The sequence below is a fragment of the Lygodium microphyllum genome, chromosome 1, assembly GCF_053477565.2.
Source record: "Lygodium microphyllum isolate KBCC chromosome 1, Lygodium_microphyllum_v1.1.10, whole genome shotgun sequence".
Classification (NCBI taxonomy): Eukaryota; Viridiplantae; Streptophyta; class Polypodiopsida; order Schizaeales; family Lygodiaceae; genus Lygodium; species Lygodium microphyllum.
Genome location: NC_141135.1, coordinates 22,998,264 through 23,070,352, shown reverse-complemented (window position 1 = coordinate 23,070,352; position 72,089 = coordinate 22,998,264). Strand labels below are relative to the sequence as shown.

Sequence of the window (72,089 nt, the reverse complement as noted above, 5' to 3'; positions counted from 1 at the left end):
ACCGATAAGTTAAAGAAAGAAGCTTTATTTTGGGATGAAATAGCCAACAAAAGCTTCAATGAGTTGAAGCAACTCCTCATTTTAGCACATATATTGGTTTGTCCCGACTTTTCTAAGGTTTTTGTGATCTATGCCGATGCTAATGGGAGAGGATTGGGGGTTGTTTTAGCCCAAGAACATGGTGTCATTGCATATGAGAGCAAAAAATTTGATGAAAAAGAGAGGCAATTGCATGTACATGAGAAAAAGATGCTAGCTATACTACATATAGTCAAAAAATGGCATCATTACCTCTATGGAAGTCACTTTAAAGTGAAAAGTGACCATAGGGTGTTGAAGTACTTCCTCCCACATCACCCAACTTGTCTCCCAAGCAAAGAAGGTGGTTGGCAACTCTTCAATCATATGATTTTGAGATAGCATGCATAAAAGATAATGTAGTGGCTGGGCGCGCTCTCTAAGATGTGGGCATCTAATGTATCTACCATCTCCACTATATATAAAGATTGGATAAATGACATGCAAGGGGAATATATGATGGAGGAGCATGCTGCCACAATAATGCAAAAATTACAGCAAGGGGTAAATGAAGAATATCCAAACTTTAAATGGCATAATGAACTTTTATGGTACAAGGGAAATGTCTACTTGATCCCTCAAAGCAACTTTAGGCTGAAAGTCCTTCAAGAAATGCATTCTTTGCCCTTGGCTGGTCATCTTGGTCTCTTTAAGACTTTTGAAAAAGTGCACAAGAGTTTCTATTGGAAAGGCCTATGGCGGGATGTGAAGAAGTATGTCTCTCATTGTTTAGAATATCAACAAAATAAAGATTCATCTTTATTACCAGCCGGTCTCCTTCAGCCCTTGCCTATCCCACAAGAAAAACGGACCGACATTTCAATGGACTTCGTTACAAACCTCACTACCACAAGGCACGGTTGGAATAGCATTTTTGTTGTGGTGGTGGACAGAGTTACCAAATCAGCCCATTTTATTCCAACCAAGACAAGTTTCAGCAAAGCAAGTAGCCGACCAATTCATGGAAGGAGTGTTCAAGCTACATGGTATGCCTTTGAGGATAGTGTCGCATAGAGACACTAGATTCATGGGAAATTTTTGGAGGGGTTTGTTTACTTCCATGGGCACTACCCTTGCTCCAAGTACCACTTATCACCCTCAAACCGATGGTCAAACCGAAAGGGTTAATTGATGGGTGGAAGTATACTTAAGAGATTATTGTCATGACACGCAATCATCTTGGGATAATTGGCTGCACCTTGCTGAATTTTGCTACAACAATACATATCATATGAGCATTGGGATGGCTCCTTTTGAAGCAATCTATGGATACAAGGTTCAAATTCCTTCAGCCATGTTTCATGAAGACATGAATCCACAAGTGAAGGATGAGTTAGAAAGAATGGAGACGCTTATGGAGCAATGTAAAGAAAAAATATGAAAGGCACAATATGTCATGGAGTCCTATGCTGATGATAGAAGGAGGAACATGGAGTTTGATTTTGGAGATTGGGTCTTCTTGAAGGTGCCCAAGTCTCATTATGCATCCCTTAAGGGTGGAAATAACAAGTTGGCTCACAGATTTTATGGCCCATATTTGGTGTTGGAAAAAATTGGAGAGTTTGCATATAAGCTCCAATTTCCTTCAACTACTCGCATACATGATGTTTTTCACGTATCACAATTGAAGAAGTATATTGGGCATGATGTACAAGTTATTGAAGAGCTTCCATCACTTGATGAAGATGGGTTGATTGACTATGAACCTGAGAATATTATTGGGAAGCGTGAAAAGGTTCTTAGGAATCGAACCCTCACTAAATTTTTTATCGAATGGAAGGGGCTATCTATGGAAGAGTTCACTTGACAAACCTCTTCTTATTTGGATGCTTTTCCATGGCTTTTGCAAGATGAATGATGATAGTCTGTGCAAGGACAACTTGTTGTTTTAAAATACTATTGTTAATTAAATTGCCTTAGTGACATCAAAAAGTGGTCTTAATGCTATGGGATGATGCCTCAAGTTGTGTACTTCATCTCTACACCTCAAACACTAAATTTGGACACTCCAGTCAAAAGTTATGGAAATTCTACTGATGCAGCCTTGTTTGGACAACAAGCAGCCAATTCGCTGTTTTAGGTTCATTGTGGCGTTTCTTCGCACAAAGTTCTTCCACGTGCTTATGGATCTTCATCGACATAATTTGCTTCATTAACAACTTGATTATTACCTTATTATCTTTATTTTTTAGGACAAAACATCTCTAGGAGGGGATGATTTATAATGAAGCAAATTATCAACATGAGAGTTGAAGCCTATTCCAAGTATAAATCTTGTAAATACTTGAGCCAAGAGAAAAGAAGGCTTTAAGAATTAGTATAAAAAGGCAAGAAGTGCTAATGTAGAATCATTCTTTGGCACTATCACAATTTTATCCTTCTAGTCTTTCATCTTATTGTACTTGGTTTGCAGCTCATGGCTACATTGTGCTGTGGTAATAGAAGATGTTCCATGGCATGGCCATGTTGGTATCTCAGTTTGGTTCATTTCTTGTTATGTGTAGCTTAGAATATTTTGATTTCCTGTTCATTTCCATTGTTGATTAGTCTTTCTTTACAGTTTGTAATCTTAGTACTTGACATTCTATTTGTAGTGGTCGCACACTCAACATTATTAGCAACTCACGCTTCCACAGCCTTCATAATTTTCTTCTTCAGGGCCATGGCCTTTGATTACAAGATTGTAGAGACGAATTCGACAATAGAGATTTTGATCATCACGATTGGATTGATGGAGATGGTGATTATTAGGAATTGAGAGAAAATTGAGTAGAGTCTCGATTCTATAGGGAAGTGAAGGTAGAAGAGATGGGATTCGATTTCGAGAGCCAGTGGGGTATCCTCCTTGTCTTTGTAACAAGAATTTCTTCTCTCACACTTCTCTTGCCTCTCTCCCTTTTGCTATTCTCTCTTAGTTTGAGAAGAGTCTCTTCTCTTGGTTAAGGCTAATGTCCTCAACAGCTCCCCGTGCTCCATATTTATAGTGAACTTGAAGGGGGGGTCTCATGTGTTTTGGCCAAGAAGAGGAGTTCTTTATGGAAGGTATCTTGCCAATCCAGCTATCTAGAAGCTTTTGAGATGTAATCTGAATGCTGGCAATCTAATCTTTGAGGTCGAGAGAGGCTGCCAAAGATGGCATGACTGATTCTCTTGGCTATCGGGGCGATCTTGGTCAATTTGGGCCTCTTGTTGAATTAAGAAAAGAGGGAGATTGCGGGAGCTTTTTGTTGAGATTGAAGGGGGAGATCTCAGGGTTTTCTCTGTCTTTCAGTTCTTCAAATTGAGAGGGGAGAAGATGATGGTGATGCTTTGCCAAAAAGGGAGGGGAAGAAGCGGTGCAAACTATCGACGTCTCCTCTCCTTCATAAGCTTTTCTTTAAGAAGAAAAAAACTTAAAGCTTTTGCTTTTCTAAGGCTTTGATTCCCCTCAAGTCAATCCTTGACTTGGTTAAGTTTTAAATGCATTTGATTTGTCTCGGACTTACTATTGCAACCGTCGTGTACATGACAATTCTTATGTAGAGATGTTCATAGCCTTATTGGTCTTAGAAAGTGTTGGGGTTCGTGATATAGATTATATTATTTGAGATCCCACTTTTAATAGTCTAACTCTCCAAATCTTAATTATGAGAAGTGAGAAAGTCGAAACATCACATCCTCTTTCCCTTAGAGGAATCAAGATGTCCTCATCTCAAATAAAACTGGGGATATTGGTTACATAGTGAATTTTCATCGACCCAAGTGGCATCCTCTTCAGGATAGTCTTTCCACTAGATGAGATACTCCCTAAGGGTTTTACTTCTTACAACATTCTCTCGCCATTTGGAGTTCAAGGACTCCTTGACTTGGCATCACAATTTTTTGGTTGTTAAGTACATGATCAGGGTTGGGAACATATGCTTTCAATAGACTGACATGGAATACATTATGCACTTTCAAGTTGTCATGGAGTTGCAACTTGTAAGCATTAGGTCCTAGATACTTTTAGCACCTTACATGGCCCACAATATTTGGGACTTAGCTTCTTGAATTCTCCCAGAGATAAGGAACTTTTCTTTGGGCAAACTCGAATAAAAACCATGTCTCCTTCTTTGAAAATGTGTTCATGTCTTCACTAATCAGCATACACTTTCTATTAATCCTTGGTAGCTTGAATATCTTGCCTTATAGCCTTTACTTGTGCTAATCCATTTCTTCCAGCATTTACTTAGATGCCTCTACCCGTAGGATAGGATTAGAAAAGTTTAGTGACATAGGACAACCTTGTCCATACAATGCCTAGAAAGGAGTCATTTGAATACTTTGATGTTATGATGCATTGTAGACAAATTCAACTAAGGGTAGGTATTGGATCCACTGCTTAGGTTCCCTATTGAAATAAGCTCTAAGTATATCCTCAATAACTTGATTGACAGGCTCTGTCTACCCATCAGTTTGGGGATGGTAAGTAGTATTGAAGCAGAGCTAGGTTCTTAGAGCTTCAAACAAACTCTTCCAAAAGTTTGACGTGAAGAGAGAATCATGATCACGAATGATTCTCTGGGGTAATCCATGTAATCTAAAATTTTTCTTAATGAAAAGTGTGGCAATATCAGAAGCCTTGTAATTGGTGTTTACATGAATAAGGTGTGTAACTTTTGTTAGCATATCAATGACTACCATAATTGGGTTATATCCTCCTTGTACCAAGGTTAATCCAATTATGAATTCCATGCTGATATATTCCTATTTCATTTGAGGGATGTCAAAAGTGGTTGGAGCTTGCCTGGAAACTTGACATGTTCAACCTTAATTCATTGGCACTTTAGGCATTTGTAACATACTTAAGTATGTTACCCTTGAGTCTCTCCCATTAGAAGCTTTTTTTTTACTGTATTAAGAGTTGTAGCATATCTAGGATGACTCGAAAATGGAGAATCATGAGCTTCCCAAAGTACTTTCTTCTTGAGTTTTTGGCTTGCAAGAATACATAGCCTTGTCTTAAAATAGACAAGCTCCTCATTTATGGAAAAATCTTGATACTTAGACTTGAATTTTGGACTTGTATCCTTCATGGGAATTTTCTTAGCATTCTTTGATAGCTTGGATTCTTCATTGCTTCTTTAGGCATTTCTATGATAGGATTATTGGGCATTGAAATCATTGTAGCAAGAGTTTCTACCTTAGAGGGTTTCTCTAGGATTAGAGTATTAAGAAATGATTTATAGCTTAGGGCATCTGCAACCACATTCTCTTTGCCTGGTATATACTTGATTTCAAAATTAAATTCATGTAAAATCTTGATTCATCGACATTGCCTCATGTTGAGGTCTGGCTGAGTGAAAATCCACTTAAGGCCTTTGAGATTAGCGATGACTAATAAAAACTTGTTACCAAGCAGATAATGCCTCTATAATTTGAAGGCATGAATTACAACTATGAGGTGCCTCTTCCAACAAACCAAAAGGAGTCCTCTAGTAGTCGACTGAAATTCATATCCATACACATCACCATCCCGTCTCCCCATGGGAAACCTCAAACTTAGTTAAACATGGGAATCTCTGTTCTACTTCACAAGGAAAGCGTGGACAAGTCACCCCTAATAGCAATCTAATGCCCACCTAAGAAAGACCACTTTGTAATCAATCAAAGGTAGGAGTGAGGTTAACACCACACTTGGCTCAAAGAGAGTGAGAGACGAGGGAGAGTATAACCCGATCTCCATACCCATAAGGTAAAATCTTAGCTTTGATCCTCTAAAACGGTGTTAAACCTGGTAACTAATCCTACCGATATTGGGAGGGTTACGATTTAATCAACTCTATCTAGTGTTGGAAATTGACTTATTGGGTTCACCTAGCCACAAGCATTCGATTGTCAGTATCGAAGCCTCCCACTTTCCTCGATTGGGTTTGCTTAGTTTTCTAATTAGCAAAGCATACTACCTCATTGTTTGGACATATAAAATCAGCTTCTTGTTATTACTCCTTTAAATTGGATTCATTAAACTCAATCTTTAGTACATAACAAACAATTCAGAAATTAGATACTTTATTTCATAGTAACATCCAGAACCATCACTCCTACAGAAAGACACCGTCCAGCCTAGGATAGGACCTTCCAATCCCTTAGGATTGGGCTATATGTGATCAGACACCGTTCATGGCGGTCAACAAGGAATTTACTGGCTCAGAGCCCCTCTAAGCTTCCCTAAGCCTCAAGAGCCATCCTACATAACAGGGGCACTTATCACTTGGTCCTTTTGCCCTCTGAGATGCTCGAGTTATCAAAAACTAAAAACACCTACCTCCCTCAGGAGCGAGGAACCCCACCCGTAGGTGAGTTTTTCCACACAAAAACCCTACCTTCCTTAGGAGCATAAGACTCCCCACCAATATGTGAGTTTTTCCACACTCCATAGAGTGTTAGGGGAGCATTGGGTTGGGGATCCCAATGTCCCAAATCACCACAATCCACAACTCATCCATCTGTGCAAGCACGAAATCATAAGATCTATAATTCATCATTCACCAATCCAAAATCAGTCATAACCATAAAACATTTTTTAAACACACTTTTCAATGTATGCGATGCATAGAATCTATCCCCTTCATCAATTTTCGTGTTTCTTCCTAAAAAGCAATTGATAATACTAACATGCTTTTGCAAGTTTAAGTAAGTTCTAACTAATTGTAATCATTTTCTTATGTATTAACCTAATTATCTCCGTTCGGCCATCCATCATGATTATGGGGTATGGCCACAATCTTGGTTTGTTATGGAATAACTAGTCCTTCGAGTTGAATGGACTTGGGGTTAACTTTCGCTTGCGCTTCGGCAATAGAGCGACTACTTCCTTGCGTTAGGGAACTCTCTGAGCATGACCTCGCTCAACATCTCTACGTTGTCGTGATGTTATGAGAACACAGTGTGAAAAAGTATGGGATGCATCATCATTCGACTTCTTATTGATCTAGAGAGTCAATGTGATCTGAGCCGTTAGTACTAGTGTGAGTTGCATGGATTATCCAAAAATACTAGATTTTTGGATAATTTTAGCCTATTTTTATATTATTTATTATAAAAATCCAAAAAAGTTAAAAAAAGCTTCTAGATTAGGATGGCATGCAAAAAGCTAGCTGCTTTTTCAGCCAATTAGGAGATTTTCACAAGAGGGACAGATTGGCGAAATCACGTGCGGCGTCACAATCACTGTAAACAAGCTAAAAACTGCAAATTGAACTGAAAGAAGAGGAAGGAGTGATCTGGGAGATCCGTGAGCAGGTGTCTTGGGGTTTTACCCCCCTTTTAGAGCCAACGGAGCCATCAGATTTGGGTTCCGAACAGCGGAGAAGGAGCTGTAATTTTTATGCACGTTTTGTTCTACGAAGAAGCTCTAGGAGATCTAATGCCTGGAGATTGCTTCTGAGTAGTGCGAAGATTCTAGATTCTTTCAATACATATTGATTCAATTCATTGTGATTTGTCTTTGTAGTGTTTACCACTTGGGTATTCTCTATCTTCTCTTCCATCTCCTATCTCTACTTCCTTCTACTTCTAATCCCCGGTGGATTCGACCTTTCGACAAAAACCCCTCCGACATTGGTGAACCCGACATGAAAGGTCGTCAGAAGAAGGAAAGACAAGATGGGAGAATCTTTGAATACATTCTCCAGTGATGTTTTGCAACAGTTGGTGCAAAATATGAATATGCTTATGCAGGTACAACAACAACAATAGGTGATGCAAGCTTAAGCTCAAATAGAAAGTGTTGTGATGAATGCGTTGCAAGCAGTTGAGCGTGAGGTGAAGTTATTCAATGGCAGGAATGTGTCTGCATATGTATATACCTATGCTCAGAAGTTGGAATTCTTTAGGATGGCTTAATCTGCATGGAGCTGGTATTTTGTACATGTTACTGTTCATGAACTAAAAGCATGGATTACTGAATTATACTTGCAGGATGCAGACTGGATAGCCTTCAAGAAGACACTCAGGGAAGAATTTTACATTGAGGACACCAGTTTGATTACGCACAAGACTTTTCAAGAGTGGGTTTTACAACCCAATTGTGGCTACGGAATTGTTAAGAGAATTTGAAAGTTGATTTGAGCAGTTGGATCTTGCAAAACATCAAGCTCTTGCAAGTCAAAAAATTGAATTGTTTCTACAGGCAGTTGATCCTGAGCTTCAAGAGAAGCTTGATGATTTGTTGGACGATCAGACTACAGAGACAAGTTGAAAACAGAGTGGAGACATGTCAAGGAAGCTGTTACTGCATTTGTGAAAAAGCATAGAAGAAGAGAAAGATTGCATGTCTCTAGCTTGCCCAGTGTTACGGGCAAGACCGTTGATGTTTCCAGTAAGCCACCTACTTCTGTGGCTAACCCTATGGCTATACCTGCTATTGTTCCCTTTGTTAAGGAAGATATCTTAGATGAATTGGTCAAAGGCATGCGGGATCTTCAATTGAAGGTTGCAAAATTGGACGAAAAAGGACAAGAGGAAAGGGGACGGGCAGTAGCCCCTAAGCTTGGAAAAATATGTATGTGATGTGTCAGTTTGCATCACGAGAGAAATGATTGTGCTGCCTATCAGGAGGCCTTGGCACGACAGCTTATCTTTTGGAAAGATGGCAAGATCCATGCACAAGAAACAGGATTGCCACTTGCTTTGAATTTTCGAAAGGGAGGTATGCAGAAGTTGTTGGAAGACTTGGCTGTCCGAAATGCTTATGCGGCGATACATGCTTCTACTTTTGGTCTACAGTTGGATAGAATGCATGGCCAAGTGATGGTTGGTCCAAAGGCTGAAATATGGACACATGCTTTACATGCAAGTGAAAAGAGAAAGGTCATTGATAGTGAAATGTCTCATTCAAGGCAAGACATTCGTGGCATAACTGGTTGGGAATCACCGGTAGATGCATATTCAGTGTATGCATTCTTAGCAAAGGTACAAAACACGAATGTACATGTGGAAGAAAAATGAAAAAGAGATGAAGATATTGCAGGGACATCTAAAAGAATGACAAGAAGAAGTGTGGATCAGCCTAAAGCTGCAAATCAGCCACCTCCCGAGCATGTTATGGAAGAGGTCAGTCAGGAGCAAAAACAGTATAACAAACAAGAGGGCAAAAAGAAGGGCAAGCAGCCAGGATATAAGTTACAATTTGACATTGAGACAGCCACATATCTTAAGAAGGTTCTTGAAGAACGGATCTTAAACAGTCAGGTGGAATTTACCTTGGGAGAGGTGCTTGGCATTGCCAAGCGAGAATTTCATGATGAGATCATTGACATAATTAAAAGCGTCAGTTTCTTGGTGATACCACTAGTGCATTGCTGAAATTTGAAGAGGAAACTGGTTTGTTGGGTATTTGGGCTAAATATGAGCATGAAGTAAGTATAGGATTGTCTATGTAAGATGCTACTAATCAATGGACAACATGTAGAAAAGAGAAGAAAGTGGCTGAAAATGCATTGTCTTGTAGTAATATGCATGGTGGAGTAAGGCAAATGCAACAATATGGAGAAGAGACTCTAGGATTTATTCCTCGAAGTCACTACACAAGAAATAATTGGGCTAGAGCTACCACTGAAATGGTAGTGAAAATAGGGGAACGCGAAACTCCTTGTGTTTTTTTATTTGACCATGGGTCTGAGATAAATGTCATTGAGTGGGGATTGTATGAAAATGGGGCATGGCCTGTAGACATTGATCATGGTTGGCAAATGAGGGCTGCAAATAATTCTTCAGGGGAGCTCTATGCTACATGTCCTAATGTAAAAGTGAGGATTGGTGATGTACAGGAAGAGCGACACTTCTTTGTGCAAGATAATTCCTCATATGCAGTGATTTTGGGATAGCCCTATATTACAGGTGTGCATATGGAAACAAAGGTGCTTGATGATGGTTCTGCTTATGCAAGAGTCAGAAGCAAGGATCGGAGAAAAGCAGTCCAATTTCTTACTGTTTGTGTTAATCATCCTAGAAATACGTTCGAGAGTCTCCTTTGGTTCCAAATGCAAGGGATTTCAAAGACTTGGATTTTCATTAAGCACTGCTGTAATGCGGGGCTACGGTAGTGCTGTTCAGTGGGTGTACTCGCCTCTTGATGAAATGAAGCATGTATTTACTATTGGTAATTCTCAGTTTACAGTAAATAGTTCATGTTGGTTTAAGCCTATGGAAGCTATGTGTAGGGCTGAACGCATATCTATGAAATGGGCTACTAAGAAACTGAGAGCATTGGGGTTGTTAGCTGAAAATAATGGTATTTTAGGCATCTTTTATGGGTTGAATATTACTGACACTATGGCTGAAATTTCAGCAACTATACATGTAGAAAATGAGGCTAAAAATAGAGTGTTGTTAGTATGTTCTTTGGACATCTATGATGTTATAGCATTGTTTGCTCAGCAGGAAGAATTACAATGGGCTAAAGCACTTGTGGAGACAAAGTATAAGATAGTTGACAAAAAGGTGAAACCAATTGCTTTGCCACTTCCACCAGAGAGTGAGGGTATGTATGAAAAAGTGTCAAGGCAACCAAGCTTACGTGATCCTAAAGATATAGGTCATCAGTTTACATATGAAACATTACAGGAATTGAAAGTTGGTGCAGAAGGGTTTCTTTTGCTTGCTGAGAGAGACTGTTTTATGCGGATGTTGGCTAGACATGGGAAGGCGTTTGCATTTCAGCCAAGTGAAATAGGTTGCGTGGAACCAAATGTTGTCTCTCCTATGGTCATATTTACGATGCCACATGTACCATGGAACTTGAGGCCTATTCCAGTGCCTAAAGCTTACTTGCCAAAGCTGATGGATTTGCTAAACGAAAAGATTCTCATGAAGATCTTAGAGCCTTCTTCAGCCCCGTACTCAAATCGTTGGTTTACTGTGTCCAAAAAGAATGGGGCTTTGAGATTTATTCAAGACATGCAACCGGTCAATAAAGTAACCATAAGAAATGTGGCTATAGGTCCTATGGTTGATGAATTTGCAGAGGCTTTTGCAGGCAGAGCGATCTATTCTTTGGGTGATCTTTACTCAGGTTATGATCAGTTTCAACTTGCAATTGAAAGAAGGGATATCACAACCATGAAGACTCCCTTGGGGTTAGTACAGATGTGTACTCTCCCATAGGGAGCAACAAACTCAGTGGCACACATGACAAATGCTATGAATAGGGTATTCATGGATTTTATACCACAATTGACTATGTCCTTCTTGGATGATGTTCCAATCAAAGGGTGTGCATTGGATGAAAAGAATGAAGAGATGGATACACATGGATGCAGACAGTTTGTAGCAGACCATATTGTGGATTGTGAGAGGATTTTGACACATCTAGAAGAGGTGCATTTAACTCTTTTTGGACAAAAGTTTGTCTTTGGAGTTGAAGAGGTTTTGATTGTTGGGCATATGTGTGGGCCTTATGGGCGAAGGCCATTACTAGCAAACATAGATGGGATTGATAGAATGCAAGATGTATGCATGAATGTATCAGAGGTGCGTAGATTCTTGGGTGTATGTGTGTTCTATTTGATATGGATTCCTCACTTTGCACATGTAGCCGATGCCCTTTATCAGTTTCTAAGGAAAGGTCAAAATTTTCATTAGAAAAGGAAGCATCAGAAAGCAATGAAGAAATTGAAGCAACTCTTAAAATCTACTCCTACATTGAGAAAGGCTAACTATTCACATGGAAAGCCTATCATTATTACTATTGATACAAGCCCAATAGGGATTGGATGGGCAATTGGGCAAGATGATGAGGAAGGACAAAGATATGCAATTCGCTTTGGTGCTAAAGTATTGACTGAATGACAAAGAAGATATCCATAGGTTAAAAGAGAATTATGGGGAATTGCGACAACCCTTGAATGTGATAAGGAGTATTTTATGGGTGCTCACGTAGTCATTGAGGCCGATTTTTTGCCAGTATTGGGTATGATTACTAGTTGTGCTACTCTAGACATTGCTATGCTCCGATGGATTGCATACATCAAATCTTTGAACCCTGAATTTCAGCATATTGCAGGAAGAGATAACCCAGTGGCTGGCATGTTATCTCGAGCATGTTATGAGAATGAAGATGGGATGATGGATGAGGAGGAAGAAGATGACTTTCTTATGGCTGAAAATGATGTTGCAATAGTGAATTCAGTAATGCAAGGTGTTGCTACAGCATTAACAGAAGAGCTTGGACAACAAAGAGAAGACACTTTAGATGTTTTGTATCTTGTGTAGAAGTGTTTCTGGAAGACAAATATACAGGAGAGTGGTTGAGAATTGGTCAATACCTCAGTACATTAACAAAGAGAGATGAATGGTTAAATGAGGAGTTTAAGAAAATCAAGAGGAAAGCATATGGGTTTTTTTAAAACGATGGATACTTATGGAAACATGCTAAAAAGAAACAGGGTATGCCGTTGCGAGTTTTGGGTGACAGAGCTTCATAAGTAAAAGTAATGCAAGAATTTCATGAAAGCTTGTGGGTTGGTCATAGAGGTGTTTGGGGCACTTTTACAAAGATCAAAGAAAGATATTGGTGGCAGGGTATGTATAAGGATGTTGCTCACTTTATGGAAACATATACGACATGTCAAATGTATTTATCTATGAGACATCGGGATGGATTGCAACCCACATATCCATTGTCTCTTCATTTTAAGTGGGTGGTGGATTTGGTCACAATGCCTACAGGTCTTTGGCAAATGAGGTATCTTGTGCTTGCTCGTGAAGACTTGACTAATCAACTGGAAGGGAAAGCTTTATGTACTAAGACAATAAATGTTGTGTGTACTTTTCTCTTAGAAGAGATCTTTTGTGGGTATGGCTGTGTGGGAAAAATTACAGCAGATAGGGGTGAGTTGGATGTAGATGAAGCTCATGATTTCTTTGCACGGTTGGGGATAAAGCTTGCTTTAACTTCAGCCTATAACCCTGAAGGAAATGGAAAAAGTGAAAGAGGTCACCCACCTATTGTGAAGGCATTGGCAAAAGCATGTGGAGAGAAGGTAAAAGAGTGGCCACGATTGCTCCCTTATGCTTTGTGGGCCGACAGAACAACTCATAGTGCTGTTACAGGATATATGCCTGCAGAATTGATGTATGGTCAAAAACCTATCATGCCGATAGAAGAGATGACAGTCACATGGAGTGTGTTACCTTGGGAGGAGGAGTTGAATCGAGATGAGTTGTTGGCCTTATGCATTAGACAGTTGGAAAGAAAGTCAGGAGACATAGAGGCAGCAACTGCAAAGTTAAGGGCAGCAAGGATACAAAACAAGAAATGGTTTGACAAAAAACATAGACTGAGACCAAAAACCATACAAGATGGGGATTGGGTATTGGTTTATGATACCAGTTTAGATAACCAGCATAGTGTCATACATAAAGTTTCCAAAAGATGGTTTGGACCCTATGTGGTAAGACAGGTGTTTGATAATGCTACTTATGTATTAAATGAGCTAGATGGGATAGCGATCAAACTTCCAGTAGTAGGGAAAAGAATCAAATTATTCAAAAGGCAGGAATCTACTACCTATGAGTTGCCAGAATTGGAAGAAAATAGTGGTCTTGATACAGGGGCTAGCCAGGAAGATATGGAAGATGAAGAAGTAAAGGATATGGTTGCAGAGGATGAGGAGGACTCAAAAATCCGGTGACAACTAGGATTTTAGCATATACCGGAGGATGTGCAGGTTCAGAGGGGGTGGATGTCGTGATGTTATGAGGACGCAGTGTGAAAAAGTATGGGATGCATCATCATCCGACTTCTTTATTGATCTAGAGAGTCAATGTGATCTAAGCCATTAGTACTAGTGTGAGTTGCATGAATTATCCAAAAATACTAGATTTTTGGATAATTTTAGCCTATTTTTATATTATTTACTGTAAAAATCCAAAAAAGTTAGAAAAAAGCTTCTAGATTAGGATGGCATGCAAAAAGCTATTGCTTTTTCAGCCAATTAGGGGATTTTCACAAGAGGGACAGATTGACGAAATCACGCATGTCGCGATCGCTATAAACAGGCTGAAAACTGTAGTTTGAATTGAAAGAAGAGGAAGGAGTGATCTGGGAGATCCGTGAGCAGGTGTCTTGGGGTTTTACCCCCCTTTCAGAGCCAACGGAGCCATCATATTTGGGTTCCGAATAGTAGAGAAGGAGTTGTAATTTTTATGCACGTTTTGTTCTATGAAGAAGCTTTAGGAGATCTAATGCCTAGAGATTGCTTCTGAGTAGTGTGAAGATTCTAGATTCTTTCAATACATATTGATTCAATTCATTGTGATTTGTCTTTGTAGTGTTTACCACTTGGGTATTCTCTATCTTCTCTTCCATCTCCTATCTCTACTTCCTTCTACTTCTGATCCCCGATGGATTCGACCTTTCGACAAAAACCCCTCTGACAAAGTCTCTTGAAAGCCATGGAAGAAGCTTGATGGATTCAAGCAAAGCTTTCGCATAGGTGTGGAGAGAGAGGGAGAGGCTTGACTGATTGTAGTAGAGCTTTGTCACGTCAACAACTGAGAGACATGCACAAGCTTGATGGATTCGAGTAGTGCTTCTGCATAGGTGTGGAGAGAGAGAGAGAGAGAGGCTTGATGGATTCAAGTAGTGCTTTCGCGTAGGTGTGGAGAGAGAGAGAGAGAGAGAGAGAGAGAGAGAGAGAGGCTAATTGCAGTAGAGCTTCGTCGCGTCAACAACAGAGAGAATTTTGCCCGGTCATTGTGTTCTCTTTTTGACATGATGCTATACCCCTGTTTATATAGTATTTTGGGGGGGGGGAGAGAGAGAGGACACTTGCTTTTTGGCATTTTCAATGACATCATTGATGATAAAGAGAGAACGCTTTCTTTTAAAATTTTTGATGACATCATCGATGATGTTCGATGATGTCAAAGAGGGGGCTCCATTTTTGTAGTGAGAGGATAAAAATTTACGAACATACATGCGAGCACCCTATGTCGTGTGGGCGTCACTCCAAGGCTCACGACCAAGGTGGCGACCAAGGCATAGACCTTCGCATCTTGGCCTTGGCATACTTGGCAATAGGCTATGAAGGCTTCGTTGGCACTGTTGGCTGCATGTGAGAAGCTCCCACTAGCTTGTAGGAAAATCTTCCCGAGAGGTCACTCATCTTGGCAGTGTCATCACCCAGGTGCACTTAACTGCCAAGTGACTATCCACTAGGCTAGTTCTTTTTGTTGTTCTATACTATAAACATAGATCATGTGTGGCATAGTTTCTTTCATGGATCTTTAATTTCCTTGAAGCATTGGCTATTGGATGTCCTTCCTACATAAGCACTCATCCCAATGCAAGAGAGCTTGTGTCACTTATGACTTTGAACTCCTTGCTTAGGTAAGGTAGCCTTAAAATAGGGAGCGGCTACCAAACTATGCTTAAGCTTTTCAAAGTTGGATTGTTCGGTGGATGTCTATATAAGGGAGACTTGCTTCTTGAGAAGGTCAATGAGAGGCGTAGTGACTGAGGCATAGTCTTTAATGAAGAGTCTATACCAACTTGTTAGCCCTATAAAGCTTCACACTTCTTTGATTGTTGTTGGGGGTGGCCAATCTTGGACTTCTTTTACCTTGGTTGGATTCGCTGAAATGCCATCTACTGACACTATGAATCCTAGATATTCAATCTGATTTTTGAAGAAAGCATGTTTATTTTTCTTAGCATACAGCTTGTGGGTTCTCATTGTTTCAAGAACTATTTGTAGATTTGGTTCATGATCTTCTTCATTCTTGGAATATATTAAGATATCATCAAAGAAAACAAGGACGAAATCATCAAGATAGGGTCTGATGTCTTGCATCAACCTGTTGAAGGTGGCAGGAGCATTTGTTTATCCAAATGGCATCATAATAAATTCATAGTGACTATACCTTGTGTTAAAGGCAGTCTTAGGGATATCTTCCTCCTTGATTCTTATTTGATAATAGTCTGATTTGAGGTCAATCTTTGAAAAAATATTTGCTCCTTGGAGTCGACCAAGCAATTTGTCTATCCTGGGGATTGGATATTTATTTTTCACTGTCACTTGGTTCAATCCACGGTAATCAATGCAAAGGCGGAGTGTTCCATTTTTCTTTTTTTGAAATAGTACTGGGGCTCCCCATGGTGAATTACTTGGCCGGATGTATCCTTGGTCTAATAGTTGTTTGAGTTATTCTTTTAGCTCAATGGCTTTTGGAATTGACATCCAATGGGGTCACTTGGCCATGGGAGTAGCGCCTAGAATGAGTTGGATCTCATTATCTACCTCTCTTAGGAAGCTTTGTCAAGTCTTTTGGAAAAACATCCACACAATATTTTAGCCAAGATGATTGGTCCTTGGCTTCACTATCCTGCTCGGCCTTGTTGAGCTTAATTAGATAGACAAGTAATCCTTTCTTTAGTCCTTTTATTATTCGGAAAGCTTTAGATAGCTGAGCCTTAGACTTTTTTGCTTCTTCATGAGTGGTTATTTGTTCTCCTTCTAAGTTTTGAAATGTAATGTGATCCTTTCCGCAATGGATATAGGCATTATTTGGAATTAACCAATCCATACCTAATAGGCATTCATAAGCTCTGAGGTTCATAATTTGGAAACTCATTTTGGAAGAATTGCCACCCAAGCTAAATTCTACCTTGCTAGTTTGCTATATTGAAAGAACTTCTTTACCATTCGCTAACTCCACAAGCAATCTAGATAAGTAGTAGTATTTATGCCTAGCTTATTTGCACATCTTGGTGATATGAAAGAATGGTACTCCCACAGTCAATTAAAATTCCAAAGGGTTTACCTTGATAATTTGTTGGTGTGTGGATCACTGAGATTTGGCTATTTGGACCCGTCTTATTGAGAGTGGCGTGTACTCTTGCTCTTTCAATATCAGTTTCCATTATGGGATCTTTATCATCACTAATCTATTTCAGGGCTACTCCAGAAACTTTGCCCTTGGCTACTTGGTTCTGCCCTCGAAACTGCCCTTGGTGGTTATTTGCGCTAAGCTTTGGGTATTGCCTCTTGAAATGTCCTAGTTCCTCGCAATAAAAGCACCTTGAAGCCTCATTGTCTTTTCCTATGGGTATAAAGTTTCCCATTGCATTTGACTTGGCTCTCTTTGTCATGTTTGCCTGATACTGTCCTTGGGCTCTTTTTGCATATCCTTGGACGTTTCCCTTATTCTGACGATTTTTGTTCCAAACTTTAGTGTTTCTTGGCCTTTGTTCCATCTCGTAAACTATTGGGGCCACTCGAATCAATGCATCATGTAAACTGATGGTCTCATTGACTCAAGTCATGTATTCAGGGGTAGATTTAGCCCATTGCAAAATTTGGATACTTGTTGTGAAATATTCATCATAGGTGCATATTTTAGAAGTGTTATGAATTTGGATAAGTAAGCTTCTAGGCTTAGGCTTAACTGTTTTAAGTTGAAAATTCATTCATCTTTTGGGCTTGATACATGGGTGGAAGGTATCTCCCACATTTTGCAATCATTGCTTGATTTGACGATGCAGTCTTTGCAACAATGAAATAATCTTCCATAGATTCTATCCATGTTTTTGTCTCGGTTGAAATATCATTTTATTTACCATTGAATTTTGGTGGCTTGTACTGCTTGAGAAGAAATTTCTTCTCTTGAGCTAACATCCTGGGAATTCAAACAATTTAAACATTTGAGATTCAAGATAACATCTTGGGAATTTAAACAATTTTCATGATCAAATATTCTTTGGTAATAATATTTTTAAAAATATGTTAACTTGCTTAATTTATCTCATTAATTTAGGAAGGGAAGTATGTGCTATTCAGTCTTCCTAATAATGATAAGGGTTTATACATTAAAATAGAGTTTTAATTTTAGCCAGAGATTATTTCTATCTTTTGACTTACTCAAGGGTCTCGGATAATTTAGCAGATCCTATCTAATGGAGTTGCAGCGTGTATATTCATGTTTTTGTAATTAGTGGGAAGGTCTAGTTACCCTTCTTTGTAGAAGTTATGATGAGGGTTACTCCCCTAGAATAACAATTCTATTGATTGGGATGAACTTAGTTGGTTCTTTACATACGTAATGATTTTGATGATCTAGTCAGTTATTAATATGAAGAATGGGATCTTGTTCAGGCTCATCAATGAGAGATAGTTTAGTGAGCTTTTGAGTTCTCCATCCATTGGATTTGCCTAAGGTCAATCTTGATATAGTTAGGGTGATCAGCCTCAACGTATCAATCTATCCCATATGATCATCCTAGATAGGAGGGATAAGGACCGTACATTCACTATAAGATAGTAATAGAATTATTTTGCCATTCGTAATCCAACGAATGCATGGCAGATATATACATGGCTTGAAATGTAGGGAATTTCTTTTTGACTTCATTACCTTGAAAGTAATTTGCTATTAATTAACCCTATTTTCACTAGGGTTTAACCAATCCAGATTTCATTAAGAAAAAAAAATCAACAAAATGGATAAGATCTTTCCATTATTCTCAGTTGCTAAGGTGACAACTAGTTTTGATTCAATGGATGAACAAAAAAAAACATTATTGGAGTAGCTCGGAGGCTTATATTATTCTTGGAAGAGGATTCCCTATTACAACCTAGACATAGCATTATGATATGTCCATTACATAGTAATTAGGGTTTTGGGAATGGATATCCAAAAATCTAAATTTTAGGGGAAGATCGGGTAATCCATCTTTTTTGTAATTGCGGCAATTGAAGTGACCTACAACCATCACTCAGTTAGCTGGTATAACCTTTGTGACCTCCTCATAGATGTACTGATTTAATTTGACTCGTCGCCCCTTTGGTAAACATGTTTGAGTTTACTCTAGCCTCATAGAATAGATAAATCTTGGCAACCTTAAGGGTTTCCATCCATCTTAATCTCTTTAAATTGTTTTGGAGGTAAGCAATGTGGTTTGCATCAATGTAATAGTACCCTTCGCTTAACATCCATCATCTTTCATAATACAAGGGTGAAGGATTGTATATTTGATCTAATATTCACATCATCTGGTTTCTCCAGCTGAAACTAGATGAGCGCATTGCTGACATAAACATGACTTGGAAAACTAAGAACGGTTCCCAAGATTTTTCCTTCTACCAGAAATCAAGAACATAAATTAACAAGAGAAGAATTCACAACTTAAGGAAAAGATATCTTATGTCATAGTTACAAATCTTTACTAGGTTTTATACTTGCATCGCATCCTATATTAACGTATGCTCTGATACCAACTATGACGTGCCCACCCAAGTTGCTCCCTCGCTGATACATTCTTAATAGCCTATCAAGATATATCCTAGACCACGCCGTCCAGGATTCCGTGGAATACCTCAGAGTTTGCTATCTAGACTCACTGAGTCTACCTCGTAGTGGAAGTTTCGACCATTCCCATGAGGATTGACATGAGTTTTAGGTTCATATTATTGGTCAAGTCACCTAATGGTCGTCTAGTGTCAGTAATTCGCGTTCCCACTTCTTATAAGATTACTCAAACTACAGAAGCAGACTTGCATCACACTTGGCTCAAAGAGAATGGGAGACGAAGGGGAGTGCCACACGTTGACCCTTTTTGCCCATGAGGCAAAATCCCATTTTGGCCCCTAGAATGATGCAAGTCGGGTTTCCTAATCTCTAGTGGTCATTCGTTTACCTATTTATGAACGTAAATTTTTCCTTTTGAGAAAAGCTCTCGACTTACTGAGACCACCCAACCATAGGTCTAGACCCATCGGAAATCCATCTGCCCGTTTCCCTCGATAGAGTATTTTTAATTACCTAATTATCTACCACTTTTAGGTTTGACATATAAAAACGATTTCTTTGATTATCTCCTAGTAGATTCATTACATGTCTTTATTTCACAACACAAAAACAATGTAAAGCAATTCCTTTCTCAATAGTTCCTTTAAGAAAAATATATTTTACAATGTTTCATATCCTGAATGGGCATAGTATCAACTTGAAGGTATTATTCTCACCAAGTTCAGTTCCTAGACTAGTATTGGAACTTCCAGAGTACTATCTGGGCTTGAAGGGTAATTGATAGTGCGTAAGAGTCTAAGGAGTTTGTGATGAGAGCCCCATAGTATCCTCACCTCTTCCTGCCAACTAGAATTCCCTACAACAATACCTTTTGCATCGTGATTGGTCTATACTCACTAATGCAAAAACAAAAACCCCTTGGAGTAGGTTTTATTCACACTGACCCTAGGGAGGTGCGGCACCATCAAAGAACACTACCTTAGTTGGCGTTCTGTGCCCATTGGAATACTACCTCAATTGGCGATCTGTACCTAATTATTCATCTTTTATCCTGATAATTTAGGAAAGATCAGGACCTAATTTACAACCACAAATAGCTTACTTCAAATGCATTATACACAAAATTTTCAACGGATTTATTTCCAAGACAAATCCTTTTTCTAGAATAACAATATCATGGCTAAATTTAATGTAAGTGGCAATATCTTCCCATAATCTTCTCAGATTACTCTTTCCCTTAGGATCTAGCCCAAGATAAATTTAAACAAGAATTTTTTTCTAGACTTCTATTTTTTAGAGCAAACTCCCTTGATTATCTTTTTCTTTTTTCCTAATGGAATTTATATGGGTCCTTGTCTTGTGGTAATTTACTAGATTTAATATTCTTGGATATTTTATTATGAAGAGTATTCAATAATTTCATCTCAAGATTTCTCAAAGAATTAGCATTCATATTTATTGATTAGAGGTTCTGTCAATTCAATATAACTCAGAATTTTAACTTCTTAGAATATATATTATTGCAAAATTCTTAGTCCTTGAATCTAGTTCTTGGAAAAATCCTATTTTGATGCAAAAAAGCATAATTTTTTTTGGACAGTGCAGTATTCTCCTTGCATCCTACTCCTAGTACATTCGATGTAAACCCAAATTATTCCTTGGAATTTGTGGTTAAGAATTTCTCTAGGATTTTCTATGCAAGATTTTTTTTAAAAAAATCCTATTTTTACAAATGCATCTTTTCATTTACCAGTCTATGGGATAATGGATTATTTGCTATCTTTAATATTTAAAATAATAATCAAATATGGCACACACCTGGGGATTTATGACGAGCACTTGGTTGTTATTGGTATTTGCAGCTTCGTTTGTAATCTAGTACTTGCCATTCTGTTTATAGTGCAGGTTGCACCCACAATGTTATTAGCAGCTCCCACTGCCATGGCCTTCATAATTTTCTTCTTTAGGGCCATGGTCTTTGATCACAAGATTGTAGTTAAGACTTCGATAATAGAGCTTTGGGTTGTCATGATTGGATTGATGGAGATGATGATTATTAGGAATTAAGAGAAAATCAAGTAGAGTCTTGATTCTACATGGAAATGAAGGTAAAAGAGATGGGATTCGATTTCAAGAGCTGGCAGGGTATCCTCGTCTTTGCAACAAGAATTTATTCTCTCACATTCCTCTTGCCTCTCTCCCTTTTTCTCTTCTCTCTTAGTTTGAGAAGAGTCTCTTCTCTTGGTTTAGGCTAATGTCCTCAACAACTCCCCGTGCTCCATATTTATAGTGAAATTGAAGGGGGGGGGGGGGGGGGTGGTCTCATGTGTTGTGTCCAAGAAGAGGAGTTGTTTATGAAGGGTATCTTGCCAATCCAGCTATCTAGAAGCTTTTGAGATGTAATCTGATGCTGGCAATCTGATCTTTGAGGTCGAGAGAGGCTGCCAAAGATGGCATGACTGATTCTCTTGGCTATTGGGGCGATCTTGCTTCAATTTGGGCCTCTTGTCAAATTGAAAAAAGGGGGAGATTGCTGGAGCTTTTTGCTAAGATTGTAGGGGGAGATCTTAGGGTTTTTCTTTGTCTTTGAGTTCTTCAAATTGAGAGCGAAGAAGCTGATAGCAAGGATTTACCAAAAAGGCAGGGGAGGGGGCGGCGCAAATTGTCGATGTCTCCTCTCATTCATAAGCTTTTCTTTTTTAAAAAGAAAACTTAAAGCTTTTGCTTTTCTAAGGCTTTGATTCCCACGAAGTTGAGCCTTGACTTGGTTAATTTTTAAACGCATTTGGTTTGTCCCGGACTTTCTATCATAACCATTGTGCACATGACAATGCTCATGTAGAGATGTTCACAGTCTTATTGGTCTCAGAAGATGTTGGCGTTCGAGATATGGATTTTATTTGAGATCCCACTTTTAATAATCTAACTCTCCAAATCTTAATTACGAGAAGTGAGAAAGCTAGAACATCACAAAAAAGAAGCAAAGTAGTTAGGATCATCAAAAATTGAGCTCTCTGACCTACTTCAAAGTGTTGATCCACAAGGGTTCCATGTGCATTGCCTTCTACTTGGTGACATAAGCAAGAGAATGGATATTATTACTTTTGGCTTAGAGTGTACTTAGATCCTTAAGGATAAAAGAAGAGAAATAAATGATTCTATTCTCCTTATTAGATTGAGATATAACTTAGGCAAGTTTTTATTCTTAAAAATGATATTTTTATGGTATTGATTTTTTAATATGATCTAGGAGGAGTTACAATACTTGGAATACTATAGAGGATTGATAAGCCAAGGCCAGATGTAGAGAGATTCATACTAAGAGATGAAGAAGATCTAGATAAGCAATTTGGCAGTGAAGATGAGGATAAAGAATATGCATTGACATACAAGCTTAAGCCTAAGATACCACATGATCTTGGTGGATTTAGAGTGCTCAAGTTATAACAAAGGTTGGATGAGCTATTATTGGATGTAGAGGGATACATACATGATAAGAAGATCAAGCTCTTAATACCTTACGATCTAGGTGGGAGTGATTGGACTTCTCATGTGATGAAGACAAATGTTTGGATTTATGATCCTGGAGATAGAATAATCCAAAGCATGATACCTTGGAAAACACATATATGAATTGTCTATCAAGGTGGATTACATTGTGTGCCCCATCCAGAGGATGTGCATGTTAAGAGGGGGTGAATGTTGTAGGACTACAAGTTTAGTGAACGAAGAGCAAGGCAAATATATCCATATACATATTTTTAATATGTGCTTTGGGTGTACTTAAACATGATCTTTACAGGATTTTTATGTAGTAGAATTGGTCTACTAGAATAGTGTAAATATCCAATATTAAGTTTTAATGACTCATTGAGAACTTTGGATGGATCCAAATGCATACAAGGACCTATTTTGAATAGTACAAGTCTTCTACGACCAAAATTATCAAAAAGTGATGTGTTTTACAAAAAGGGAGATTTTGGGATATTTTGAGAAGATTTTTGCAATTCTGTCCATGTTGGCTTGCAGATTAGGGTCATTTCGATTGTTTTGAGTACCTAGATGACTATATTCAGAATTTGTATGACAAATTTATGACTGAAACAAGTCACAGCTGGCCTGTAGAAAAACAAAAACAAGGAAAGTAAAAAGTAAAGGCAAGAAAGGGAAAAGTAAGATTTTGAGTTTGTAAATAAGGGATAAAGTTGTATAAATAGAAGCATGGATGAAGCAGAAGGTCTAGGGCAATCAGAGTTTTGAAGATAACTTGTGTCTTGGTAAAAAGGACACAAGCTTGAGTTCTAAATGGGTGCTTTAGCCCAAAAGGCTACCCGAATAAGGAGGTTGAGTAATGATTCTACTTGAGTTTTGCCTAAAAGCTAAAGGTCTCATAGAGTAATTATTTTTGTATTATCAAAGTTCGCTTAAGGATTTTTCATCTTTGTACAATGCTTATATTCAGTAATACATAATGTTGTTTGATGTCTATTCTTCTTGTCTCTCATCTTCCATCTTGTATGATCAAGAGCCCTTGTGGTTATTAGTGGCTATTTGTGAATCCCCCTGACATTGCCCATCATTGTCACTTTATTCTTTATTATTTCTATGATGATAGAATAAGGGAAGGTAGGTCACACATTGTGATTGTTGGAGTTCCCACATATCATCTTGCTCTCTCTTGCATGAACCTCCATAGCTCTTGCATCCTCTTACTTCTACTTGTTCTCTCACCTCTTCCTCCACCTATCAATTGGTATCAAAGTGGGTATTCAGGAAGTTTCACATGCATTCACTTCAACCTAGGCAGTGAACTTCATTCTTAACTTCCATGATAGCCACTCATAGAGGCATGCATTAGCCCCATTTCTCAACCTTCCCCAAGTTACTTGTAGGTGCTAGGAGCCCTAGCACTATCATTAGTAGCCCGAAAGGAGAGTAGGGAACATCTTGCAAATTTTGATGCATTTTTAGGGTTACTCCCTACCTATCTCACCTGCTCTAGTTTATCTTATTACTCCCACTAGTCATTATCAAGCACTTGGTGGTTTTTCCAATCTTCCTTTGGCTCTATATTCAATATCATTTGAAGAGTTTTGGATTAGCCATTGCTTTACAGTTCAAGATAGGCTTAGGAAGATGTATAGGATGAGATGGCACCTATTCCTCATTCAGTTGTACTTTATGTACACATTGTAGCTTGTCACTTTTTTCTTGTTTTCTCCACACTTAGGCATATTTCCCTTTACATAGGAGGTTGTTGGGGTTAAAGGCCACCTATGCCTAGTTGCCTACATTTACTTGCGTTTACTACCCCCACACCTGTACATTGCAAGTGTGGCAACCTGTCACTATCACCTTATCATTTATTCTTTCCATGACAATAGAATAAGGAGAGGTAGGTCACACATTATGATTGTTGGAGTTCCAACTACATATCGTCTTGTTCTCTCTTAGTTGAGCCTAGCTCTTCATCCACTTGCTTTCTCATAGAGTTTTTGTTTCCAGCCTTCCAAACCACATGAAAACACTCTATCTCTCACCCTCCAAGCTATGGAAGAAGAAGGGGAAGAAAAGAAGAAGGGAAGAAGAGAGAGAATCTTCAACCTCCAAGTTCTTCACTTGCAATCTCACTCTCATGCTTTTGTTGTCCCTAACTCTCAATAAGGTGCTCAAACGGATAAGATGAAAACAAAAGAGAAAGGAGTCCACAACGTTTACACACACAAGAATAGCCCATTCCATTCTTTCTCAACCTCTTCATGCACAAAATTTAGGGTTTTCATCCATGGCTCTCGAGTAGATAATTACAAAATAGTAATGCAACCAACATCACATGTTGCAAATGATGGTACCTAAATTATTATAGGGCAATCCAATGCATATAACACATTTGAATTTACTATTGACACATTGTACTCTTCCTTGCCTTGCATTCTTGTTGCTATTTAGGGTTAATACTAACTTTCAATCAAAACTAAATATGATATCAGAGATCTATGCATGAAACATTGACATCCTTGATGGCTCAATAAATTTGTGGATGGTTTCCACAAGTACATCTTCTATCATAACAATGAATCAAATTCGTGGGTTGCACTCCAAAATGAAAAGGTCAACTAAAAATGTAGTTATGAAGATAAAGATCTCTACAAAATAGACATATCTAAAGCATGGAAAACTATATACAAATTCAAAAAAGGTTTTAGGTTGACAAGAACCTTGCAAACCTTTTCATTTGAACACAACTTCTTGCCTTACCAATGATGCTAGAATGTGTCAAGATTGTGGGAGAGAAGGAAGGAGTCTCACTTGTAGCTTTCTTGCTTGCACAATGGGGGAATACACACACAAGTGGAGGCTGAAAACAGTTTTCCTCTTCTTAGTTTGTGTAAGCCAAAAGAACTCAAGTACATAGAAATAGAAGAACCCTATATATGGGTCTCAAACCAAACTCAACTAACTAAGGTGGCATACTAACTGAGCCACGAACTAGAGTAGATAAGGATAGCTGTCATCTAGCTATTATTCATGGGCGGTGTACCAACCGCATCTGCAACTGACAAGTCGGTGACATAAATGCACAATGGTCACCCTGGCATATCACGAGTGGAGCTCGATATCTCAACACTCCCCCTCGAGCTCAATCCCAATTCTTGCACACCAAGCAGGTCTCTGAACTTGCGCATCTTCTCTGCGCCCAATGTCTTTGTGAATATATCAGCTACCTGATCCTCTGTGCTGACATAAACTAGATCAATAAGACCTAGTAAAACCCTCTCCCGCACATAGTGATAATGCACCTCAATGTGCTTTGTTCTAGCATGATAGACTGGGTTATTTGCCAAGTGTATACTACTCATGTTGTCACAATAAATGACAACTGGCCCATCTATAGGCTGATGCATATCATAAAGTAGCTTATGCAACCAAGTACCTTACATGCAGCCATTGCTGCGCCCCTGTACTCAGCCTCTGTGCTCGACAAGGCAACTGTAGGCTGTTTCTTGCTGCTCCAAGTGACTGTAGCACTCCCAAAAGAGAACACATATCCACTCGTAGATCGTCTATCAGAAATACTACCAGCCCAATCAGCGTCAGTGTATCCATACAACTGTATCTGAACCCCAGTCTCATAAACTAGTCCATATTGCAATGTGGACTTCACATACCTGAGTATGCGTCTAGCCGCATCCAAATGCGGTTTCCTTGGAGCCTGCATAAACTGACTTACCAATCCAATAGCATAGCTCAAATCTGGCCTGGTAATAGTCATATAAATCAAACTTCCTACTATGCGTCCATACATAGTAGGGTCTTCCAGAAGCTCACCTGCATCTGCGCTCAGCTTCACATTCTGTTCCAAAGGAACCGAAATAGGCTTATAGCCTATCATCCCATATTTGGACAGCATATCCAATCCATACTGCGTCTGCAAGAGCTGTATCCCACTTGGTGATCTAATCACCTCAATGCCCAAGAAATAATGCAGCTCTCCCAAATCCTTCATCTCAAACTTCTGCTTCAATAGCATTTTCACATGAAGGATATCTTCATCACTGTCACCTGTCATAATCAAATCATCAACATAAATGACAAGCAGCATAATATCTTTCTCTGTTTTTCTCACATAAAGTGAGAAATCTGCCTTGGAAATCTGAAAGCCAATAGTGACAAGATACTGTCCTATCTTGTCAGACCATGCTCTAGGTGCTTGCTTCAAGCCATACAAGGCTTTCTTCAACCTGCAAACAAACTCAGGATGAACAGCATGCACATAACCTGGTGGCTGCTCCATATAGACCTCTTCTTGCAAATCACCATGCAAGAAGGCATTCTTTACATCCATCTGATGTAAAGACCATTCCTTTGATGCAGCCATAGCAATGACTGCTCTTACGGTTGCCATCCTTGCAACCGGACTGAATGTTTCTTCATAATCAATGCCATATGTTTGTGCATACCCCTTGACTACTAATCTTGCCTTGTATCTGTTCATAGAACCATCTGCATTGTGCTTCACCTTATAAACCCACTTACAACCAATTGCATTCTTATCTTTAGGCAAAGGTACCAATTCCCATGTAGCATTTGCTTCCAAGGCATCCATTTCTTCATCCATGGCTTTCTCCCATTTTTCTTTTCCCATGGCTTGCTCAAAAGAAGTGGGTTCTGGTTCCTGTATCACTTTGACCATATAGGCATAGTGAATGGCTGTAAATCCATCATATTTCAACCTATCCACAGGATACCTAGCTCTAGTAGACCTGCGCAAAGTAGGTTCACTCCTAGGTGCTCTCAAAACGTCCATGGTCTTCCTTACTCCAGGTGTAACAATAGAAGGAATACCCAACTCATCATCAATGCTCTGTTCTGAGCCACTGGATTCACCATCCACATAAGAGTGACCTGCATTCGCATCAAACATGGGCTGATCTATCTTCTCTTTTCCTTTTCGTGAAACCTGCATACCAGTATCTGCATTGTTTTGAGGAGATTCTCCTGATGTCAATCTGCCTGTCCATGGCGAAGAATGTAAACCACTGCTAGAGGACACTCCAGGTCCACTAATACTTTGTGACTGCTGATGTGAATTCTGTGCAACATTACCATTTTGTGCATCTACATCATCAATCACATTTATGGTCTATACCAGCTACTCATCTCATCAAAAACAACATCTCTGCTCACTTACAAGTAGAAGGGTTATAGCATCCACTTCTCAGCTTTTGGATCCAACTTGGATCTCAACCCATCTGGCACATGAACATAGGCAATGCAACCAAAAATCTTCAAATGAGAAATATCTGGTTTCCTACCAGTATACCTCTCCTCTGGAGTCATCCCATGTATTGCTGCAGTGGGAGTCCTATTCATTATGTAGATTGCTGTAGCAACTGCTTCAGCCCAGTAAAAATCTAGCAAGTCTTTTTCGTTGAGCATGGCACGAGATACCTCTCCAATATGCCTGTTTTTCCTTTCTGCAATTCCATTTTGTTGTGGGGTATGACTACATGAATATTGCTGCTTTATGCCATGCTCCTGCAGGAACCTTGCAAACTCATTTGAGAGGTACTCTCCCCCTCCATCTGACCTTAGGCATTTTATTTGCAGGCCTGTTTCTTTTTCAACCATAGCTTTAAGAGTTTTGAAATGCCCAAAAAATTCACTTTTCTTTTTCATAAAATACACCCAAACTTTTCTGCTATAGTCATCAATAAAAGTGACAAAATAATGACAGCCTCCAAGAGATGCAGCTTTAGTAGTCCACACATCAGAGTGGATTAATTCCAATGGCTTCTTACTCTCTTGAACATGTCTAGGAAATGGTTTCCTTGCCTGTTTTCCAAATTGACAGGCTTCACATACCTTATGCATTTCTGCAACCTTGAATTTAGGCAATCCTGCAACAATATTTTGGGCCTGCATTGATTTAAGTCGCTGTACATTAACATGACCAATGAGTTTATGCCAGATATCAATATCTGCAACTACACCGGTCCCATGTGCAAACATTGATGCACTCAATTCACGCATGTCTGCATCCAACGTAAACATTCTGCCCTTCTTCTTTCCTTTTGCTATCAAGCGACCTTTATTTTTCATATCCTCAACAAAGCATCCATGATGATTAAATTTGACCTGCAAGCCCTGCTCAACCATTTGACTAACAGAAACCAAATTCTTGGTGATATTCGGGACATAAAATACATCGGACATGTATTTCTTTTTCCCATCTTGCATAGACAAAGGAATTTTTCCAATCTTCACAATAGGATGTGTAGTATCATCACCAGTCTCCCATTTTCCTTGCATCCTCCATCCATTCTGCATGACCTGTCATGTGGTTTGATGCACGTGAGTCAACATACCATACATCGTTGCTTTCTTCTACACTTGTCACATAATTGTTCATGTGCTGCACCATAAACAAATGCTCATTTCTGTCATCACCCTGTCTACTAGAAGATGCATAATTCCCTTGTTGTAATTTCCCATTCATAGTGTCATTCTACTTTTTATAGCAGTCTTTAGCCATATGACCCATTTTACCACAGTAGTAGCATTCAACATTGCTGTTTGCATTTTGGCCTCTTTGCCATCCACCACGACCTCTTTGGCTCCCCCTGCCTCTAGAGTTACCACGTCCTTCTCCATAGGACTAGTTTTCTTGAGTTTGCTGCATATTCTGATTTCTACCACGGCCTCCAGATCGGCCTCCTCTACCTCTGCCTCTACCTCTTCCAGCATTTGAGTAGAAGACAGTTTCTTTTGAAGTTCCTCCTGAAGAAGATGCACCACCATTTCTCTGCTCCTCAGAAATTAGAAGAGCAATCAACTCCTCAAAATTAGGAAATCTTTCACGGACGGAAATGGATGTTCGGAACTGTGCATAATCCTTTCCTAGACCATTCAAGGTCACAGAAACTAAATCATCATCTTCCACTGGCGACCCAATGGAAGCAAGTGCATCTGCAATCTTCTTCAACTTCATGTAGTAGTCATTGATGCTCATATTTTCTCTTTGCACATTGTGCAACTCTTGCTTGAGCTGCATTTTCCTGGCTTGCGTATTTGTGCTATACATTTTTGACAAAGTATCCCATGCCTCCTTTGGTGTACTTGCATCTTGAATATGCACAATCATAGAGTCTGAAATGCTAATAGACAGCCAGTATATAACTTTCCTGGCTCTCTCATGCCATGCTTTAAATGCCTGCATTTGCTGTTGATTGGGAACATCAGGAAGAACTGGTTCTTCTTCATTTCCTGCAACGAATTCCCAATATCCTTTTCCCATAAGGAAATTCATCATTCTAAACTTCCATGCTTGGAAGTTGTTCTTGTCAAGCTTTTCAGTGACAATCTGTGAAAGAGAATCAGACGCCATTGCAGAACACTGCAAAAAATTCTGTCACTGCAAAGAACACAGCTTTAGCCTCACAAGGGCAAATCTGCAAAACTGGCGAAAGTGGTATTTGACCACACAGTCACTTCCTAGTGACGATTTGCATCAACAGGCAACAAGGATGATTCTGTAACTCCCAATGTCTCTGCGCACAAGCATACGATGCAATTTCTATAGTAACTTTTCACCGACTTGTAGAATAGTGGTCGCACAGCATAAAACAGGGCCTTTTCCTGAGTGCGTGCAGAAAACTTCCGCCTCCAAAACAGGCCCCGAAATGGCCTCAAATAAAAAAAACAGAGCAACCAAGGGCTAAAGCCCTGACCCGCAGCATATACTGCCCTCCTGCTACATCGCGAAGAGTGTCTCAATCTGAGACAATGCACTCTTGCACTTTCCGGCTGTGCTACCTGCAGAGACTTGCTCCCAAAACAGAAAAATGAAAGCAGCACTGGTCCTCTTACCAGAACACTGCGAACTTGGCTTGCTTTCTTGAGCTCCTTACCACGAACAAGGCTCTGATACCATGTCAAGATTGTGGGAGAGAAGGAAGCAGTCTCACTTGTAGCCTTCTTGCTTGCACAATGGGGGAATACACACATAGGTGGAGGCTGAAAACAGTTTTCCTCTTCTTAGTTGTGTAAGCCAAAAAGAACTCTCATACAAAGAAATAGAAGAACCCTATATATGGGTCTCAAACCAAACTCAACTAACTAAGGTGGCATACTAACTGAGCCACGAACTAGAGTAGATAAGGATAGCTGCCATCTAGCTATTATTCATGGGCGGTGTACCAACCACATCTACAGCTAACAAGTCGGTGACATAAATGCACAACGGTCACCCTGGCATATCACGAGTGGAGCTCGATATCTCAACAAAATGGTCCATCATTTGTAGAGCCTAACAATTGCATATTTGGCATTTAGCCCTAATCACATCTTGTCTTACCAATGATGCTAGAATGGTCCATCATTTGTAGGGCCTAACAATTGCATCTTTGCCATTTAGCCCTAATCACATGAGCAGAAGACATGGCTTTGCATATGCTGCTCTTTCATGCATTTGAGACTCTACTAACCTCTACTTTTAATAGAGCCATTGGAGCACTTATATGTGCTTAATTGCAAGTTGGCAATGCTTTGAGAAACCCTTTACATTGAAATTGCACACTCATTTTTAGTTTCAAAACAAATGACATTTCCTTAAAACAAAGGTAATATAATATTCCACCCCTCATTGTTCCAAGCTACTATTCTTTGACTACAAGACATGTAACCTTCCAAGGCTCATTACATTCCACTCCACAAATGGTCATACTTAATGACATGCCTCATGTCTACTATCCATGTGGAATACTTTGTAGGATTAACCAACCAAGACCTTGAGGTGTGGCTCTCTGACAGCCCAACATGCCACCATTCTCCATCCCCAATATTTATAGGCTACCTCAAGTTTGCCTTGCATTGGTGTTTGGCATGTTATGTCACATGCTCGAGGAGTCCATGTGCCACTTCAAATACATTATTACACTAGGTGACTTCAATATTGACACTGTGATTCCTACGTCATGCAACAAGCCTCCTTCCCACATCTTTAGTGCAACTCAGCTTGCCCAAGGCAATTTTTAGAACTTTCTTTAATCATGTATGTATTATGGACTAATATGCCTTTTTCCTTGCATTAGCACCCCTAGTCACATCACTCTATTCTTTCCTTGTAGAGTATGGGGCTAATTAGGTGACAGTCCTTGAAAAGAAAAGTTTAAAGAGCCAATACATTTTCACACATCCCATGGCTTGGTAACATAGTTTTGAGGATGGTTAGGTGACAGTCCTTGAAAAGAAAAGTTTAAAGGGCCAATACATTTTCACACATCCCATGGCTTGGTAACATAGTTTTGAGGATGTGTCAATCACTTACTACTTGACATGGGTTCAAGGCTTGCCACTCTTTCTCGTCCATTGCATGAAATTCTCAGATCTATGTGTATTTAATGTGTGCTCTACGACTTTCCGTTTCTTCCATATTGAATTTGCAATCACATGGTTCCTTGTTTTTTTTCGGTGGTATGGGACATTGCTTCATAGGCGCAACTTGACAGCCTCAATTGATACTAGCTTCGACAAGATTTAGTTGATTGATTTCTGGTGGCAACATATGGGCCCCTCTAACCTAAAGTCCCTATTGAAGCACTTTGCAACTAGCCCCTAGTTCCTCTTAGTGTCTTGGGATCACTTTGTAATTCTTATTTGGGAGCTACCAACTCCAAGGTGCTCAGCAGCAGCTTGGTTGCTGGTGTGTTGGTAGTGTTGAACGCTTGCCTATGAACGTTTACTAAGTTGGGCGATGTGTCTGTGCTGTTATGCTAGCTTGGAGAGGCTTCGGGAGCCTCACAGCGTCTCTCATCAATTCTAAGCTTTCGTTCTGTACAGAGCCAGCATCCTCCAAGGAAGTCGATTTGTCCGCCTGTGCCTCTCTCCTGCGCCTCTACACCAGTACCCAGGCCCTCTCATCCGGCCGGCTTGTCCACGACTGCATCAATCAAGGCGCTCTCGAGTGCCAGCTTCTGCTGCAACCCCTGCTCCTGCAATTCTACCTCAATTGCGGAGCCCTCCCTGACGCGTTGCATTGGTTTGAGCACATTCTCACAAGAGATGTGCTCTGTTGGAATCTTGTCATCGGCGCATTGGCAAAGAACGGATGCAACTCCGATGCCTTCCAAACCTTTGCTCGCATGCGTAGCAAAGGCGTGAGCCCGGACAAATTCACCTTCATTCACCTGCTTTCTGCATGCCCCTCCTTAGAGGAGACAAGCCATGTTTATGCTAGCATCAGGATGGGGGGCTTCGAGTCGGACATTTTTGTTGGCACTGCCCTTGTCAACACATTCGGTAAACATGGCAGCCTGGAAGGAGCTCGTAATACATTCGAGAGGGTTGCTGCTCGGAATGTGGTTACATGGAATGCTATGATCACAGCGGTTGCTTGCAACAACCACGGAAAAGAGGCCCTTCAGCTGTTCAATCAAATGCAACAGGAAGCAACATTAGCTGACAAAGCTACTTTCGTCACTCTATTATCTGCATATGCTGGCTATGCAACTGCCTACCAGTGCAAACAATTTCATGTGCATGTTATCTCGTGTGGTTTAGAGTTCGACAATGTGGTGGTCACAGCCCTTGTTTGCATGTATGGTAAATGTTGCTGCATCAGTGATGCAAGGAGCCTGTTTGACCAAATGCAGAAGAAGTCTGTAATATCCTGGAATGTCCTTATCGCCTTATACACCCAACATGGACACCTTGATGGGTCTTTTCAGGTTTTTCATCAGATGCAACAGGAGGGAGTGATTTCAGACAATGTTACTCTTATAAGTCTCCTTGACATAGGGAGCAGTCAGTTAACTCTGAGACATGCAAAACAAATACATCTCAAAGCTATTTGTGGGAATGGTATCTCTGATCCGGTTTTGGCAACTGCACTTCTCACTGGATATGCAAAACAAGGTGCTCTTGATGCTGCACGATGGATATTTGATAGGATGCCAGGTCGGAATGAAATTACATGGAACGCAATGATTGCTGCTTATGCTCAGTGTGATTGTGGCATAGAAGCGCTCAAGCTTTTCGATCAGATGCAAGCAGAAGGGTTGATTCCAAACAAAGTAACTCTTCTGGTGCTTATTTGTGTCTGTGCCAGCCAGCTAGCCCTTGAGAAAGGCAAGATGGTGCACAGTTGTGTAATGCACACTGACTTCAAGCTAGAGAATGTTATTGGGAGTGCTCTTATCAGTATGTATGCGAAGTGCGGTAATCTCCATGATGTAGAAATGGTTTTTGACAAAGTTCATCAGCAGAATTTGAGCTCATGGAATGCTGTGATGGGAGCCTATGCCCAGCATGGAGATGGAAAGAAGGTGGTTCAGCTTTTTGGAATGATGCAGCAGAAATGTGTGACTGCAGATGACATCACTTTTGTCAGCATTCTTACATCATGTAGCCATGCTGGGATGGTGGATGAAGGCCACTACTTCCTTGCTTCCATGATGAAAGGCCATGACATCATCCCAACTGTTGAGCATTATGACTGCATAATTGACCTACTATGCCGGGCTGGTTTAATAGATGAGGCAGAAGACTTCATACATACATTGCCATGCAAGCCTACTGTTTTGTCTTGGACTTCATTGCTGGCTGCCTCCCGGAGTCAGCCTGATATGGAACGTGGAAAACATGCTGCAAAAGAGTGGCTAAATTTGGATTCAACAGCAACTGCTCCAGCTATAATCTTGTCAGCTTTGTGTGATGCCATGGAGAGGAAAGAGGAGATGCTTGGATGAGATTGGGAAAAGCAACTGCAGCTGCTACTCAATACTTCTTTGCACATTATTCAGTGAGGATGCTGTTGCATCCACTGCAGGTGAGCAAGCCTCAAGCAGCAGTAGCCTGTAATCAAGGGCTTCTTTTAATCACTTTTGGAACTCCAATAGGCTTTCACTCTGAATTCACAGCCTGGCCTTCTACTGTACAACAAAGGTCCAAAAACAAGCATGCTAGGTTAATATGCATCTTGATGACCATTTCACATTGGGTTTTTTAATCTCACTCAGGGGCAGCTCAGAGTATCTCTGCTTATCAGGTTTGCATGGTGGCAGGGTTCCTGAAAAAAGTAGCAATGCAGATCGATGAAGGCGACAGACAAGCACTTGCATGGGAGGGTAATTTTGCAGGCTACTTGTTACTTTACATTAGTACTCCAACCTGGTCGACTATTTGAGGTAAGATGTGATATGTGCCTAGCACATTTTATTACTTTGTTCCATTTAATTGACTGGCATGCAGTGTTGCCCTGCTAAAATTCAATGATGACTCTCAGTGACTGAAAACAACTTTTGAGTTGAAGGCTTTCTCGGAAGCTTAGTTTCTGATCTACAGAAAGTTAAGGTAGCTTATCTATCATCAAAGTCTTAGGGTGGCAGCCCATGGGTTGTTTGGATGTAATAATATATTCCAGATAAATATTTATATAAGTCATTGTTATCTCTTCAGTGTTATGTTCTGCAGGTTTAACGGGCCTGAGGGATCATGCTGTAGATTTCATGCCATTCCATCAGGGAGCTCTACATTTTTACAGGTTTGTTTAATGCAAATTGTTTGCTTAAAAGGATACTGGTTTCTGCTACTCTTATTGCAGAGGTCACTTGTGAATTTTAAAGTATTCGCCTCTATGCTGACTATCTTTCCTTAGGGTTGTAGCTTTTCAGTCATGTATTTCAATGCCTGATAAGTTTGACGGGAAACAAGCATATGGGAAGGCAATGGAGTTTGTTTGTTTGATATTTGCATTGTTCTATATCAAACATGAGAGGAACACATTTGCAATGGAATGTACTTAAAGCGAATGCCAAGGCTACTGCGAGGTACTGCCTTGGTGAAAACATTTGGTACGTTGTCCTGTGTAGGGGTGTAGTCCAATATAAGGGTCACTGGCTTGAAAATTGATTTGCTCACCAACAAGATGGTAATGGACCCCGACCTGTGCTTGCATGGAAGATTGGGTCCTAACTAGGGCAATGGCACTTTAGCTTGTCCAAGCTTATGATAGTGTGCTGGATTTGGGAGAGCCTTCTCTCCCGAAGAAGTTGGTGAAGCTTGAAGGTGCAATAGCTCAAGAATAGCATCATAACACTCTGCCTTTGCTGAAGATTTTGCAATGCTAGGTTGCTTCTGGTGTTATCAACAAATGAGACCGAAGCTGAGGGCAAAGTAGTGTCCTCCGCAGGAAGACTTGGTGTCATTGTCGCTGACCTGATCTGAATCGGAATAGCTCTATGTAGTAGTGCTGTGATGGTACCAAATGCTGGAAATAAAAAAGGCATCTCTAAGTTAGCAACTCGCATGCTGGCCTGCCAATGAGTCTGATGAGGGGAAGTAGAAGACTGATTGAAAGTGGTAACAGAGGAAGGAATGTCTGGTGTTGGCTTGGTGTAGGAAGGACCCAATTAAGTGTAAATAGCAAGTGGCATCTGCTAGCTCTGAACTATCACTAAGTGTAAGCTTGAAGTTCCCATGGGAGTGGATATTTACAGAACTATGGAAGCGAAAGAACAAAGCAGCACTAGATGTAGAATGACTTGAAGTAAAGAATTCTCTTGCAATGATCAATGACTAATGAGAGACAAGTGATGCAGAATGAGATGCTATGCAGAATGTTCTCAAGTCTCATCTTGTCCTAGAACGTAACTGTACACTTAACATTTGACCATTGCATTGATGGTGCTGGTGTAAAGTGCCTGCCTATCGGCTTGTGACCAAGGTATTCTGAAGAGCAGTAAACGCATGGAGATAGAAGAGTCAGGACCAGATCTTTCACAAGGTTGAATGCAACATCATAGAGCTAACATATGCTTGCAGTGTTGACTCATTTATCAAAACTGAAGTATGCAGAATTAGGAGCATTGACACAGAGCAGTAAATACATGGTTCTTTTGCCTAGCATGGACATTGCCAAGACTTGCTAGATCAGCATGACAGTGACTAGTTATCAAGTTGAGATGCCTTGCTTCTCAGAGAGTAGCATTAACCCAAGTGCTAAGGGTGTATTAAAAAAATAACTCAAGGTTGTAAACTGCAAACCAGACCAGATCAACGTGAATAGCAGAGCATGAGCAGCAAGATGCAAATTCAGACTGATCACATGGATGCCCTAGTCAATATGCCATCAACTACTGGACCATAGCACCTCTGCAACAATCTTGACCATGAATGGCCGAGTGTTTTTGAAGATTAAATAGCAACAAAAATCAAGTGAACAACAAGGAAAGATTGCGTCACTCTTTTCTATACACTGTAAGTCATACTACATGTCATGTGAGTGAGCTTTCAGGAAGGTCTGAAGATCACCTGGTTTAGCATGGAATGTATTCAATGCTATCTCTGCATTGGTAATGACTAAGGCAGCCCATTATTGATGAATGGCATACTTGTAGAGGATATGGTGACTGAGTGAAGCACTCATTGTCATGCTAGCAATCTTGTGATAGAATATCAATGTATCTCAACAAACCAATTGAGGGAATTCTGAGTGCTTATTCTCTGCATGTATTGGATCTTGCACAGTCATATAAGCCGGAAGCTTTACAATTCCTAAATTGAATGTCTTTGTAGGGCTCAGAGTGCTGATTATTGATGCTGGTATGGTGTTAAATGATCAGTGATAAACCCATGCATGTCCAAGAACATTGTATGCTCAAGCTTGGCTTATATGAGGCTGGTTTGATAGATTTTTGACTGGTTATAGTCTAACTAGAGATTGGAAAGCATATGAGCAGTGATACTTATACACCTATGTATCGAGTTTCAGTGAGTGGCATAGGCTTATGATATCATTGAGCTTATTGGATTATGTCATAGACTGCTTGTCTGTTCACTACTGGACAGCTTGGATGCAGAATGATTATGCAGTAGATAATATCTACAATGGTATGATATCATTCCTAGATGTCATGCTAGATGTTTAGAGACACAAAGCAGGGTATTAAGCTATTATACTACTAGTACAATAGAGATACTTTTTGACCAAATTGGTGAGGGGAATGGTTAGGATGGCCCGGATTCATAATTTACCTAGCCAACCCTTAACGTCAAAGCCGAGTACTTTGTGTTCTCAAAGTCGTAGGTCCATTGGAGTTATTCGGGATCGGAATTGTCTTAGTGAGAGAAAGCATATTTATGTTATGCAACTGGGATTCTTAGATATCCTTGATGTACCAAAAGCTGCTTGATGACTAAAATGAGCTGAACTGCTTGATGACTGAATATGTACAAAATGTATAAATATTTCCTGAGTATTATGCAAGTAGTGACTCATTAAAAATACTATTGCAGATATAGCAAATGCTGAGAGGGGTGACAACATTACACAAATAATGGGTGAGAAGTTAAACAACAATAATTATGCTATTTCAAAATTCAGAATGAAGAACTTTATTATTGGAAAAGGCTACTAGGACTTAGTCATAGGTGTGGAAGCTAAACCTTAGCTAGTTGAAAAGAATGCAATATATAATTAGCTTAGGGCACGTCATGCATGGATGGAACAAGCCCGAAGAGTGCTGCATTGGCCGTCTTTATGCATCTATGATGCAGTGGTCATGCAGATAATGAATTGCAAGTCACCATATGATACTTCGAATACTTTGATGAGGTATTATGGCATGACCACTAGTGCCACCCAAAATCTAGTTAAAGCAGCAGTTTAACACAATGGATAGGAAAGGATGGTCCATACATGATTATGTGATTGAGATAAAGACCATTGCAGATTAGCTAGCTCTACTAGGAGCTGATGTAGATGATGAGGACTTGGTAGCTGTTACCTTAGATGGTCTGGGACATGTATATAAATCTTTTGACACCTCTTATCTCAGTGTGAACTAAGATGCCATATTCTAATGAGCTTGTTTCTTTGCTCATACATGAAGAGATCAAATTGGGATTAGCTGTTGGTTCAAGTAGTTCAAAAGGAAGGGATACATTTTTCTATTCAAATTAAAGAGGTTGTGGTAGCTGTGGAAGAGGGTTTGCTCATGGTAGAGGAACTCAACAACATGCATTTCAGAATGCCAATAATTAGTAGGGGTAAAATGCTAGAGGTGGTGGATACTTTTGAGTAAGAGGGAGATCCAACTCTAGAGGTCGAGGATCATGGCACTCATAGATGGTGCACGCGAATGCTAACAAGAATAAGGACTATTAGTACTATGGCAAGTATGGCCACATTGCCAAAGATTGTTGGAAAAAGCAAGCTAATCAGAAATGCAAACAATAGGGACATTATGCATCATTGAGTCATGTTGAGGATGCTTTTGTTTTGATAGGTGGCTATTGAGAAGCCAACTCAATCATTTCCTCCTATCTAGAGGCAATGATTTTGCAACTGGTTTTTACCTTTTTATCTACTATCTTATAATTTGTTTCAACTCTAGCTTTAGCCCTATCATTTGAGCATAAACCTTCATGTAATACAAAATTTGCAATTACCTAGTACATATCCAAATAATTCACCTATATTGTGGTATTTGTAGCCTTATGCTCAAAACTCAGCATAGTTGAAATTTTATCATTATATTTGTATAAGACAAACAATCATATATGCTACAAATAAAACCATATACTTCTAACAATCTATACATGTTCATATCTTTTTCAACTCTATAAATATATTGCTTTTTAGCTCCATTCATAGATTCAACCTTATGAAAACTTATGGAACTATTTGTTGAAAAACCAATGAAACTTACAGAAAAAGAACGTAAGCTCACTATCAAAGGTGAAAACATTTTTCATCTAACACCATTATACTCCCACTTTACAATGGTACTCAGTGAAAACCTAGCTCTCTAAATTCTTTTACATTTGGTGGCAATGGATAGTCTCTTAATTTATCTTGATTCTTGGCATGACTGCATGATCATCACAACTTCTGATCCATCCATCCATAGACTAATCCATCATCAATAAATTTTGTTTCCATATGAACAATAGTGATGTATGACTACCTAAGAATAATTAGATAAGAAGAAGAATCCCTTACAAAATATTGTTGCTAATCTTGTACATAACCAATAGTAATCTTGACATTTGGGCAAGCTCCATATAGATCTCTTGGTGAGTTATTTTCACTTCACCAAAAGGTAATTCAACAAGAAGTCACTACACTTTTAAATAAAGGCCTCATTCATCCTAGCTCCTCATCCTTTGGATCACTTGTACTTCTTGTAGAGATTCTTGTAGAGAAGGACAACAAAACATATTGCATGCGTGTTGAATATTGCATGCGTATTGATGATTTGTTAGATAAACTAAAGGGAGCCACAATTTTTAGTAAAGTTGATATAAAATCAAGATACCATCAAATTAGGATGGACTTTGTTGATATGGTTAAAATTACTTTTTGCACACAATTTGGTTCTTATAAATTTGTTGTCATGCCTTTCGGTTAAATGAAGGCACTTGTGACTTTTGCTAGGCTTATGAAGAAAAATTTTAAATTATTAGCATTTCATCATTTTATTTTTTGTTGACATTTGGGTTTTTAGTAAATTAGAGACTGAAAATAAAGAACATTTAAAAGTAATTTTTGATTCGCTAAAAGCTAATAATCTTTATGCTAACCTTACTAAAAGTATTTTCTTTCAAGATCAAATTGAATATCTAGGTCATATTGTTTCTACACAATGCATTAGTGTAACTCCAAAGAAAGTGAATACTATTAATGAATGGCCCATTCATAGGAATGTGCATAAAGTTTGTTATTTTCTAGAATTAGTTGGCTTATGCATAAAATTTGTTAGCAAATTTTCTTTGATTGCTTTACCTTTATAAAAATGATGTTTTTAATTGGGGGACTAGTCAATACAAATTCTTTTGATTCTTTAAAGTATTTCTTGACTCATGATCTTGTCTTCCAATTTCTTAATTTTAACTAGTCTTTCTTTTTTGTTGTCACAGTAATGCTAGTGGATCAGGATTAGGTGCTTAAAAATATAGAATGACCACCCTATTGCCTATGATACCTACAAGTTAAAACCTTCCAAGCATACTTCTAGCACATATGATAAAGCATTGTGAGCTATTATCCATGCCTTAGATATCTAGAAGCATTACCTCATGGGTTTAGAAGTCTTAATCAAAATCAATAAGCAAGCCATAAAACACCTTTTATCTCAGTCAATTTCTGATAGGCATGTTAAGTGGGCTTCCTTTTTCCAAATCTTTTAGTATCAACCCAAGTATGCTAATGTTATAAATGGTGCCCTTGTCCATCATCTCTATGATAATGTTTCTTCTCATAATCTCCTTAGTTTTGATCAAATAAAAGCTATTTATTTAAATTATGTTTCCTCAATAGCAATTTAGTCTTTTGATTCCATGGTTTTTACTTATACTTTTGATTGATTTTTGTGATATATGGCATCACATGCATGACTCTAATATTGCTATTTAGAATGATTTCATGGTTTTTACTTATGCTTTTGACCCAGATTTTTGTGATATATGGCGTCATATGGATGATTCTAACATTACTCTTTCCAATGATTATACTTTTGTCAATGGATTTTTGTATTTCCATAAGAAGGTGTATATTTGCACTATTTAGAGTCATGGCCATGCACGAAATGCATAGTCGTTTAGAGTTATGGCTATGCATGAAATGCATATACCTCTATGTAAAGAATATTTGCATTGGTCTAATTTAAAACATAATGTAGCTAAATTTGTATCTAAATGTTTGATGTGTCAAAGGATTAAATGATATCATGGAAAAACATTAGGTTTAGTTATGCCTTTACCTATCCCTACCAATCCATGGAAAATTTATAGAAATTACAGGAAAATAAGATGATGATTTATTTTATTATTTATTTTTTATGGATTTCTAACATTGTTTAATTACCACATGATTATAACTTGTGTGTAAGCTTGTGTATGACACTGGTTGCTCATGCTTTGTAGTTAAATGGTAGGGACTAATGTGATTTGTGCTTGGTATGGTAGATTATTGGGAGAAGATATTATTTTTGAAGAGCACTTATGGTGCACAAAGGATATTTAATTATTGAACACTTGAGTAGCATGAAACTATTATGTTTTGGACGAATGTTTTGTAGCATGATGGTTGTATATGCACAACTGCCAATGGACTATTTACAAGCTATATTATAAAAGCATGGAAACCTTATTTTACTATTATTTTAATGTACAGCTTAGAATAGACTAGGATGATCATTTTTAGATATTACATTTAGGAAGATTATCTTTTTTTGAGAAAAGAATTAGGAAAGATGAATCGTGCAAAAAAGAGAAATGTATGGGCCTATTTTGAGAAGCCTTTTGTATTTTGAGCACTTAGATAATTAAATTAAAATAAATACATGCATGGAGGATGTACTCACCCATGTGCGTAAGGGGAAGATTGTACCCAATTGGTCTCTTGTGCATGTTGTCTTTCAACTCTTCTCTCTTGCACAAGATTACTAAGGTCCTTAAGTAGCCATGACCTTATTATTAAAACGCACAATGTGTACATTGTGGGGTGACCATGTATCTTCAAAATGGTCAAGACCTTTACGATTGTGCACAAGTGATGGATGCTTCAAGCATGAAGGTGCATACTACAAAGCTCTTAGAAGACTACCCTATCCAAGTCCCTACACAAGTAATGGTGGGAACTAATAGCAAAACTAGAATACCTACTATCCAAGGTTTCAGCAATTTGCTATGCCAACACCTAATGAGAAAAAGCCAAATGTACAAAGGTTCAAAATTAATCCCTCTAGCATCCCAAGACTCCCAAGGTCTATCATGACTCAACCCCCCAATGATGCACAACTTCTCTATGTAGAGGAACAAATCAAAGAGGAGTACACTACTTCTCATGCCACATTTGATGAAGAGGGCAATGCCATCCTTATGGACTACCACCCTATCCTAGTCATGATATTGGGATGAGATTTAAAAAGAGAAACAATAACACCAAAGAAACCCTTGAGTGCTAGGACTATGTGTAGCATGGACACGTGTCCACAAACAACCCCAGAAGCTAGAATCTCCTAAGGATAATTGAGTGGACCAATGATGCCTTGATGTTGCATTATACATACATACTCTGAAAAGCTAGCACTAGGAAAGTGATTTTCCAATAAATATCTCTCTCTTTGGAGTGGAAATGATTAATGACAAGTGATATTACATTGTAACCTAATATTCTGTGTATCCCAACTAAACAACCACCTTTTTTAATATAAATAATTTCTCAAACAACTTATTTATATATTTACGTGCTATGCCTAACTTTTGAACTAGTTATTATGAATAGTAAGAATAGATGACACAATTGTAGGAGGCCAAGCTTGAAGAAAACACCAATAAGAGATGGATAACTTGTTGATCATCAACATACAAAAAAAGACTAGGAGGGGGCAAGACCCATTCTACAATCTCAACAATTCAAAAAGAAATGGGAGAGGTATCAAATACTCATACCCTATTTTCTTCAAGCAAAACTGGTGCGCAAATCGGATGCTGGATGAGTACGTAGTGAGCGTCGGAAAGTCCCCAAGAATAAAAGAACTCTACTTAAGCTCAAAAAACAAGAATATAGACTTGCACGACCTAAGACATAAAAACCAATTGGATACAATCTCCCCCCATGCCTTGTGTGAGCGCTTCACAAGGCATGTATTTATAAATTTATTGATCTCAAAGCTAAAAAATAGCCCAATTTTACAATAAACATGCTTTAGCTTTTGTGTTTGCTTTTGTCCAAATAAATTATAAAGTGGTTGGGTAGCCCAAAAGTCGGGCTATGCCCAAATACAATGTTCCATAATGAAATATTTAAACCGTGCGTCCATGCACATACAAAATAATAAATATTTGTCAAGCACTTCAATAAATAAGTGCATCTAAATAAATATTAGTGCCACGGCTTTAATAATAAGATGCGCGTCCATAAATAACAATAATTTTTTTCTAGATAATTTGAATATACGCTATCGTTTAGTGCTTCACAACGCCACTGTCGCCTGCTCTACACATCAACTGAAGCATTCATAATTGTTAAAAAATAATAAATTTAAACTGACAAAAGTGAATACTTAGTAGTCTTCAGCTACAAAATAAATAAATAGGTTGGAACTCTGTTCTAACCTTAATTTAATACGAGTGTACTTTAAACTTATAAACATCCATTAATTTAAATATGTATTTTGTAAAATCACCCGTTGTGGAGTCATCCACGTGCACATTAAATTAACGTGACGCCCGAAAAGGATAGGCGTCCCCGTCAACTTCTCGCACAAGGAATCCACCTTGTGTATGAGCCTCGGTAAATAAATATAGTTTTACTGAATCCACCACAAAACCTCAGAAATCCAATGTGGAATATGCCTCTTGGCATCATACCCCCAAAAGATGCTTTCTATGTAGTTGTATGTGGTATATTATTATATGCAAACTGAAGTAAATGCAAGTGTGTATCCCATGTTTGTGGTTTTGAAATTATGTATGCATGCAAAAAAGGTCCAAAATTATACTATTAGTAGCTTCTGTTTGCCCATTTATTTCAGGATGAAATACAGATGAGAAATCAGTATTTGTACCTAAATTAGCAAATAATATAGTCCAAAAATTATTGCAAAATTTAGAATCACGATTAGAAATAATAACTTTTGGCAAACCATGGTTAGTGAAAAGTCTTAAAAAATAATTGTGCAGCTTGAGATGTAGTTAATGTTTTCTGACATGGAATGAAAATGCTTGTTTACTAGTCCAAATCATGTCATGATTAGCTTGGGTGTTAGGCAAACCAGTTATAAAATCCATTGAAATATGTTCCCATGGTCGTTTAGGAATTGGTAAAGGCATTAATAAATTATATTTCTTACCATCGTGCCACTTAACTCTTTTACAAATTAAACACTCAGATACAAAGTTAGAAACATCAGATTTCATCTGTGGCCAGTAAAAATCTTCAACCAATGTACGCAAAGTAAAAATAATACCTCTATGGCCTTAATACGGGGGACAATGAATTTCTTGCAACACAAATGATCGAAATGAAACCGTTACACATAACCTTCTCATAAAACATAAATCCATCAGAATAAGACAATGAATCAATGGGAATCCAGTTATTAACAGTTAATTTATTCCAATCAGCTTGAAAACTGGGGTCTTGGTCATATGTATCTTTCATAGGGATAAGGGAATCAAAAGATATAATTGAGATATTATGAATACTTGGTCTTCTACTTAAGGCATCAGTAACAACATTCTGTTTTCTAGGTTGATATTGAATAAGTGGATGAAAAATTTGAATAAAAGCAACCCATTTAATATGACGGTCAGAAATTTATGGTTGACTAATGAGATGTTTGATACTTTGTTGGTTAGTTTTGATCATGAATTCAGATCCCATTAAATAGTGTTTCCATTGACGTAAAGCTTGTACTACTACTAGCAATTCCTTATCATAAGTAGAATACTTGAGTTTAGATGGTTTAAGTTTGTAGCTAGAGTTAGGCTATGGGATGTGAATCTTGCATAATGACAACTCCTATTCCAAATCCACTGGCATCAATGACTACTAGAAAGAATGGTCTAGTAAAGTCAGGTAATTGCAAAATAGGGGCATCTGTTAAGGCATGTTTTAGTAAATAAAAAAACTTTTGATGATTATCAGATCAATGATACACAATACATTTTATCAAAGGCAATGCAAGCAATGAAAAATTTCTTACAAATTTTTTGTAAAAGCTAGCAAGACCTAAGAAAGAATGTAATTCATGCACATTTTTAGGTATCGACCAATTCAAAATTGCTTTTATCTTTTTAGGATCAACTTTAATACCATAAGAAGAAACAATATGTCCTAAGTATTCAAAGTGGGTTTGAAAAAATTCACTCTTTTCAAGGTTAGCATATAATTGATTCTCTTTTAATAATTTAAAAACCAAAGAGAAATGTTCATAATGCTCATTCCAATTCTTATTGAAAACCAATATGGCATCAAAGAAAACAATTACATAATGTTGATGCTTCAAAAATATACGATTCATCATACGACTGAATGTGGCTGGTGCATTAGTTAAACCAAAAGGTATAACAATGTATTCATAATGACCAAATTGAGTTCTAAATATAGTTTTGAAAATATCAGGTGTGTCCAATCATACTTGATGATATCCAGATTTAAGATCTATCTTGCTAAATATTGTGGCCCCTTGTAGTTTATCCACGAGGTCGTCTACCCTAGGATTCGGATATCTATTCTTGACAGTAATCTTGTTTAGGGCACGATGGCCAATGCACATCTTATAGGTATTATTTTTCTTTTTAACTAATAGGACAGGTGTACCAAAATGAGAACTACTGGGCCTAATAAGTCATTGGGTTGACAGTTATTCAACTTGGATTTGAATTTCTTTTTGTTCAATTTGATTATGTTGATAAGGTGCTTTACATGGTGGTTGTGAATCTAGAATTAAGTTTATTTTATGATCTTCAGGATGTGTAGGTGGTAAGCCAGGTGATAAGTCAGTAGCAAAACAATCTTTAAATTGTGAAAGAAATTGTGCGTGTCTAGGATGCATTTGATTTTCCTTAGCTTCAATTTTATTCACCCATACTAAGTATGATTTGCTACATTTTCTAAATGCACGTTTAGCCTCTATGTGACTAAGCAATGAAAAATTATCTAAGGTGTACATACCATGTAATATGATTTATTTTCCATTAGAATGAATCTTCATTGAATGCGTGGAATAATCTATATCGGGATTATATTTATGACGCAAGGCATTCCTAAAATAATGTCACTAGATTGTAAAGGCACAATCAATAAATTTTTGCGCTCAACATAATCACCAATTTTAATTTCTAAGTTATGAACTTCTTGTGTATCATTGTATCTAGTACCTAAGAATGCAACCTTGATGCGATAATGAGTTGAAACGATATGTAAATTCAATTCTTTTACCAATTTTGCAGAAATAAAATCATATGTGCTTCCATCATCATGCAAAACAATCTTTTCTTTACCATGCACAAGACATTTCATCGTTAATAAGAACGATGATTTAACATACTTAGTAAAGTATCTAAAGTAGTATCAATATCATCATCGTCTTCTGTGAAATCTGGCATTTCTTCATGGTCATCATCTTTAGTTGCTCCCAAGTAGTTGATGTGAACAGTTGGCTTTTTGGATTGAAAATTCACCGCTAGATGTCCAGGTTGGTGGCACTTGTAGCAGACTATAGGCTTGGCTTTGGAAACATTATTGGTAATGGCTGGGAGTTTAGGGATGTTGCAATTTGGTTGGAAAGATGGCTTAGGATTTGGATTTGTGTTTGATGGTAAAGCAGGGGATTGTGTCTAAGATTTATGGAGAGAAGATGGAACAAATCAATTTTGATTGAATCTTTGAAAGTTAGAATTGAATTGCTTTGTACCAAAGTTATCGTTAGTTGGAAATTGTTGTGGTTTCTTCTCTCGTCCTCGAATTTTGTCTTCAGCATCATGAGTCAAAGAAATTGCATCCTTGAGAGTCATTGGCTTGAACATGTTCACCTCCGCATAAAAGTAACCAAGCAAACCAGACATAAACTTGCACTTGTGGATTGCCTCAGGTACATGTTCGAGCATTCGAAGTTGCAATAAGGCGTTCCAGAAACGCTCGATATATTGTGAAATAGGCTCACAATCTCTTTGTTGCAGAAGATCCCACTGTTTGATTGCTTTTTCGTGGAATTGAGATGGAAGAAAATTCTCCAAAAATTTCTTTTGAAAAGCCTCAAAAGTAGTAGGACAATCAATACTTTTGCTGACAATAGTCCACCATAGCGATGCTCTGTCCACTAAATGGTTAGTGACACACTTGAGTTTGTCTTTTTCGACATACTGTTCTTCATGGAAATAATCATTAAACTAACTGATAAAAGTGAGAATAGTCTTTCCGTCATGTAACCCATTAAAAGTACGAAATTTGAAATTTCTTTTACTTATCTTGGCTTCTTTCCTGATAGATTGTGCTTTGAGTGTTGCATCAATCGTACGTCGTATAACATCTTCAGGTTGCAGTCCATCTTGTTTGATAATAGATCATTGAAGAGTGGCCAGTTGAGCTTGCAAAGTTTGACATGCTTTTCGTTTCTCTTGAAGCTGCATCATAATTAGGTCTAGTTTTTGCTCCATCGTTGGTTCCGATAAATCACCTTTGGCCATAAAATCTTCCATATTTTGATCGGACATCCTGCAAAATTTCAAACAACCTCACACACTCGAAATCTTGTTAGCGGGATGAGCGTAGCTCAAAGTTGGGTTTACAAGGCTTGCTTCTTTTTTTTTATATGGCTTTTTACGATCTTTCTTCTTTGCGGATACAGAAATTGATGAAGGTCTTCTTTCAAGCAGGAAATAGGCTGTGCATGTTAGTTTTCTTGCTGGAAATTGTCTCTATCAGAGTGTAGGTACGAATATGGGCTTATTGGAGTTGAAAAACCGGTTTGAAGTTGATTTGGAGAAGAGCTCAGTGTGAACACCTGCTAAGGAGAAAATTAAAGAGTAAAGTCCTTAAGCTTTAATAAAGCCTAAGAACCTTAAGCTTTAAAAAAAAAAGCTTGATTTTTGAAATCAAACACGACAGGTCGGTGATATGCTAACGCCGGATTCGACTGTAGCCAGTACGTTCTACCCAATAGATGTTTGAAATTGTGGGATTAAGCTTTTTTTAAAAGCTTCTTAAGTTTGATAATCTTCAATTCAATAATCTTTCTTCTATGTTCTCTTAAAAAAAAAAACGTATTGATAAAGGAACTTCTCAGGTGGTCCTTCATCGACAGAGAGTGGTCCTTTGCGATCCAACAACATGTAGGGGGTTCTTGACCGCCAGAAACACGCTGGTATTGACGGTTTGTTGCGAGACTGACTATAGAGCCTATTCGTTCTAGGAGCTTCACCTTCGCACGAGATGGTAAGTGATTGGAAGCCCTTGATCTTAGCTTTGCTCCAATATCACTGGTGTGCAAATCGAATGCTGGATGCGTACGTAGCGAGTGTCGGAAGGTTCCCAAGAACAAAAGAACTCTACTTAAGCTCAAAAAACAAGAATATAGATTGACACGACATGAGGCAAAAAAACCAATTGGGTACAATCTCCTCCCATGCCTTGTGTGAGCGCTTCACAAGGTATGTATTTATAAATTTATTCATCTCAAAGCTAAAAAATAGCCCAATTTTACAATAAGCATGCTTTAGCTTTTGTGTTTGCTTTTGTCCAAATAAATTATAAAGTGGTTGGGCAGTCCAAAAGTCGGGCTGTGCCCAAATAGAATGTTCCATAATGAAATATTTAAACCGTGCACCCATGCGCATACAAAATAATAAATATTTGTCAAGTACTTCAATAAATAAGTGTGCCTAAATAAATATTAGTGCCACAACTTTAATAATAAGACGCGTCCCCATCAAAAATGATAATTTCTTCTAGATAATTTGAATACATGCTATTGTCTAGTGCTTCACAACGCCACCGCCGCCTGCTTTACACATCAACTGAAGCATTCACAATTGTTAGAAAATAATAAAATTAAATCGACAAAAGTGAATACCTAGCAGTCTTTAGCTACAAAATAAATAAATAGGTTGGAACTTTGTCCTAACCTTAATTTAATACGAGTACACTCTAAACTCATAAACGTCTATTAATTTAAATATATATTTTGCAGAATCACCCGTTGTGGAGTCACCCACGTGCACATTAAATTAACATGATGCCCGAAAAGGATAGGTGTCCCCGTTAACTTCTCACACAAGGAATCCACCTCAGTTTTACGGAATCCACCGCAAAACCTCACAGAATCCACCGTGGTCTCACGAAATCCACTGTGGTCTCACGGAATCCACCGTGGAATATGCCTCCTGGCATAAAAAACACACCATATCTTCCACCTCACTAAAACCCTCTTCCACAAGAGGACCGATAATCTACTTCAACAATAGCTCAAGTTCTTTACCTACACTTCTATCTAGTGCTTAGTTCTTCTTCAACAATACTTCTATCAACATCAAGGCTTTATACTTCAATTATATTGGCTCTCAATATTCATTGCGTGCACTAGCTTGAGTGTATAAACTAATCTTTCAATTGGCACTTGCATTCTCTTGCATTTCTATTTCTATCCACATAAGGTTAGAAGGGTTGTTGTAAAATGATTGCAGAACATTATATTTCTTTATATCCAATCAAAATATGAGAAAAAAAAAGAAAAAATATTTACTACACAACACTTAGCAATTCTCAAGGTAGGGACACTTTTGTGGCCTTTGTTGGCTAGCTCCATCTCTAATTTCATGGCCCCTCTTTCTAGCTTCCCCTATATATAATCAAGGCACATCAAGGGGATGACGTACCTAGAGATTCTTGACTCACCTATGGCTAGACCTATCACCTTGAGTTACTTGTACTTCTTTCCTCTACATCCCATTCACTCTAGTGCTAGAAGATCAAAGTTGTTAAAAGCAAGATAAAGAAGGAATTTCAAGAAGAAAGACATGGAACTCATACCGACTACCATTTGATGGGTCCAATGGAGATATCCTTCAAGTACTACTTGGACTAGACTTAAAAGGTTCTCCACCTTACTTCCTAGGTCTCCTTTTGATTTTTCTCATGGAGTCATTTCCTTAGTAATGAAAAATTTTATTGTCCCTCAACCAGTGAAATTTTCTTGCTACATCAATCATTTTCAAAAAAGGTATCCTAATGAGGTTGTCTTCTACCTAAGTACTATCCTTTGTAATCATATGCACTGGTTCCATATCTATAGTATAAAAACTAACAAGATCCGTTTTAATGTTGAGATTTAATCTATGTGACCATATGAACTACTAAACATTATTAATGCTAAATTTTATATTTGACAAAGGTCAAGAGATACTGAAGAAAATCACAACAAAATTACTCCAAAAAAGCAAGAATATTTTACGAGATATTTCTAGGCCTCTAGGATGAAGATGTTATTACAAAAGCTTTATAGATTGTGGAAAGTAAGTTGAAATTAGTTGATGGTAGGAGTGTATCTAATTATCTAAAGATGTATGAAAAAATGATGGATCTCTTTGGAATTCCTCCATAGAGGATGAGTCAATATTTTGTTTGACTTATTGTCCATGAATTGAAGCACATATAAATGAGCTTTATGCAAAAGATCCTACAAGAACCTTGAAGGAAGAAATTTTCATTGAAGACATAGCTTTGGTTACTCATAGCACTTTCATGGAGTGGGTTACAAAGCCTAACAAAGATCTTGTTGCTATTGAACTTTTGCATTAGTTTGTTAAGTAGCTAGATATTGTAGAGCAGTAGTCTCTTGTATTTGAGAAAAAAGAATTCTTTTCACATGCAATAGATCTTGCTTTACAGATGAATTTAGAAAAACTCCTTGAATTTGAAACCACAAAACAAGGTCTCAAAGCTAATTGGCAGGATGTAAAGGATGCTGTCTCCATGCTTGTGAAGAGACAAAGGAGATATGCTAGAATGCATGTAGGGCATTTTCCTAAAGGTCACAGATCATGCAACGAGCAAGCAATATATTTCTACAGCCACTTCAGTCAAAGAAGATGTTATGTATGAATTGGTTAAAGGTATGTGAGATTTACAATTGAAGCTCACAAAGTTGAAAGATAAAGGGCAACATGGAACTCGAAGAGCCCCAATTTGTGAAGGCTTTGTATTGCAGTGTATTTGGTGTGATAGCACTAAGAATGAATGCAAGAATTGTGAGAAGTACATGGATGCACTAGAAAAAAATTGATTTTCTTCAAGGACACAAAATTTTGTCTTAAAGAAACATGTTTGCCATTCAATCCAAACTTTGGAAAGGGTGGGATGCAAAAACTAGTTGATGACATGTGTGTATGGAATGCTTATGCTACAATAGAAGCTGCTACTTTCAATCTTTAGATTGAGAAAGGTCGTGGATGTCTTGCTGTATCAAGCAAGAAGGTTGAAGTTTGATCTCATGCTATTCATACAACAAAAAATGATAAAATACCTAGGACAAAATTCAATGATGCAGGTAAGTGTATTCATGAGTGTTGAGATATCAAGCTCGATATGCCAGGGTGATCGTTGTACATTTATGTCACCGACTTGTCAGTTGCAGATGCGGTTGGTACACTGCCCATGAATAATAGCTACATGACAGCTATCCTTATCTACTCTAGTTCGTGGCTCAGTTAGTATGTCACCTTAGTTAGTTGAGTTTGGTTTGAGACCCATACATAGGGTTATTCTATTTCTTTGTATGTGAGTTCTTTTGGCTTACACAACTAAGAAGAGGAAAACTGTTTTCAGCCTCCACCCTTGTGTGTATTCCCCCATTGTGCAAGCAAGAAAGCTACAAGTGAGACTTCTTCCTTCTCTCCCACAATCTTGACATGGTATCAGAGCCTTGTTCGTGGTAAGGAGCTCAAGAAAGCAAGCCAAGCTCGCGGTGTTCTGGTAAGAGAAGCAGTGTTGCTTTCCAGGATTTGTGGAGAGACTGGTGATGATACTGCACATCCTATTATGCAGATTGGAAAAATTCATTTGTCTATGCAGGATGGGAAAAAGAAATACCTGTCCGATGTATTTCATGTCCCGAATATCACCAAGAATCTGGTTTCTGTTGGTCAAATGGTTGAGCAGGGCTTGCAGGTCAGATTTAACCCTCATGGATGCTTTGTTGAGGATATGAAAAATAAAGGTCGCTTGATAGCAAAAGGAAAGAAGAAGGGCAGAATGTTTACATTGGATGTAGACATGCCTGAATTGAGTGCAGCAATGTTTGCACATGGGACCGGTGTAGTTGCAGATATTGATATCTGGCATAAACGCATTGGTCATGTTAATGTACAACGACTTAAATCAATGCAGGCCCAAAATATTATTGCAGGATTGCCTAAATTCAAGGTTGCAGAAATGCATAAGGTATGTGAAGCCTGTCAGTTTGGAAAACATGCAAGGAAACCATTTCCTAGACATGTTCAAGAGAGTAAGAAGCCATTGGAATTAATCCACTCTGATGTGTGGACTATTAAAGCTGCATCTCTTGGAGGCTGTCATTATTTTGTCACTTTTATTGATGACTATAGCAGAAAAGTTTGGGTGTATTTTATGAAAAAGAAAAGTGAAGTGTTTGGGCATTTCAAAACTCTTAAAGCTATGGTTGAAAAAGAAATAGGCTTGCAAATAAAATGCCTAAAGTTAGATGGAGGGGGAGAGTACCTCTCAAATGAGTTTGCAAGGTTCCTGCAGGAGCATGGCATAAAGCAGCAATATTCATGCAGTCATACCCCACAACAAAATGGAATTGCAGAAAGGAAAAACAGGCATATTGGAGAGGTATCTCGTGCCATGCTCAACGAAAAAGACTTACCAGATTTTTACTGGGCTGAAGCAGTTGCTACAGCAGTCTACATAATGAACAGGACTCCCACTGCAGCAATAGATGGGATGACTCCAGAGGAGAGGTATACTGGTAGGAAACCAAATATTTCTCATTTGAAGATTTTTGGTTGCATTGCCTATGTTCATGTGCCAGATGAGTTGAGATCCAAGTTGGATCCAAAAGCTGAGAAGTGCATCTTTATTGGTTATTCTCTGCAGCAAAAAGGGTATAGATGCTATAACCCTTCTACTTGTAAGTTTATAGTGAGCAGAGATGTTGTTTTTAATGAGATGAGTAGCTGGTATAAACCAGTAAATGTGATTGATAATGTAGATGCACAAAATGGTAATGCTGCACAGAATTCACAGCAGCAATCACAAGATATTAGTGGACCTGGAGCGTCCTCTAGCAGTGGTTCACATTCTTCGCCATGGATAGGCAGATTGAGATCAGGAGAATCTTATCAAAGCAATGCAGATAGTGGTATGCAGGTATCACGAAAAGGAAAACAGAAGGTAGATCAGCCCATGTTTGATGTGAATGCAGGTTACTCTTATGTGGATGGTGAATCCAGTGGCTCAGAACAGAGCATTGATGATGAGTTGGGTATTCCTTCTATTGTTACACCTGGAGTAAGGAAGACCAGGGATGTTTTAAGAGCACCTGGGAGTGAATCTACTTTGCGTAGGTCTACCAGAGCTAGGTATCCTATGGATAGGCTGAAATATGATGGATTTACAGCCATTCACTATGCATATATGGTCAAAGTGATACAGGAACCAGAACCCACTTCTTTTGAGCAAGCCATGGAAAAAGAAAAATGAGAGAAAGCCATGGATGAAGAAATGGATGCCTTGGAAGCAAATGCTACATGGGAGTTGGTATCCTTGCCTAAAGGTAAAAATGCAATTGGCTGTAAGTGGGTTTATAAGGTGAAGCACAATGCAGATGGTTCTGTGAACAGATATAAGGCAAGATTAGTAGTCAAGGGGTATGCACAAACATATGGCATTGATTATGAAGAAACATTCAGTCCGGTTGCAAGGATGGCAACCGTAAGAGCAGTCATTGCTATGGCTGCATCAAAGGAATGGTCTTTACATCAGATGGATGTAAAGAATGCCTTCTTGCATGGTGATTTGCAAGAAGAGGTATATATGGAGCAGCCACCAGGTTATGTGCATGCTGTTCATCCTGAGTTTGTTTGCAGGTTGAAGAAAGCCTTGTATGGCTTGAAGCAAGCACCTAGAGCATGGTCTGACAAGATAGGACAGTATCTTGTCACTATTGGCTTTCAGATTTCCAAGGCAGATTTCTCACTTTATGTGAGAAAAACAGAGAAAGGTATTATGCTACTTGTCATTTGTGTTGATGGTTTGATTATGACAGGTGACAGTGATGAAGATATCCTTCATGTGAAAATGCTATTGAAGCAAAAGTTTGAGATGAAGGATTTGGGAGAGCTGCGTTATTTCTTGGGCATTGAGGTGATTAGATCACCAAGTGGGATACAGCTCTTGCAGAGGCAGTATGGATTGGACATGCTATCCAAATATGGGATGACAGGCTGTAAGCCTATTTGAGTTCCTTTGGAGTAGAATGTGAAGCTGAGCACAGATGCAAGTGAGCTTCTGGAAGACCCTACTATGTACAGACGCATAGTAGGAAGTTTGATTTATATGACTATTACCAGGCCAGATTTGAGCTATGCTATTGGATTGGTAAGTCAGTTTATGCAGGCTCCAAGGAAACCGCATTTGGATGCGGCTAGACGCATACTCAGGTATGTGAAGTCCACATTGCAGTATGGACTATTTTATGAGACTGGGTTTAGATACAGTTGTATGGATACACTGATGCTGGTTGGGCTGGTAGTATTTCTGATAGATGATCTACCAGTGGATATGTGTTCTCTTTTAGGAGTGTTGCAGTCACTTGGAGCAGCAAGAAACAACCTACAGTTGCCTTGTCGAGCATAGAGGCCGAGTACAGGGGTGCAGCAATGGCTGCATGTGAGGTAGCTTGGTTGCATAAGCTACTTTATGATATGCATCAGCCTACAGATGGGCCAGTTGTCATTTATTGTGACAATATGAGCAGCATACACTTGGCAAATAACCCAGTCTATCATGCTAGAACAAAGCACATTGAGGTGCATTATCACTATGTGCAGGAGAGGGTTTTACTAGGTCTTATTGATCTAGTTTATGTCAGCACAGAGGATCAGGTAGCTGACATATTCATGAAGGCATTGGGCGTAGAGAAGCTGCGCAAGTTCAGAGACCTGCTTGGTGTGCAGGAATTGGGATTGAGCTCAAGGGGGAGTGTTGAGATATCGAGCTTGATATGCCAGGGTGATCGTTGTACATTTATGTCACTGACTTGTCAGTTGCAGATGCGGTTGGTACACCGCCCATGAATAATAGCTAGATGACAGCTATCCTTATCTACTCTAGTTCGTGGCTCAGTTAGTATGCCACCTTAGTTAGTTGAGTTTGGTTTGAGACCCATATATAGGGTTCTTCTATTTCTTTGTATGTGAGTTCTTTTGGCTTACAAACTAAGAAGAGGAAAACTGTTTTCAGCCTCCACCCTTGTGTGTATTCCCCCATTGTGCAAGCAAGAAAGCTACAAGTGAGACTCCTTCCTTCTCTCCCACAATCTTGACAATGAGTTGATAGGCTAGGATGCTATCATAGATTCTTTCTCTATCTATGCATACTTGACTAAGTCTTATAATACATATGTTATCATATATGAAAAGAGGAAAATAGACAATGGAAATCCAAGTACCTCAAAGAGGGTTATGAGAGGGAGTGAAAGGTCTAGTTCAGATCAACCTCATTTTGCACTTCTTGTTAGACCTCCACCAAAGATGGAAAAGCACGAAATGTGCAAAATCAAAAGGAAAACATCCAGGATACAAATTGTAGTTAGATCCATAGAGATTGCTACAAATTTGAAGAATGTTCTTGAAGAGTGTATAATAAAGAGCAAAGTTGAGTTCACTTTGGGTAAAATTCTTGGTATGAGCAAGAGGGAATTTCATGAAGAAATCATTGATATTATAAAAAGAAAGCTATGATTTGTTGGAGAGCTGATTCAAGCTATGCAATAGGGTGAAGTTGAACATGGTTTATGCGGAATATAGGTGGATTGTGATGATGATGTACATACTGTACTTGAGCTTGTTGATGTAGATGATGCCATTATTAATATTGAGAGACCTGTTATGCCCCGAAAAGAAATTATATGCAATAATATATTAAAATGAGTGCAAAAGATGCACTTTAATGATGAAGAAGCTTTAGGAATGATTCTTAGGAATAATTATATTCATAATTAGTGGGTCTAGTCAATTATAGAAACAATTGTCAAGGTTGGGGAGCTTGAAACTCCTTGTGTAGCTCTTATTGATCATGGTTTAAAAATCAACGCCATGGTTAGGAGTCTATATGAGAATGAAAGATTGCTAATAGATATGGATCATGGATGGAGGATGCAAGAAATATGCCTTAAGAGGCCTTATGCGGAGGAGAAACTCTAGGAAAATATTCTACCTTTTGGTCTAGCTCACCTTTAGATGATGACAACTGAGGCGAGTAACCATCTACAAAAATAGTTCTTATAGTTAACCAAAAAGTGCTTTTGTGATGGCATAAGAATTGTACTCTTAGGACCCTCAACCTCTATGGCATAAATCATATCATGGATGGAGGATGCAAGCAATATTCCTTAAGATGCCTTATGCGGAGGAGAACCTCTATGGCATAAATTGTATCATGGATGGAGGATGCAAGAAATATTCCTTAAGATGCCTTATGCGGAGGAGAAACTCCATGAAAATATTCTACATTGTGGTCTAACTCACCTCTAGATGATGGCAACTGAGGCGAGTAATCATCTACAAAAAGAGTTCTTATAGTTAACCAGAAAGTGCTTTTGTGATGGCATAAGAATTGTAGTATTAGGACCCTCAACCTCAGTGGCATAAATCATATCATGGATGGAGGATGCAAGCAATATGCCTTAAGATGCCTTATGCGGAGGAGAAACTCTAGGAAAATATTCTACCTTGTGGTCTAACTCACCTCTAGATGATGGAAACTGAGGCTAGTAATCATCTATAAAAATAGTTCTTATATTTAACTAGAAAGTGCTTTTGTGATGGCATAAGAATTGTAGCCTTAAGACCCTCAACCTCTATGGCATAAATCATACATGCTTTTCCTTGCTTCCTAAGGGCACACTTAGCTTGGGTATGTGAAATTAGAGGAAATAACTCTAATTTTGAGTTGCCATGCATGATAATATGCTCTTCCTAAAAATAAATGGACATTGAATAATGAGTGCGGTAGTCTATGCTAGGATTATATTGGTGGCAAAAGGGTGTACCTAGAATAATATCAGAAGACTATAAAAGAACCATAAGAAAATCATGTTTTTCTTTATAAGATCCCTAGAGTGGTTTCAAAGATCAATCTTTTAATAAATTTCTCAAAAATGAAGTCATGTGAGTTGCCATCATCATGTAAAAGAATGACATCTAAATCATGCGCAACTCCTTACACTTTTGATAAAGCTTGAAGAGAGATATGTGTACCTTGCTTACCTTTGGCTATTGACTCTTGTTGTAGAGAGTTTTGGTGGTCTAGTCAAGAGTGTAATTGAGTATTTCTTCTATATTGTGCAATTGAGTAGTGATGGTTGTTTACCGCAGCACAGAGGAGTGAGAAATGGAAAAAGAGAAAAGAAGCCTGCGCCTTAAATGGCAACTAGACTCGGAAAAAGATTAAATGCATGGGCACGATCCTCAAGAAGTCTTGGAGTCGCCCAAGGAGAGTAAAAGAATAAAAAGCGCACCATTAAGTGCGAAAATACTTCCAAAACCTTGTAAAAGAGCGCCAGGCTCACTCCTGTGCAAATTGTATGCATTAGTTGGAGATAGGATAGACTAGAACGGTGGGAAATGAGGAAATGGGCCTAGGCTAATGGCCGGCCATGTAAAAAAGGGGGATGACGGCCCATGGAAATTAGGGCATGTATATAAAGTTGAAAAGTGAATGGGAAGCTCATTCTTGTGCGTGGCAAAAGCTTCTTCTTCGTCTTGTCTTGTCTCTTGCCTTCTTGCTTGTGCTTGAGAGAGGGATTGAGAGAGTGTGAGGGAGTGATTGTGTGAGAGCGAGGGATCTTGGAGAAGAAGCTCTCCATCTTCTCTCTTCATCTTCTCCTCCTTTCTTCTCTTCTCTTGTCTCGCGCGTGGCTATGGAGGATGAAGCCCATGGGAGAGGGATTGAGGTTTCTTGAGCTTGCCTCAAGGATCGTGGAGCTACCGGTGTGCAAGAAAGAGGAAGGTCCTCGATCGAGCATCAAGGTAAGCTCACTACACCCATAAGGTAGGCATTGCACGTCGGCTATGTGAGAGGTAGCCATGGCTGCTCGGTTCAAAACACTTGAGCAATAAGTGGTCCGTAGGTCTCGGGGTAGAGCTTGAAGCTCTCCTCCATTTTGATTCCATTGTTGGGACCGACGGAATCGAGCCTTGAGCACCGCGCACATCAGAACGAGCATGGAAGTAGGGTTTGCAGCCTGAACCAGTGCTCGAGATAACTAGGAGATTTATGAGGTTTTAATCCGTGGAACATGTAAGTATTTGGGTTTGTTGGAAGCATTAGATTAGGACTACTGTTCTGCATTTCTATTTTTCATATTGCCTGCACTAGATTAAGGTTAGATTAGGGTAAGAAAAGAGAAAACAGAGGTTCTGGCTGCTGCTGGAAACATGAAAATAGGGGACCAGATTCAAGTTTTTGGGTGAAACAGGGACAGGGAACTGGCTGTAAGATTTTGCAGTGCTGGGAAAGGACCTTAAGAGGCTTGGGAGGCCAGGACAGACCTCATTTCTTTAGTTGGCCTTGTGAGAGAGAGAGAGAGAGAGAGAGAGAGAGAGAGAGAGAGAGAGAGAGAGAGAGAGAGAGAGAGAGAGAGGGCTTTTGGTTCACAGGACGAGGAAATGCGACCCCGATTCCAGCGCATTCGATTCGTGCTGCTTCAGGTGAGTCCGGTGTGTTCCATTAGCGCTCTAATCAGTTATGGGAAGTCTGTGGTGATTGAGTGCTGCAGGCATTAGGAAGGATTCAAACGTGCCGGAATCGCGCTCGCCGCCGACGTAGTCGGACCAACCCGCAGTGGTCCGATCCCCAGAATTGGACCACCCGAGTTCTGGAGTCGGACCATTCGACTCCCAGAATCGGACCGTCCGACTGAGAGAGAGTCGGACCAGCTTGGTCCGATTTCCAGAATCGGACCAACCCGATCGGGCGTGCCATGTGGCACTCGGATTGCCCATTAAAATCAGACCATCGTACTCGGACCATTGGAGCCAGACTTGGACCAGTCCATAGTTGGACCACTTCGAAAATAGGACCACCCTCTTGGTCTGATTCCCAGAATCGAACCAACCCCGTCCGACTGTTAGAGTCGGACCAGACCAGTCCGATTGCCAGAATCGGACCGACTCCCAGAGTCGAACCAACCCCGTCCGATTCCCAGAATCGGACCATCTTGCCATAACAAAAAGATAAGGATCTTTTGCTGACCTTGCCATAGACCTGACCCCAGGACGCAACCCTGAACACCCCCAGGACCCAGTTTGGCCATTAGAACCTCAGAAATTAATCGAACTTAGGGTGCGGAAAGACCATAGAATAGCCGGGAACTGAGTTGGGAACTCAAATTAGGCTGGAAACGGGGGTAGAAACAAGGTGGATTTTTCATTAAACGCTTAATGCATCGGCACTTCACTCTTGTGCTCCACTAAATCTGCACAGCAATAAAAGAGAAAAGCCTGTTTACGCACCAAGCACCACAAAAGCACTAAGCACAACGTGTGAGTAAGGATTGCCGCTGCTTTCGAATAACAAGGAACACATCTAGATATCTGATAACATTAAGGAACTCACTAGTAGGAGAAGACCCCAAGACTTAGACAGGTGCCTGAGCGCCCTACTAGTAGTACCTGGAGAGAACACGAAGACACGGGAAGCAACAAGATAGAGGAGTGGAAGCTACCGGAGTTGATTGTATTCATTGACAATCTTGTGGAGCTGGAAGCAAAAACAATGTCAGGATCAAGAGGCGACTAAGGGGAAGACCAATTAGACTTAGGAGAATTTCCAACTTCGGTCTAGGGAACTGGTCCACGACTACGATCTACTCACTAGGACTGTGATCCAAGGTAGACCTGTAGAGGAAGTGGTGGCTAACCTGGAAGAAGAGAGAAGAGCTATCAAGAGAGTGCTGGAAGGTATAATTTCCTACAACCATGAGCAAAGGGCTAGAAGGCTGCAGCAAGACGTGGACATGTACGAGGCTAGACGAGTACTAGACCTAGCTGGGATAGCCAAGTCCGGACCGAACATGGAGAGGGAACGGGCAGCAGAGGCTGGCATGACGTTGAGTGAACTGGTGGCAAAGCGACTCATGGACAATACATCCGTGGAACAGAGTGCTATTGCCCTAGCCACCGCGCTACTATCAGGATTGGGAGTCACGCAAGGGGCTAAAGGGCAGGCTAGAATCCCCATAGTAGCAAAACAACTAGCTCGATACGAACCTAGCAGTGACCCGTACAGCTTCATGGAGCAGTTCGAGCAAGTGTGTGAGGCAAACGGTCTTACTGACCTTGCGCAATGAGCTCAAGCCTTCGGCCTGTGCTTAGGCGACAAGGGGAGGACCTGGTACTCTAGTCTGGATGACGCAGAACGTACAAACTTCGCTTGCCTTAAGGGCCTTCTCATCAAGAGGTTTTTGGAGGTAGGGTATTTGGATAACCTCATTGTTATATTGATGAATATCAGTCAAAGAGAGAAGGAGGACGTTAGGGATTACGTTACTCAGGTGCGTAGCCTCTATAAGAGAATCCCTACCAATGAGCGACCTACCGAGAGGGTAGTGTCTACAGTGTTCATGAACGGGATTCGGAGCGAGGAGCTCTACAAGGCTTTGGCCAGTAACTCCACCTTACAACGAGACGTGCTAGCTCGAGTCTTCGAGGAGGCAATACGCGTAGATGATCAACTCAGGGAACGTAGCATGAGGACTATCAACCGAGATAGTGCAAGCCAAAGGGACCCTGAGAGATCAACCACCTTAGGGGAAAAAGCAACTGCTAGCACGCAGGACAAGGGAAAGAGTGCAGACCACAACCAAGGGATGGTAGAGATGAGAATGGAGATTGCATGGTTGCAAGAGCTCGTTAGAAAGCCTATGAGATTGCATGTACAATGTGTGTACTGCGGTAGCAATCACCTCCCAGTGGAGTGCCAGGATCCTAGATCTCGGCCGTGCTCAAATTGCGGTAGATTCGGACATGATGCAGCGCATTGCAGAATGCCGAGGAGACTCCCATATACGCAGCAATACAACCCTCCATACTTAGGTAATAGGCCACCTAATTTCTTTGGCAGGGGAACCCAGTTAGCTCTTCCAGCACCAACTGACTCAAGACCTGTCGTGCCTAGGCTGGAGATGAACCCAACTGGTATACCCAGGCTACCAGGGCCTTTTGTGACTCACCCACCTAGCGATGCTCCTGTTCACTTTGTGGAGGAGCCTAATGAGGAAGAGACCTATGTCAATCTGTACATATCCTACGACGAGGAGGGCAACCCAGTCCTGATGGACTATCGGCTAGTGCCGGTGATGGCTTTAGGAAGAGGATGAGGCAGAGGCTTTGGAGGGCCTAGCCAGGATCCAGTCACATGCTGGACTTGCGGCCACCCAGGCCACATTTCATCGCGTTGCCCAGAGCGAGAACAAGCTAACAAAGACAAAGCGGATCTCCGATGCACAGAGTGTGGAATCACACATCTGTTTCCTGACTGTCCTAGGGGGAAGCCATCAACGAGCACTGCCAACATGCCATCGGTGCCTTTGGGGCTCTTTGGAGTTGAAAATTTTGGTAGTGAGGATACGCCCATCCCACTACATTCTATGACGCGAGCTCAAATGAAACAAACAAGCATCTCCTTGCCAGGGCCAAGTAACCTTGATGCAACCTCAATAGGGAAGAAAAGCCGGAGGAGACGGAAAAAGAGAACCGATGCGAAGATAACCCTTAAAACTGAGGAAATGACTACGCTGGTAACGGGAAAGAAGGTCACAGACGCAGAGGCAGAGACCTCGGCTCCTAAGACAGCGGAGCTAGGGAGTGCCAAAGTGGGGGAATATCCCCACCCCAAACGGCAACTCGAGGCTATAGCCAAGGTCAAGGAGTGGGTCAAGGACCTAGCTTCAGAGGAAGACAAGGGTCCAGTAGCCTCCTCACAACCTTGCTGTCCACTCCAGTAACTTTAAGCTTGGAGGATCTGCTTAGGCAAAATCACTCATTGTGTCAAGAGTTTAAAGACTCGATCGAGGGACACGTAGAACTTGCGGGTGCTGATCCGCAAGATCATGATGCAGTTACACGGATCCCAAGTCTAACTCTACACTCAGATCCTAAGTCTTTGCACATCAATGCTTTTTGGGAAGGCACTGAAATGCACGCAGTTTTGCCCGTCCTAGCCTTAGGAGACATGACTCGGAAAGGAATTGTAGACACAGGCACCGATGTTAGTGTGCTAAACCATGCGGTCCTAGAGGCATGGGAAAACCCTCTTGTAGAGACTGCTAGATTCAATGTCATGCTAGCAAACGGAATGAGGGTAAGACCATTTGGGGTCTTAAAGAATTGGCTGGTAAAGATTGCCAGTGTGCAATTCTCGGTAAACTTCATTGTCATGAAGGGAGTGGATTACGACGTACTATTAGGCCGACCTTGGATGAGGAATGCACGAGTCATAGAGGATTGGGGCAATGGATTGATTTTCCTAGGGAACAGAACTAGTGTAGTGAGGGTAGTATTGAGATGGCACGCTCAACACATGTGGACATGGATGATGGACCGCTTGGTTAGATGGGTCCACACGTCTACACTTAGCACGTCGGTGGTCATTATGACTCTCACATGGCCACTGACTCATTACTTATTATATTCAGGTTGTTACACCTATTTACAGCTGGCATAGTTATAGCGCCAGTCGACTAGTGTAGTCGGTTATGCATTGTTTGACTTAGTAGGCCACTTTCCTTTTATGTTGTATCTTATCTATACTTTGAGTACATTGAAAAGAGTGTGGAAGAAGAAGAAGAAACCAGCAAGAAAACGTTTTGGCATCCATCTCTCTTCTTGTCTCTTGAGTGAGCTTCTCCTTGTGCACTCTGTGTGTGTTCGGCGCACCATCTTGAGCAACTCCCCCCACCACGCAATTCTTGACATGGTATCAGAGCTGCGCCACTGAGAGAGGCTGATTTCGAAGGCTGAAGTAAAGGAGAAGAAGCAAGGTTCGAGCAAGCAAGCTACGGGTAAGAATCTCTCCCATTCTTCCACTTCTTCTCTTGGATAGTGCCTGTGGAGGCACCGGAAGCAGGGCAGAGCAAAAATCTCAGATTGCAGTGAGATTTGGTGTGCGCGAAGAGCGCTGTATATTCTGCAGATAAGCCCTTTAGGGCTGTCCCGTAGTTATTTTGGGCATTTGAGGCCGTTTCAGGGCCCGTTTTAGAGCCGCAAGGTTGCGGACAGCAGTTTCAGGGTACACTGTGACTTCGACTGTATTGACCGAATGTGGGTGCGTAGGTTACAGATTTTAGATCTGTAAATTCAAAGGTGTTTACCAGTGAGTAAACACAAGGTTTATCTGCAAACTGGTTGCAGATTGCATGTATTATTGAGCAGACAGTGAAAAAGGCTGTCTGGTGTATTGCTCTGCACTACAGGTCAAGGGTTGCAGAAGATTTGCTTGCTGTTTGGTATTAATTTTGTGATAATGGCAGAGAACAGTGGAAGCCCCATCATTGAGAAGCTCGACAAGAACAACTACCCATCATGGAAGTTTCGTGTCACGAACTTCCTTATTGGAAAAGGCCTCTACAAGTTCGTTTCAGGTGAAGAAAAGGAGCCGGAGGTGAGTGATCCTCCAACTGCAGAAGAGACAAAGGCACGAAAGGAATGGAATGCAAAAGACAAGAAGGTCATGTATTGGTTGTCTGCTGTAATTGACAATAATATGCTGGGACACATTAGAAATGCAGAGAATGCATATGCAGCTTGGACCATACTTGAAAGTATGTTTTCTGTAAATACAAAGGCACGAAAGATTCAACTCAAGCAAGAGTTGAATACATTGAAGAAAGGGAAGATGTCTATCAATGAGTATGCATTGAAGGTAAGGAGCATTGCAGATGCATTGGCAGCGATTGATGCAATGCCCGATGATGATGATTTGGTGTCGTCTACCTTGGGTGGACTTAACAATGAAAAGGCTTGGAAGTCTTTTGTAACTTCCGTATATGTCAGAAAGCCATTTCCAGATTTCGATGAGTTGGTCTCTCTAATGATCACTGAAGAAATCAACATGCAGAGTGAGACATCTGAAAGAAGTGGTGAACAGGTCCAGGCTTTCTACTCTAGTTCAGGAAGGGGACGTGGTAGGTTCTCTTTGTTGAGAATCAGCAATCACACTCAAACAGCCTCTTTGTATGGAGTCTCAGGGTCAAGGACATGCAGGCTAACTTATCCCATATGCACAATGGTGCCTACTGCAGTTTCCTACTTTCCTATAAAGCATTGTACTTGCTTCCTTTCTTAATGCAATGATAGTACTCTTTTCATTTCAGTAAAGTGTCAATGTCATTGTCCACATACACAAGATTGTGTTTATGAGTCCAAGTCTCAATCTTGGAACCTAATTCACTTGTGTAACAAACAGTGTCCATTCCATCATGAGTCTACACTTCTCCTTCCATCCTCCATAGCTTTCGGTTATGTCATGCTCTAGATCCCGCATTTCTAACATGGTATCAGAGCCCAGTTGGGCATGGCATTGCTTCTCCAGCCTCTCTTGATTCTTCTGAACCCCCATCCAGCTCAGTGTCAGTGTATGACTTCGTTTCTCAACTCTACTCTCACTGAAGCTTCCATGGCAGCCATAGCCAGCAGCACCCTGTCAGATTGAACTGCTTATATCTCACTCCACAGGTCAAATCTCTTGGAGCTTCCTTCTGGAAAAGTATTCCCCAACTCATAAAGCTTCCCTGTATCACATCAATCCAGGACATTGGACCATCTGGAGCTCAGCATTGTGAAAATCCCCAATCTCTATTCTGTGTCTGCCATAGCCAGACAGGACCTACCTTGCTTGGAGCTTCCATAACTCTTCAACCAGACCATTTCAGCCCACGATTTCTTCTGGAGAGTTGTTCCTCTGCTCAAGGCGCTTCATCTTGGCACAATAATCGATGACATTGATGCTCCCTGGCTCCAGCATTGCAGAAATTCGTAGTTGCTGTCCAGATCTGCGCCGATTTAGTTCGCGGCACCTGCGCGCCTCATACTGACCACGATCTGCACAATCTCCATGGGGCTTTGGTAGCCCATGACATAAGCTTCCTAGATATGTAAAAAGTTTTGAAAATGATGCACTGTAGCTCCTGCAATAAGCAAAAAACCAGGCCCCTGTCTCAGAAACCCTAATTCCACCATAGCCAAAAGCTTCAAAATCTTGACATTTTTCACTGGTTTTCTCACTGAAGTTATCAACAGTGATTTTAATCACTGAGCAATACTCTCTGAAGTTCGTTAAAGTACTGTCACTCAGATCTGAAGGCATCAGCATCAAATCAAGAAGGGGAAGATCACTTGGAGTAAAAGACTTTTTCAGATTTGGTATTCATTGACACTAAGTTAGTGCTTTTTAGCACTTGTTTCTCTCAATCAATTCTTCTGTTGCTCAAATCTAATAAAGTCTGAAGTTGATTTGCTACTGTTCCCGTAAATCTAACATGGGCAAAGACTCGCCAAATGCTCGATTCAAAGGAGTCGGATTCCACACTTGGCAAACCCGCATCAAGCTCATCCTGATGAAGAAGGGTCTCTGGGCCATCACAAATGGCAAAGAGAAGAAACCTCGGGACGCGGACCTTGCAACTACTTGGCAAAAGAATGATGACAGAGCCCAGGCCATTATCAAATTGGAGCTAGACGACAGTTATATCCATCACGTGGATAACTGTGAGACCTCACAGGATACATGGAAAAGACTTGACACACTGTTCGGTGCACAATCTAAATCATCAAAGTATGGTCTCCTAATTGAATTCTTCAGGCTTGAAATGAAGTCCAGCACATCACTTGCCACACATCTTAATTACATGGAAGGACTCCTAACCCAACTTGCAGGAATCAACATTAAAATGGATGAAGATGTTTGCATCGGTGTTCTACTTAAGAGCTTGCCTCCTGAATATAATAACGTATCAACAACTTTAATCAACATGCCAAATCCTGAACTTGTTGATATCCAGGCATCACTATTAGAAGAAGAAAAGAAGCTAAAAACCAAAGAAGAACCAAGTACCTCTAGAGATGAGCATGCATTATATGTTGGCAACATGTACAAAGGCAAGAAGGATCAGCTCTTTTGTGACTTCTGCAAAAGGACCGGACACACCGAGAAGTTCTGCCACGCAAGAAAGAGATCCCAAAAGGCCTATCTAGTCGCAGTCAAAGAAGAAGAAGAAAATGGAGCAAAGGAAGAAGAAGATGAAGATGAAGACCACCAGGATCGGAAGGACAAGACTCATCAGTCCTTGTACTCTCATAATTCTGATAGACTGTTTTAATAGCCTTGTATTTTCCTTACCCTAATGTTTCCTGCCATAAGCTTTGTAAACTCCTTATGTAACTTGGCATTACAGTCCCTGTACACTTTGTGAGGCCCCTGTTATAGCCTCTGGATGTCCACCATGTTTATGGTACCCACACTTAGCTTTTTCTGCGACAGCCTCTGGTGTTTTGCCATGTCTGTGGTATACCCACACTTTGCAGGTGGTTCTCATTACAGCCTCTACACACTTTGTGCCTTTCCTAGTTGTGATTGAGGAGGGGTGTTGAGAATCAGCAATCACACTCAAACAGCCTCTTTGTATGGAGTCTCAGGGTCAAGGACATGCAGGCTAACTTATCCCATATGCACAATGGTGCCTACTGCAGTTTCCTACTTTCCTATAAAGCATTGTACTTGCTTCCTTTCTTAATGCAATGATAGTACTCTTTTCATTTCAGTAAAGTGTCAATGTCATTGTCCACATACACAAGATTGTGTTTATGAGTCCAAGTCTCAATCTTGGAACCTAATTCACTTGTGTAACAAACAGTGTCCATTGCATCATGAGTCTACACTTCTCCTTCCATCCTCCATAGCTTCCGGTTATGTCATGCTCTAGATCCCGCATTTCTAACACTCTTCAAGCTATATAGACTCTTCTTGAGCTTGCACACAAGGTGTTCCCTGCTAGGGTCTGCAAAGCCCTTAGACTACTCCATGTAAATCTCATCATGCAACTCCCCATGTAGAAAAGCCGTCTTGACATCCATCTAGTACAAGTCCAGGTCAAGCTATGCAACCAAGGCTAAGACTAAGCATAGGGTGGTCATCTTGACCACATGAGAAAAGACTTCATTAAATTCAACACCATGCTCCTGCTTAGAACCCTTAGCAACCAATTAAGCCTTTATGCCAGCTTGGGGTGTCTAGGGGTACTTTTCAGCTTGTACACCCACTTTCATGGCAAAACCTTCTTACCATGAGGCAAGAAAACCAAATCCCAAGTCTTATTCTCATGCAATGAGTCAAGCTCAGACTGCATAGCCCTCTCCCAAGAGTGACAATCACCCCTGCCCATAACCTCATCATAAATAAGAGGCTCTCCTGCATCTGTAACCAATACATAATCCATAGAGGGTACAAAATGATCAAGAGGTCATCTATCTCTAGTAGAACGTCTCAACCCAGGCTCTGTTGCCTGATCGACATCTTGTCTAACATTAGCATGTCCAGCACGTGGTACAGGACGTGGTAGTGATAACCAGCAAAATAGATTGAATCAGCAATTTGGCGATATGCAGGTTTCAGGAGGTCGTGGTAACTTTAGAGGCAGGGGAAGCTTTAGAGGAAGAGGTGGATGGCAGAACAGAGGTTCTAACAACTCTGGTATTGTGTGCCACTACTGTGGCAAAATAGGTCATATTGCAGCCCAATGTTATGCTAAGAAAGATGATATCCGCAGTGGTAAGTTGCAGCAAGGAAACTATGCATCGTCTTCACGACAGAATGAAAACAAAAATGAACGTTTGTTCATTATGCAGCATATGCTGAATGCTGTTACAGGAAAGGGAACACATGAAGATGTTTGGTATGTTGATTCAGGTGCATCCAATCATATGACCAGCCATGTAGAATGGTTTGGAGAGATGCAGGATTTGCAGAATGTAGGTTATGTGCAGACGGGTGATGACTCATGCCACCCAATTTCACACATTGGAAAAGTTCCCTTGTCCTTGCATGATGATAAGACAAAGAGTCTTTCAGATGTATTACATGTGCCATCTATTACAAAGAACTTGGTGTCAGTCGGTCAAATGGTAGAGCAAGGGCTGCAAGTCAGATTTAATGCAAAGGGCTGCTTTGTAGAAGACTTCAATGACAAGTGCAGGTTGGAAGCAAAGGGAAGTAGAGTTGGACGTATGTTTACTTTGGATGCTGGAATTCCTACTATGAGTGCTGCCATGTATGCCAAAGGAAAAGGTGAGACATTGAAATTTGGCACAAACGCATTGGACATGCAAATGTGCAGAGGCTGAAATTAATACAGTCCAAAGGGTTGGTTACAGGTTTGCCTACATTTAGAGTTGCAGAATTTCAGAAGGTATGTGAAGCATGTCAGTTTGGTAAGCAGGCAAGACAACCCTTTTCACATGATAGAGATGTAAGCAGAAATATCCTTGATGTTGTGCATACAGACATTTGGGGGCCTACACAAAATGTATCTCTTGGAGGTAGTTCATACTTTGTCACATTCATTGATGATTGTTCTAGAAAGCTGTGGGTATATTTTATGAAGGAAAAGAGTGAAGCTTTTGAGCACTTTAGAACTTTCAAGGCTGCAGTTGAAAGAGAAACATGCTTGAAAGTAAAGTGCTTGAGGTCAGATGGAGGGGGAGAGTACCTCTCAAATGAGTTCAGTGATTTTCTAAGGCCTCATGGGATAAAGAGACAGTTCACATGCAGGTATACCCCACAGCAAAATGGGGTTGCAGAAAGGAAAAACAGGCATATTGCAGAAGTTGCACGTGCCTTGATGGTTGAAAAGAATATGCCTAAGCATTTTTGATCTGAGGCTATTCATACTGCTATTTATATTATGAACAGAACTCCCACAGCTGCAGTTCATGGTATGACCCCCGAAGAATGTTTTACAGGTAAGAAGCCTGATGTTTCACACTTGAAAGTGTTTGGCTTCATTGCGTATGTTCATGTGCCAGATGAGTTGCGGAAGAAACTGGATCTAAAGGCTGAAAAGTGTGTCTTTATTGGATACTCTTTAGAGCAGAAAGGGTATCGCTGTTACAACCCTGTCACATGTAAGTTCAGAGTGAGCAAGGATGTCATCTTTGATGAAATGAGCAGTTGGTATGCATCTAGTGGTGATGCATTGGATGATGATGATGATCATGACACTCATGTGCAGGCTGAAAACCAAGAATCACGAACTCTTAGTGGACCAGAGACATCATTTGGTAGTCCTTGGTCTGGGAGACTAAGGAGTAGCTCTACATCTTCAGGTGCATCTAGTAGCACTACAGGTAAAGACAAAGGAAAGAGTAAAGTGTCAGAAGGCATTGATGCAGTTCTTGATGGAGACTCCAGTGGCTCAGAGAGCTTGGATGATGAGCTTGGCATTCCTTCAGTGAGGACTCCAGGTGTGCAGAGAGCACGCGTTAATGCAAAGACTCCATTGAGTGATCCAGTGGTACGCAGGTCTAGCAGGGTGAGATACCCTGTTAAAAGATTTGGTTTTGAAGGTTATGCAGCTCACCATTATGCTTATATGGTGAAACTAGTTGAGGATGTTGAGCCTACATGTTTTGAGGAGGCTGTTGGTTATGCTCATTGGGATGCAACAATGGATGAGGAGATGGCTGCATTAGAGGCCAATAAGACTTGGGATCTAGTATCATTGCCAAAGGGAAAGAAAGCTATTGGATGTAAGTGGGTTTATAAGATTAAGCACAATGCAGATGGTTCTATTAGCAGGTACAAAGGTAGGCTGGTTGCAAAAGGCTATGCTCAGACATGTGGCATAGATTATGATGAAACCTTCAGTCCAGTTGCTAGGATGACAACTGTCAGATGTGTGATTGCTTTGGCAGCAGCCAAAGGTTGGAGGTTGCAGCAAATGGATGTGAAGAATGCCTTCTTGCATGGTGATTTGCAGGAAGAAGTGTATATGGATCAGCTAGCAGGTTATGAAGATTTAGAGCATCCCATGTATGTGTGCAGGTTGAAGAAGGCGCTCTATGGGCTCAAGCAAGCACCTAGAGCATGGTCTGACAAGATCAGAGAGTATCTTGTTAATATTGGCTTTTATGTTTCTGATGCTGATCACTCACTTTATGTGAGAAAGGGAGATGCAGGTTTGGTCATCATAGTCATCTATCTGGATGACTTGATTATTACAGGTGATAGTGATAGTGGGATTGCTGAAGTCAAGGGTTGTTTAAAGATGAAGTTTGAGATGAAGGATTTAGGTGAACTAAGGTACTTCCTTGGCATTGAGGTGATCAGATGTGATGATGGTATATGGTTGTTCCAAAGACAGTATGGCTTGGATATGTTGTCCAAGTATGGTATGACAGCATGCAAACCACTTTCAGTTCCGTTGGAGCAGAACGTAAAGTTGAGTGCTGATGTTGGGGATGAGATAGAAGACCCTACTATGTTCAGGAGGATAGTGGGGAGTTTGATCTACATGACCATTACAAGGCCAGACTTGAGCTACGCTATTGGTCTTGTGAGTCAGTTTATGCAAGTACCTAGAAAGCCACATTTGGATGCAGTCAGACGCATATTGAGATATGTGAAGTCCACATTACATTATGGACTTTTCTATGAGGCAGATACAGAGGTACAGGTGTTTGGATACACAGATGCAGATTGGGCTGGTAGTATGTCTGATAGAAGATCTACCAGCGGATACATGTTCTCTCTTGGTAGTGCAGCAGTTGCTTGGAGCAGCAAAAAGCAATCTACAGTTGCTTTGTCAAGTACAGAGGCTGAGTATAGAGGTGCTGCTGTTGCAGCATGTGAGGTAGTATGGCTGCAAAAGTTATTGGCTGATTTGGATGTGCAGGTGGAAGGTCCAGTTGTCATTTATTGTGACAACATGAGCAGTATACAGTTGGCTAGGAACCCTGTGTTCCATGCCAGGACAAAACATATTGAGGTACACTACCACTTTGTGAGAGAGAAGGTACTAGCAGGTGAGATTGACTTGGTGTATGTCAGCACACAGGATCAGATAGCTGATATCTTCACAAAGGCATTGGGTACAGAGAAGCTTCAAAAGTTTCGAAGCTTACTTGGAGTTGCAGAGATGCAGTTGAGCTTGAGGGGGAGTGTTGAGATGGCAAGCTCAACACATGTGGACATGGATGATGGACCGCCTGGTTAGATGGGTCCACACGTCTACACTTAGCACGTCGGTGGTCATTATGACTCTCACATGGCCATTGACTCATTACTTATTATATTCAGGTTGTTACACCTATTTACAGCTGGCATAGTTATAGCGCCAGTCGACTAGTGTAGTCGGTTATGCATTGTTTGACTTAGTAGGCCACTTTCCTTTTTTGTTGTATCTTATCTATACTTTGAGTACATTGAAAAGAGT

General features: G+C 39.9%; 1 protein-coding gene across 11 annotated transcripts; it reads left to right on the top strand.

Moving 5' to 3' along the window:
• The first annotated feature begins 32,520 nt into the window (after nt 1-32,520).
• Nucleotides 32,521-40,816, top strand: LOC148040915 (pentatricopeptide repeat-containing protein At4g13650-like). 11 transcript variants are annotated; one of them, XM_087673600.1, is made up of 3 exons: nt 32,521-35,202; nt 35,323-35,392; nt 40,771-40,816. In XM_087673600.1, exon 1 carries the CDS (start codon nt 32,622-32,624, stop codon nt 34,596-34,598), a length of 1,977 nt encoding a protein of 658 aa, XP_087529726.1. In that variant the 5' UTR covers nt 32,521-32,621; the 3' UTR covers nt 34,599-35,202; nt 35,323-35,392; nt 40,771-40,816. The 11 variants fall into 11 exon arrangements, with proteins under 11 accessions (XP_087529726.1, XP_087529963.1, XP_087529847.1 ...); XM_087673837.1 differs by lacking the exon at nt 40,771-40,816 and having other exon boundaries at nt 32,521-34,678; nt 34,914-35,036; nt 35,323-38,072; XM_087673721.1 differs by lacking the exon at nt 40,771-40,816 and having other exon boundaries at nt 32,521-35,036; nt 35,135-35,202; nt 35,323-38,072.
• Nucleotides 40,817-72,089: the final 31,273 nt, after the last annotated feature.

Bases quoted from the DNA above. Each gene is read 5' to 3' on its own strand.
- LOC148040915 (XM_087673600.1), top strand. From the start codon at position 32,622: ATGCTAGCTTGGAGAGGCTTCGGGAGCCTCACAGCGTCTCTCATCAAT.